Source organism: Durio zibethinus, chromosome 10, assembly GCF_047325235.1.
Source record: "Durio zibethinus cultivar Kanyao isolate XHJ-2024 chromosome 10, ASM4732523v1, whole genome shotgun sequence".
Classification (NCBI taxonomy): domain Eukaryota; kingdom Viridiplantae; phylum Streptophyta; class Magnoliopsida; order Malvales; family Malvaceae; genus Durio; species Durio zibethinus.
In genome coordinates, this window is record NC_143171.1 from 7986203 (window position 1) to 8058291 (window position 72089).

Sequence of the window (72089 nt, forward strand, 5' to 3'; positions counted from 1 at the left end):
GCCTCTAATAAGAGGAGCTTTTTTTTTAATTATTTTTCAAAGTTATTAAACCTTTGTCCACTGGGTTTTCTTAGGATAAGATTTTAAAACTATTAAAAAATCTTTTTAAATGTGAATTTTTTATGAGAATCTCAAAATTTTTTTGAATGTGAACCTTTGAATCTTAGATATGAATCTCTAAGATTTTTGAATGAGAACCTTAATCTTGGATTTAAATATTTAAGAGTTTGAATTGTGAATCACTTGCAAATCTTTGAATTTTAAATTTTAGGAATCTTGAACACTTGCAAATCTTGAAACTTGTGAATCTTTGAAACTTGCAAATCTTTGAACTTTTGCGAATTTTTGAATTTTTTTGAATCTTAATTTTTTTGTGAATCTTTGAATCTTTTGGGAATCTTAAATTTTTTATGAATCTTAAATTTTTTGTAAATCTTTGAAATCTTTTTGTGAATCTTGAATTTTAGAGAATCTTTGAATTTAATTGCGAACTTTTGAACTTCAAGTCGAGAATTCTTGAATTTCAAATGCGAATGTTTAAATTTTCAATTGAAAACTTTTGAATTGCAACTGCAATTGCGAATTGCGAATCTTTATTTTAGCTGAGAATCTCTAAGGTTTTCTTTGTATCAAATCCAGACGTAATTGGTGTCTATATTTTTGCACAATTCTTGTTCCACAGAAAATGCGCAAAGAGTTATAGCTGTAAACACCCCATTTAGTCTAGAGTCAATTTATATTTTAAGATTAGACTTTGAATTTTTTTTATTTTTGGTATTATATTTAGTTTAGAGTTATTATTATTTTTTTAAAAAAAAGTAAAAAATTATTTTACTGAAACTTGAAGAAGGTTTAATTCTAATTTGGTTATTGAATTGAAACTGTTCTAATTGAAAAAAGACTATAAAAAAGAATTGGTTTGAGAGGCGGATTTGGATTAAAAATCCAAGGTTGAAGTTGATTAAGAGATTCAAACCAAGAAAATTTCTTTTCCTATTGTAATTAGGATTAAAGGCTTACAAAAAGACCCCATTAGGATCAATTAGAAACAATCAAGAATCAATTAAAAAAATCAAAAGAGAAAAGGTAAAAAGAAAGGCAGAAAAAATTAAGAGTTTTTTATTTATAATCTTTTTTGGTGTTTTAGGTTTAGATAATTAAGATTTTTTCTTCAGAGTTTTGTGTTGGGGAAAAGAATTGAGAAGAAACACAAAAGGGAGGCATTTAACAAAAAATTTTATAGCAAAATTTTTTAGGGTTTTGAGTATATATGTTTTAGGTTTTTATTCGATTTTTGTTTAAATCAGAAAGAAAGACAATCACCACAAGTGAAAAGTGCTAGCAAAGCCATAGGTTGTTTTGTAGAAAAACAAGAAAAGAGATAAAGGGGTGAAAAAGCAAGAAAAGTAAAAAGGGACTAACCTAGTTTGAGGATCCAATACAATAAAAAGCCCCAATCGTAATTGGTTCCAACAACCATCAAATTGAAATAGGCAAGTGCAATTACAAAGGCCCACATGCTTTGGAATCAATTGTAGCCAAATTTATTGGTAATTTCTATTTTTTTCTTCTTTATTTATATATATTTACATTACTTAGTTGTTTCTTTTTCTTCTTTTATGCATATTTAACATAAATTTTTATAATAATTCATGATTCCTACCAAATTATTGGAAGATTTTCAAGGATTTAAAAATTTTAAATTAAGTTTTACCAAAAAAATTGGAGCACTTAATAAATTTTTGAAAAAATAAAATTTCAATCCTACCAAAAAATTGAAGGACTCAAATTTTTGTTAAATCTTACCAAACTATTGGAGGATTTAATGACCTTTATTTTTAAAGAAAGTTTTCAAACAAAAAAGTCCCACCAAATGATTGGGGGATACACATTGATATAAAAGCTTACCAAATATTTGGAGGATTTTATTGATTGATTTCAAAAAAATTATTTCTTAAAAAATATGTTAATGAATCCAATGACGGAGCCTCTTAAAGTGAGACAAGAGTCTTTATGAATACTCCTGAGGTGAAAAAATTATCTTAAATTACTACCAAATGATTAGAGTAACTTTGAGACCAAATTCTAATATTAAATTTACTTGGTAAAAATATAAACATGTTTAAAGGCTTGGATAACGTGAAATCAAATTAGTACCATCTTTCAATAGGAGTTATGGGGGTAAAATAACCTTTTTCACATGTAACTGTACTCTTAAACTTAGATCTAGTTTCATAGACATGAATATACCTTTTAAAGACACCTAAGTTAAGCTTGGGATTATTCTTTAAAATGAGACAGATTCAGTAGGTGATCAATCACACCTAAATAAAAAAGTTTTGTGACAACTCCTTAAAGTTAAATCTAGCAATAGCTCTATACACTATGACATATTATTTCATTAATTAGTTTAAAAAAAAGTAAAAAAAAAATAGAAAAAAAAAAACAAAAGCTTGAAAATTTTGAACGGCTATAATATAAGTATTCCATCTATTGAATTTTTTTTTATTGCCCACCCTGTCACTGCTTAACTTGGCAACACAAAAATTAGCTCTAAAGTCTTCTCCAAATCATAAAAAAATCTAGGATTTTATTCTAGATTAGCATTTTAAATTAAGCCTAACAGATTATCAAAGAAGGGGTAATTGAGAGGCTTTTTTTTTGGGACAAAAACACACTGCCTAAATCATCCACACACATGACCAACACCATCTCTATCACTACACTAGAATACAAAGACAACCTAAGCTAAATCACCCCTGCCTTTACCATATCAAAACCAACCTTGCCAAAACCAATCACTAGACCTCTCTTTTGTCTAACACCAACCCTACCTGTAATACTCTAGCCCAAGTGATAATTGGGCTGAACTATTACTAAAGTCCATTAAGTTAATTAGGAGTTTAATTACTAAAGAAAAAATGACTGAGTGTTTTACCAAAGAAAAATCTAGTTATCGTGAAACAGAAAAAAAATGAGAGTTCTTCTTTCTTATCTTTCATAGGGTTAAAAAGCATGAAAAATCAAGTTGCAGATTCAAAATAAGAGGCTACAATCAAGTTAATCCCCTAAATGTGAGTATATGTCTTCTTTTTATTTAAAAAAATATATCATGTTGATTTCTATTATATGGAGTTAAAGTTTTAAGAGAAAAACCAAAAAAATTATGAAATCTTTCATTGATCATCATGATCTATTTAGGTAAATTATTAGGCTTTGTTTATTTCATGTTCTATTGATGATTATTGAATGGAGTTTAAAGGCTAAAAGTGGGGATTTGAATTTTTAAAGATTAAAGGAGTAATTCTATTTTTAGATGAAATGCTATAATCTGCAATAGTGAATCAAAATAGAATTCTATATTAGTGGATAGGTTATTGCTATGATAATTATATATTGTTGGAAAATGTGTTGAATCTACTTTCTAATGAAATAAACAAAATCGAATATGAGTTTTTTATGAATAGTTATCTAATTTTTACTTAAGGATATACAGACTATAAGATAGCATCATTAGGGTTAAATTTCAAAATTTTTCTTAAATTTTATATATGAAGTGAGAATTGAGCCATATATGTTTGAAAAGTTATTAAGCCTACTTTCTAAAAAAACAAGTGAAATTGAATTTGAAGTCTCTTATGAATAAATACATAATTTTTATTAGAAGGTATATAGGTTTTCTGCCAGTAGCATATGACGTGGATTGTAAAAATTATTATAATTAATCTATAAGGAATTACAAAGTGAGCCATACATGGTTAGAAAGCTTATCAAGTATAGTTTCTAATGCATTAATGAGATCTTAAATTCCAATTTGGATATATTGAGATATGGCCATTTTAATAAAAAGAGGTCAAGCCAATAGTATTAGTGAGTTGAGTTAATTCTTGAATAACTTAGTTGTTTTTAGTATAAATGGTCTAAAAAAGGGTTGATTAATTTCTAATGTGTTGAAATGATCTTTAATAGGCATTAATTATTTTGGGAAAGAAACTAAATGGTGGAATCAAAAGGAGATAAGTAGAATCTCATACATTTTACTTATTTTTGAACCTATGTATATATGTATGTTTCTAAATGGGTAAACATTTTATTTCTTTATTTTTGATATATGAAAATAGGATCAAGCATATGATTATTCTATGTTTTTGCTATGTAAATGATGGATCATGCTTATGAATGAAATAAGAAAATGATTTATGCTTAAGATACAATTTTATGATAGCTACGTTTTTACATCCCTGAGAAGTGGGATCATCGACATCAGAACTAGCTCTACGGCCCTAGCTAATGGGTTATAGTAGTACCATAACCATGATCATACGACCCTACTAACAAGTTAGAGTAGTTAGCATAAGGCTCTGGCTAGCAGGTTATAATAGTTAGCAATGATTATGAGGATGAAATTGTTAATACAACCAATGTCATGGGTTATAGCAATGACTGTAGTTAATAATAAATGAATGATAATGATAATTCATGATGATTTACAATGATTTTTAATGATTGATCCATGATTTGGTTTGATTACGATATTTGAATGATAACATATTTTACAATGATTTATGAATTGACATGTTTTGACATTGATTTATGAATTTGTGAAACATTTGATAGAACAATGATCTTTGAAATGTTTTGATATTATGATTTGATAAATATTTTGAATGACCTATATGATATGTATGAAAAATATGCTTGATCTGGTAAGGTGTGTGAGCTTATACTTGCTAAGCTATGGTTTGCTCATTCTCTTTTTACTTTTTCTTTACAAATGAGTAAATGATAAGTTTAGTTAGTCTTGTGAGAAGCTAGAAGATCAAAATGGGAAACATTACTTAGTTATTGAAAACAATGTTGGCCAATGAGATATTATTAATGGTTTTGGATCTTATATAGTTTGTATTTGGATATGTAGAGATGTATCATTAGTTGGATTAAAGATATAAATTTTACTTGGCATATTATTTTATTAAAAAATTTTAGAATAGTTAAGAAAGAATGTTTCATATTACTTTGGGGTTTTACTTCAAAGTAATATGATCATGCTATGTCTTAGTCTTGGGGCATGACATAAAGTGATATCTGAGCTTAAGTTGCGATCTTTAGAGAATTTTTAAGAATTAAATTATGATTTGAAGATTGTGATGATATTTTCTTTAAAAGCTTAAGTTATGTTTCTTGGAGATTTTCTAAGAGTTCAAGTTATGATATTTAAACTATGTGAGATGTTAAAAAGATTATATTATGATTTTAAGGATTTTCTAAGAACTACAATTATGATATTTGGAGATTTCTAAAAAGTTAGATTATGATAATTAGATTAACAATGATTTTCTAAGAATGTAGTGTATGATCCTTATATTGAAAAAGCTATTGTACGAACATGATTAGGATCCAAATACTATGTGGAGATTTATAAGAATTTAGATGATGACCTCTGAATAATGTGATAATTTTCCAAGGACATAACTTTGATCCATAGACTATAGTGGTGAGTATAAGTAAATGATTCGATGAATTTTGGAATACTTAAAGTTTCAATGAATTTTGAAGAATCAATGATTCAATGAATTCTTGGTGTAATTATTTTGGTTGATATTTACATATTGCTTTTGGATCTTGTAGTCAAGAGAATAATTACTTTGATATAGTGCAATTTTATAAGTTGAAGAGATTTTCGATACAAGTTATAATGAGACATATTTTATGAGTTAAAGGATTATTTAAGAGAATGATTTAGTCATTAGAGATTTTATGGGTTTGAGAAAAGACCTTTGACTTAACGAGATTTGAAAGTTATTTGATGAGTGTTAAGTGAATCCTTAATCATAAATTAAGATGGGAATGTTGTGTACATTGTTGGAATTAAAAGTATAAAATATTAGAGCTTGAATGAAATGATGTTTTGAAATTTTGAAGTAATTATTTATGTGTTATAATGCTTTAGAATTTGTCTTGATGGATTTAATCCAAAATGTGATAATTGTGGTAAATAGTTTAATATACGAAAAGAAGGATATTCGCTTGATTTGATTATACATTTTTATTGAGAAAGTATTTAAGGTTTAATAATGTGAGTTTGATGTTTGTATAATTAATTTAAAGTTTAATCATTAAATTCCTAATTGGCATGTATTGATTTTTTTTTTTTTTATGGCTAAAGTGATTAATTTGTGGTTATAGTTTCTAATTGAAATACACTATTGGATTCCTTCAAATTTTATATTTATGGAGAACATTGCCAATTATGGTACAAGGTTGTGTACTTAGCAAGGAATTAAATTTGTGTATAAAAATTAAAGTTATGGTTATCTAGATGATTTAGTAAGGAAGTTGATTTTGAAGGAATAATCGATTTACAAAAAAAAATTATATATGTTTTGGTTAAGAATAATTGTTTGAAATCTTACAAGTGATAATTTTGTATATTTAATGATGCTGAGCATGTATTCGATTTTAGGGAAATTTGAGAAAATTTTTCAAATAATGTGATGCATTTGGCTATTGTTCATAACTATACTTTTGCCATGAATTCAATTATTTAAAGTTCTTATTGGTTCAAATTCTATAAGAGAATTTTACTTATGGATTATGATGCATAGGATTTGACTTTGACGTGGGGATGATAGCAATATATTTGGTAAAAGAGAATTTGAAACATTATGATGTTTGTGGGGATTATGAAGAATTAGTTGTTACATGATAATTGATATATTAAATTAGAAAGAACAATATTCAAAATTGGAGACAACTTGGATAACCAAATATTTATGTTTCAATTTATATGGTATAAATTTATGGATATGATTTATTGCATCGGTTTCATATGTTTTATAAGGTTAATTGATAGAAAATTTCATATTGTCAATGAAGAAGAAAAGAAAATTAAAGTACTATGTGATATCTTTTTGGTGACTAAATGATTTGTTGATATTATTATTCAACTTTAAGGTTGTATATGGTTATGAATACCTAGTGTAAAGCGAATTACATGAAAATTTATGGACATGTTTTTCTTGTTATGAAACAATGTTATTAAAGTTAATTTGTTAGAATTTTATTGGAAAGTGCACAGTGGAAGCCTAATTTGATTTAAGTTCTAAATTTTATGCTATTGTTAGTTGAGAAAGTGATGAATCTTTAATAAATAAGAACTAATGGATTTTGGGTAAGAATATTTTGTGTTCCTTTTATTTTTTTAAGCTTTATCATTGATTGACATTCTTTTAAGAAATGCTTATGTCATGACTTGAAAAGAAATATTTTATAACGATAGTCATAAGACAAACATTCAATGATTCATTTTGAGATTTTTTATGGAAGTACATCTAAGTCTTAGACTTATTGGCATAAGGACAAAGAAGAAAAACTTTTACTTCTTGAATTTATGGAATAAATAGCCGATAAATTTTGGTTGATTAAGCAAATGTTTAAAGTAAGTAAAAGAATTATGTTAAAATTCGAAGATAAGATTTGTACCTTTAAGTGGTTAATCATTTGTACTCAAATGTGTTATCATTAAAAGTGTTATGAAGATTATAAAGTAAGGAAGGTTAAGTTTGCATTATATAAGGATATTTGAAGTTTATGGTAAAGTGAAAGAAATTCAATATAAAGAATCTTACAACCTCAGATATTGATTATACATACTATATTACAAATCTATGTTGAGAGAATACGTTCTTAATCCAAGCTATATGGTTGGATATAAATATGTAGAATTAAAGATGATATAAGTTTTAACATATCAAAACTATCTTGTTCAACTGGCTGATTGAAAAGAACAAGTTTTGAGATGGAATTGTTACCTTTATAAAAGTTTAATGAAACAGTCATATGGCAAGAGAAATAATTTCAAAAATGGAGGAATAAGATATGGATATAAGTTAAGTTTTGAGGATAAAACTTTTTATAAGGAGGGGAGAATGTAATACCCCAACCCAAATGATAATTGGGCTAGACTATTACTAAAGCCCATTAAGTTAATTAGGAGGTTAATTACTAAAGAAAAAGTAATTGAGTGTTTTACCAAAGAAAAACTTAGTTATTGTGAAATAGAAAGAAAATGGGAGTTCTTATTCCTCATATTTCTTAGGGTCAGAGAGCATGAAAAATCAAGTTGGAGATTCAAAATCAAAGGCTACAATCAAGTTAATCCTTTAAATTTGAGTATATGCCCTCTTTTTATTTAAGAAAAAAATATCATGTTGATTTCTATTATATGGAGTTAAAGTTTTGAGAGAAAAATCAGAAAAATTATGAAATCTTTCATTAATCTTCATGATCTATTTGGGTAAATTACTGGGCTTTGTTTATTTCATGTTCTTTAGATTTATTAATGATTATTGAATGGAGTTTAAAAGCTGAAAGTGGGGATTTGAATTTTTAAATATTGAAAGAGAAATTCTATTTTTAGATGAGATGCTATGATCTGCAATAGTAAATCAAAATAAAATTTTGTATTAACGGATAGGTTATTGCTATGATCATTGCATATTATTGGAAAACGTGTTGAATCTACTTTCTAATGAAACAAATGAAGACGAATCTGAGTTTTTTATGAAGAGTTGTCTAATTTTTACTTAAGGATATGTAGGTTATAAGGCAGCATCAATAGAGTTAAATTTAAAAAATTGTCTTAAATTTTATACAAAGAATTAAGAATTGAGCTATAAATGTTTGAAAAGGTTATTAAGCCTACTTTCTAACCAAATAAGCAGAATTGAATTTGGAGTCTCTTATGAATAAATATGTAATTTTTATTAGAAGGTATACAGGCTATCTGCCAGCAGCATATGATGTGGATTGTAAAAATTGTTATAATTAATCTACAAGGAATTATGAGGTGGGCCATACATGGTTAGAAAGCTTATCAAGTTTAATTTCTATTGCATTAATTAGATCTTAAATTTCGATTTGTATTTATTGAGATATGGCTGTTTCAATGAAAAGAGGTCAAGCTAACAATATTAGTTAGTTGAGTTCATTCTTGAAAAACTTAGTTGCTTTTAGTATAAATGGTCTCAAAAAGGGTTGATTAATTTCTAATGTGTTGAAATGATCTTGAATAGGCCATTAATTATTTTGAGGGAGAATCTAAGTGGTAAAATCGAAAGAAGGTAAGTAGAATCTTACACACTTTACTTATTTTTAAACCTATATATATGTATGTTTCTAAATGAGTAAATGTTTTATTTCTTTATTTTTTATATATGAAAATTGGATCAAGCATATGATTATTTTATGTTTATGCTATGTAAATGATGGATCATGCTTATGAATGAAATGAGAAAATGATTTATGCTTAAGGAACGATTTTATGATAGTTATGTTTTTATATCCCTGAGAAGTGGGATCATCGACACCAGAGCTAGTTCTATGACCCTGACTAATGAGTTATAGTAGTTAGCATAGCCATGATCATACATCCTTGCTAACGGGTTATAGTAGTTAGTGTAAGGCCCTAGCTAGCGGGTTATAATAGTTAGTAATAATCATGAGGATCAAATTATCGATACGACTAATGTTATAGATTATAGTAGTGACTGTAGCTAATGATAAATAAATGATAATGATGATAATGATTTACGATGATTTTTAATGATTAATTCATGATTTGTTTTGATTATGATATTTGAATGATAGCATATTTTGTAATGATTTATGAATTGACATGTTTTGACATTAATTTATGAATTTAAGAAATGTTTGATAGACCGATGATCTTTGAAATATTTTGACATTATAATTTGATGAATGTTTTAAATAATCTATATTATATGTATGAAAAAGATGCTTGATCTGGTAAGGTATGTGAGCCTATACTTGTTGAGCTATGGTTTACTCATTCCCTTTTTACTTTTCCTTTATAGATGAGTAAATGATAAGTTTGGTTAGCTTGTAAGAAGCTAAAAGATCAAAATGGGAAATATTACTTAGTTGTCGAAAATAATATTGGCCAATGAGATATTATTAATGGTTTTGTATTTTATATAGTTTGTATTTGAATATATAAAGATGTATCATTAGTTGAAATAACGATGTAGATTTTACTTGACAGATTATTTTATTAAAGAATTTTAGAATAGTTAAGAAAGAAGGCTTCGTAATACTTTGGAGTTTTACTTCAAGATAATATGGCCATGTTGCATCTTGGTCTTGAGGCATGACACTACCAATTCCCTCTTCAGCAAACTTGAGCTTTTACCCAATCACGACAAGCTAGCAGTCATACTAGCTTAGCTCACCAGTGCACTCGAGCTTCATCAGCCTTTCACCACCCCACACCTAAACCGAGCCTCTACACCACCAAAAAAATCTCACCTAGATAGCCACTCACCAAATAAGAAAAAACTCTAGCAAAAAAAAAATCAACACATCCCAAAGAAGGGATCAACAATGTCAAATAAGGAAACAAAAAATAAAGTCATTTTTTATCAAAACTTTGAGTTTCGATTTACCCCATTTGAGGTCGTTTTTGGAAAACAGAGGTCGGATTCGTGTTTAGGAAAGGAAATGAGTTAACAAGGATTTTTGGGATTTTTCCAACCACCTTTGATGGTGGCTGGCGATCGACAATGGTGGTATAATGGTAAGGACAGTGACGATAAGTCGACTTTCTAGGTTATAGGTTGGGAGAATTTTTTAGTTGTCTAAAGTTTTTTTTTTTTTTTAAGAGAAGGGGTTGAAATGATTTTAAAAAAAGTTTGGTTTATATAGAAAAAAAAAAGATGAAACAATGTTGTTTTGCCTTAAGAGAATTTGCATGTCAACCCGAAACATGCCCAGGGTTTGTGCACTTTACCCGTGACCCGGTTTGCCATTCCTCCCATTAATTGATCAAACTAAACCGAAACTAAACCGTGAAGTACCGAACCAAACTAAGGTGGACAATTGCTAAATCAGGCTGGACTGTTTCTAAACTGAGCTTGGACTGCTTGCTGTTGATCGATGTTTATTCTGATGTTGACTTGCCGTTGATATGTAAAAATTAGTATATTTTAATTTTTTAATTATTTATTTCATTTTTTTACTTTTTGGTGCTATTTTTAGTATTTTTAATTTACAATTTAGAATATCTTAAAATAAATATAATAATAAAAAAACTAACAAAATAAGTATAAAAATTTGGAATAATAAAAATAATAAATAATAAAATAACAATAAAGTCACAAGTGTTGATTCTAAAAAAAAATTCATGCAAAGAAATTTTTTAAAATATTTTATAAGTATTTGAAAAATTTTAAAAAATTTCAAATATAAAAAAACATTATTAATAAAAAAAATAAAGTGACAATTGGTGATTTTATCAAGGGCTTTTTTCAAAAATTTAATAAAAGTGTTGGGAATATTTTTGAGAATTTTTTTAATAAAATAAATGAAATGATAAAATAACAATAAAATCACGAACGGTGATTTTATTGAAAATATTCATACATAAAAATTTTTTAAAATATTTATTAAGTGTTAGAAATATTTTAGAAAATTTTAAGTAAAAAAACATTTAATACAATAAAAATAAAGTCATAAGTGGTAATTTTACCAAAATTCTTAGATAAGATATTTTCTCAAAATAGTCAAAAAAATGTAGAAAATATTTTTGGAATTTGATCAATAAAATTTTTATTTACCTTAATAATAACATAAATAATAAATAAACGTTTCAAAATAGATTAAAATTCTCATCGACAATAAAATTAAAAGGAAGTCACGAGTGGTAATTTTCTTCCAATTTTTTTAGAATCATATCAAAAGTGTTGATATAAAAAGAATTATGATTTACTTTGAACATATTAATAAATTCAATGACGAAACCCTTTCAAGAAAGTAAGTGATTTCTTTAAATATTCTTGAAGTAAAAAAATTTTTTAAATTATATCGAAAGTTTCGAAAATAACTTAAAAAACTTTTCAATATTCAAATAATAAAAATAAAAAATAAAAATAATAAGTAAATGATTATTTGAACAAGACAAATTTATGATTATATAAGATTAAATGGTATAGTTTTCAAATGAATGTTGGGAGGGTACCATAACATTTTTTACACGTAACCGTACTCTCGAACTTAATTAATTTTGTCACATAAATCAAAACTTATCATTTTTACAAAATTTTAATTAAATTTAATATTTTTTTAAAATGGATAATTTTCACTTAGTGATCAATTGTACCTCAATAAAAAATATTGATAACGATTTTTTAATTTTTACATCTAACAATCAAATATTCATTCGATACATTATAACATTTATATTTTTTGATAATAAAAAAATTTTCACTGCCAAAAGAAATCCAAATACAAGATACATCAAGAGATTATCATAGAGCTTCCTTGTGTATCTAGGTTACACAAAACTAAACCATCAAGCTAAATTTAATATTTGAGGGTTTAAAATTTTGGGGGACCGAGGCCGGCTTCTATTACGAGCCGCCCTTGGTTGTTAGAGATTCATTCTTTTATTCTAGTGTGTTCTACTTTTCAAAGGTTGATGATGTTAACGTAATAAATATAAAATATCAAGCTACATTTAATATTTGAGGGTTTAAAATTTTGGGGTCGACTTTTATTACCAGCCACCCTTGGCTGCTAGAGATTCATTCTTTTATTCTACTATGTTTTACTTTTCAAAGGTTGACGATGTTGACGTAATAAATATAAAAAAAATTTATATTCGAATGAACTATTATTGAATGATATCATCATGTCACTGAGGAAGTATAAAATCATAAAAGATATATATATATATATATATATAAGAATTTACAATATTATTAGTAGTTTGGTTACCTTAGACTTCTTATAATTTAATTAGGTCACATAAACATTAAAATTTCAACTCATTTAATTATTTGCAACTTGGAAATTGAAGTTTTTATGGGTTTAGAGATGGCTTAATCAGTTGTTTTAAAAGGAACACTGTATTAGAAAATAAAGTTACACTCTTACGTGCATTTGATTTTGGAAAAGTCTAAACAATACGTTGACCATGTATCGACCATGACATCAGCGTTAAGAATCTTTATATCCACATTAGATATAATAATTCATTAATTTATTTTATGTAAACATTAATAATTCGTATATTTATATTATATTTTATATAAAAATTATATATTACAATTCATATTAATAAAAAAATATGAAATATATTTTTATTTTTATTAAATTTATATTTATAATTTTATTAAAAATTTAAATCATCACTTTTATATCTTTTTTATATTATTTTTATGTTATACCACTTTATTATATTTTAAATTAGCCAGACATTAAGGAAGAAAAACTCAGAAATCCCGACTTTCTACAATGTATTGACCACGTGAAATAAGAAATGTAATGAGACAAAGAAAAATAAAACACCACATTTGTTATAACATGGAAGAATAATCCAGAAAAAGTCATTGAAGGAACAAGTACTCGGAGAAGGAAAAAAGAATGGCAGCAGCGAAATCTGTTCCATGCATGAACTCAGGAGATAAAGAAACTAGCTATGCCACTTGTTCTTTTCCACAAGTCTCTTACTTCTCTCTCTCTGATTTGCATACAGATCTCAGCCTTCAAACCCTACAAGGTAGTATTAATTCATTTTATTTACTGATGATTGTTAATCTCTTTCAGGAAGTAGTGCTATCGAAGACGAGGCCAATCCTAGAAGATACTGTCAAAGATATGTTTGGCAACTTGTCTTCAACTAATTGCATTAAGGTGGCAGACTTGGGTTGCTCTTCCGGACCCAATACTTTCAAGGCGATATCTATAGTTTTTGACACCATACATGGGATATGCCAACAAGTACAGTTGAAAGCACCTGAGTTTCAAGTGTTTCTAAATGATCTTCCTGAAAATGATTTTAATAACGTCTTCAGATCAGCTCAAACTTTCACTGAGAAGCTCCAGAAAGAGAAGGGAGACAAGTTCGGGCCTTGTTTTATAACAGGAGTACCAGGTTCCTTTTATGGAAGACTCTTTCCTAGTAGGAGTCTACATCTTGTACATTCTTCTTATAGCGTTCACTGGCTATCAAAGGTTTGTATATATCTTCTCCGTCATTACTTCCTCTACTAACTCTCTCGTTTATCTAATAGGACAAAGATTTGTTAATATTCATAAAAGAGATTTTCAATAATTATTTGTCACATAAAATTGTTCAAATTCTTTTTTTTTCTTAATTTCCTTTTAACTAGAAGATTATTAAAATGATGAAGTATAAATGATAAATCTATCATGGAAAGATCAACGAATGAGATAAAATGTACTATGGTATCTTGTTAAAATTGATAGACATCTAATTTAAAATTAATTTATAATGGGCATAAGACTTGTTTGTTCGTGGGTCAAGTACTTTCGTTAGGCTCACGATCAGACTTTGAATAAAAGTCTTTAAATCTGACAAATTCGAGTGTGATCCAACTCGATTTATTATTTTATTAATAAAATTATTTTTTTAATTTTAATTCTAAATTATATTTAAAAATAAAATATTAATTTAAATTTTTTTTTATTATTTTAAATAATAGCAAAGCTAAACAAGTTTTTTTATGTATATACTGAGAGTGAACCTTGAACAAGACCTAAAGATTTCAATTAGATATGGATTGTTCAGTTCAACCCATAGACATCTCTGATAAACGTAAATATTTATTACTCTATTTATTTATATAACTAGATAATCTTGATGAATTTACTGAATATAGGATTATCACTATAAAATAATTATTAAGGGTAGGGGCACAATCTAATTAATCCTTGCGAATATGTGATCCTTGATTCTGATTTAACAAGGTCCCTGAAGCAATTGAGAATAATAAGGGATATGTGTACATGGCTGAATCAAGTCCCCCCAACGTATTCAAAGCTTACTCGAGACAATTTAAGGAGGACTTCTCCACATTTCTAACTCTACGCTCCCAAGAGATTATTCCCGGTGGCCGTATGCTGCTTACTTTCAATGGCAGGAGCAATCTGTATCCCTCAAACGAAGATGAAGATTGGAAGCTGCAACTAGCAAAATCCCTCTATGACTTGGTGGCTGAGGTTTAATTTTCTTTGCTTTTTGCCTTCTAAATAAACCTCACGACACTCAGTATACAGCAAACTCAAAAGGAAAATTATGATCTGTCGACTTGATTTTGCAGGGAATTGTGAAAGAAGTAGATGCAGATTCATTCAACATCCCAATCTATGCACCCCACAAAGAGGAATTATGTGAGATTATTGAAAAGGAGGGATCCTTTGATCTTGACAAATTGGAAGTTGTTCAATTCAACTGGGATTCGATAGATGTCATAAACAATGAAGATTTTGTTCTCGACAAGTTCCAATGGGGACAAAAGACTGCAAATTTTGTAAGAGCCATTACAGAACCAATGCTTGCAAGTCATTTTGGGGAGACAATACTTGACAAGTTATTCACAGGGCTAGCAAAATATGAGGCTGAGCATCCAGATTATAAGTTGGTTAGTATTGTTGTTTCAATGACAAAGAAGTAGCTTTTTTCTTTCCTAAAAATAAAAAAAGAAAGTAGCTTTCTTGATTAGCCTGTATTGTAGCAGGTTTTCCTTGCAGCTATTTTATATTTCTTTACATTAGGATTTGAATATCGCTAAAATTAAAAATCCAACACTATGCTACTGTGGCGTCATCTTTTGTTGACATCATCTTTTTGATTGAATGAAATAAATTATTCCAAAAAATAGTTGGCCATATCTATGAATTTCAGAGTCAGGAACTGCTCAATTATGTTTAATGTAGAAGTTATAATACAAATGGAGAGAATATATACTATATTATAATATATATGTATTTAATTTAATTTCTTTTTATTTTGTATTTCCCCATATGTAATTAATTAATCAATTATGACAAGTTGTGCATCTTTTATAGGAAGAAGTTGTGTAAAAGAAGGGAAATGGTTTTTTTTTTTTTTTTTTTTAAAGAAGGGAGATGTTGAATTTGGAGACTAATTAAGAATTGCTTAGTTTGTACCATCAATTAATTATTGAAAAGTTATAAAATTTAGTATCTAATATGTCAGCCCGCAATTAAGAAATATTAATTAGAAAGAGATTCTAAAAAAAGTTACGAAGAAATTAAGAAACAAAATAAAGACCGAAATGCATTTCAATTTAGTATGACATATTTGAGAAAAGTCAATCGTAAGTGATAAAATATTATTTAACCATCTAATTACAATATCATAATTTATTGTATATTTTAATTCCAATGTAATAAACAATCAAGTTTATTTACGTATTTATAAGTGATTTATTAAATAAATTTTAAGTATGGAGTATTCCTGATCACTTAAAAGACCATAAAATAAACAAATTTTACTTATAACTTATAAAAACATCTTACAATAAGATATATTTGTTCCTTTTTTTTATTATTTTGAATGCTTTTTTAGAGAATGGAATAGAATCACAAAACAATAAATGTGTAAGAAAAAACTATAAGTTTCTATGTAATTTACTTTATAATAAATAATAAAATATAATATTTTCTTATTAATTAAAAGAAAAAAAAAACACTTACAAAGTTCTGAATTCAAATAAAAAATAGAACAAAAATAAATGAGTTGAGCTGAACAAAATTTTGTCATTTTTAAATCTTTTGAAAAAATTTTAATATGACTAGTATAATTCTAAATTTAACTAGCAATTTAACCGATTTAAATTACTTTAGAATTTTTACATAAAATAGTGAATGAAAAAATATATATATATTTTAAAGAATAAAGTTATAAATTTTTCAAAGCAAATTTTATTATTATGAGTAAACCATTTTCAATCATATTTAAAAATTTGCATTATCTTTTCTAAACAAGCCCTCTTTCTTTATTGGGCCAGATTTCCTTATTCAAACTCATCTCCTTTAGCCCAATAACTATACAAAATGTTATCATCACGGCTAAATATTAAAGGTAGTGAGCCCACATCAATTTCCTCATTTATTTCAGCAACGTTCTTCTGTTCATTTGCCCAAAACACTCACATTGACATTGGTAGACTCTGATTTGCCAAACACCCCTCTTTTTCCTGCATGCATTGGATATCATCATCATCATCATCATACAATACCGAAGCATTTGTCTCATTGGCTTGTCGAGAATCAGCAACCATTTCTGCATCTTTTTCATTGGAGAGCAGTCCGTATTCTTCCGGAGGATACATTATAGTCCACCATTACATCACATATGTAATAGCACGCAGTAGCAACTAGCAATCAGCTATTTATTATTGGGGGTATTTATATGCATCCAATTTTTTAAAAAAAGTATTATTTATTTTATTTCAAAAATCTCTCAAATATGATTTAAGATAATATATATACGTAAACATCTAATTTTGTTTGGAATCATTTTAAAATTATTGGATCTGTAATTACATTATTGGGTTTTAAAAGTTATTTTTTAAATACAAATTTAAAGGTTTAAAAGTGTTTTTGTTTGGTAATAGTAATAACATAATTTTATTTTTTTTTAAAGATTTAAAGTTTAAAGATTGAGTTTGATTTTGGTAATTTTTGGGAATCAAATTTTTACAAGAAAGAAAATAAAGTTTGGTATAATTTTGATAAATTCAATTGGTATTAAAAATTTTCAAATTACCTAAATAAAGAGCCTAATTCTCAATAAAAAAAATTACCAACAATCAAAGAATCAAGAAGTAAAAAAGAAGAAGCAAAACAATCAATAATCATCAAATAACACAAAATTTTGACTTTTGAGAAAGAAGTTCTTAGTCAAAGGAAAAAGAAGAATCAACAAGCAAAAAAGAGAGAGCAATATACATAATATTAAAGCAAACAGAGTTAAGTAAAATTTTTCTTAGTAGTAGACATTATTTCATGTTGGTCTAAAAGCATTTGTTAAATACACTTTCTTTTATGGTGTTATATTTATTTGTTGTTTAATGTAATTTGAGATAATATTTATGATTTTATGAGATAATTTTGTTTTGCTAGTTTATTTATTTATTTGTTTATTTCTATATTTATTTATTCGTTATTTATTATTTATTTAGTTTTTATTTTTTTCTTATTGATTTATTGATTTAATTGATATAAATAAAAATTGAATTATATATTTTAGAAAGTGTAAATATATTATTTTATAATTAGAAAAGTTGTAAATATAATTCAATCATTATTTTTAATTAGTTTTTTGTAAATAAATAAAAATGAATAAAAACCATTTGAATTAAGGCTTAGATAAAATAAAATAAAACTAATTTGATATTAATTTTGGGCGTTGTGGGGATTTTAAAACTTTTCTTATATGTAATTGATTCTCGAACTTAATTATGTTAATATATATCAGAACATATTTTTTTTAAGAAACTTTAATCAAATTTAGGATAATTTTAAAAAATATAGATTCAAATAAATAATCAATTACATTTGAACAAAAAAATTTATGATGATTCTATGATTTTTTGTCTAGTGAATAAGTTATCGTCATAATCATAACATGTTATAACGGATCTTTAAATTTTTAGTATGAGATTGCGATAAGTTTTTGATCATAGTAAACCAAAATTAATAAGGAAATAGAAACCGGCTCCTAGAAATAAAGGATTAATTTTTATTTATTCATACATAAAGATGCATAGAAATTAGTGCAATACAAAAGAAGTAATTTAACCCTGAAACATCTTAAAGATAAAGAAAAAGTTTAACTCTTAAATCACAACCATATATGTAATAGGACAAACCACTTTATTATCAGAATTATAAAGGGTTTTTTTCAGGGTAGCTAATCAGTGAGGATTGATCTGAAGAAATGAAGATGATCATCAACCTTTTATAAGGGAAACAATCACATTGACAAACTCAGTCTTCTCCTTGGCCATGTGATCAGCAAGGATTTCTCTGTACCTCCGGAACACCTCATCAATGATTGCTTCACCAAAGTGGCTGGCAAGCAATGGCTCAGCCACAGCTCTCATACACTTCGCAACATTGTAACCACTATCCTTGAATACATCAGACAAGTCAAATTCATTTTGATATGGATTCCAATTCACTTCAGTAACCTCCAAGCAATCGATGGTGAAGGATCCTTCCTTTAAAACCTCAGATTTAACCTCACTTGGAGATGGTGTGTACTGAGGAATGTTGAAAGAGTTCAGTTTCTCTTCTTCTATGAGTCCCTGCATTTGTTCATGATTTCATTATAATTTGTACTGTATTGAAATAGTTATCAACTTTATGCAAATTATACCTTTAACACAGTATTTAATCTTTTATTTAGGAAATTAATAAAAGTATGTAGTAATAAATTCCCTATGAAATGGCAAAAAAGGATTTCAGCTTTATCTCACTGCTGGAAAATGACATATAATCAGCCAAAATTCAGCACAGGTATCTGATATATATATAAGATAGATAAAAATTGACAACTACCCAAGAATTTGACATGGGACAGCCAGCATAGATTATGGTCAATCTTTGTTTTCACTTGTCAATTTGAAATTAATTAATAAAAAATGATTTTTGAGGATTGGAGAACTTTTATTCTAGTCTCTAACTTCTTTAAAATTTTCCTTTTAGTGTTTCCGTTATAAACTGAGTAGAAACATGTAAATTTTTCTATATCAGTGGCTATTTATGATTTTTTTTGGTGTCTACCTATAATATATATATAAGCAATTATTAATGACTTTATCAATTTTATCGAAAAAGATGTTTAAAAAAAATTTTAGGATCCAAAGGAAAATTTTCCTTCAACTTTTTTTTGTTTTCTAATCTTTGAAGGTGCACGTCCATGGACACCCTGTCTAGATATGGATCGACCTGTGCCTATACGAGTAGAATTATTTGTCCATGACTCCATGTAAACAATGTACCTCAAAGACCATATCATTGAGAGCCATGGCCAAAAGCTCCCAAATGTAACAACACTCTTTGCTTGAAGGATCATCAGTTCTTCTCCCTAAAAATGTCAAGACCATACGCCCTCCAGCCACCAGTTCCTCTGATCTACACTTCAAAAACAACGAAAAATCTTGCTGGAATTGCTCATAATATGCCTTATACACGTTTGGTGGACTTGTGCTAGCCATGTAAATGTTCCCTTTATTACTTTCCAGCCCTTCAGGAACCTGAATGGAATAGTTCACTCATAAATTACAAACTGCTTCTTTAATGTTTTACTGATTAAATATAATTTTCAAAACATGTGTTTAATGCTAAACCTGAGAGAGCCATTGAAGACTATAGGAAGAGTGTATGAAATGCAGACTGTTGTTTCTGAAAAGTCTGCCATAGAAAGAACCAGGCACTCCAGTGAAAAAACATGGTCCGCTGCCAGGCCCAAGTTGTTTCTTCAGTTTGTTTTGGAAGCTGGGCAAGGACTTGAAAATCGTGTTAAAGTCATTCCCTGGAAGGTCATTCAAAAACACTTGATACTCTGGGGATTTTTGGCCTATCTTTTGGCGAATACTATCCACCACTTTGATAAGTTCAGATACCAAAAACAAAGTGTTTGGTCCTGAAGAACAACCCAAATCTGCTATGGCTATGCTTGCAGGGTAGGTGCTGCAATAGAGCTCAGTTATGGCTCCCTCTGTGATTGGCTTTGTCATGGATATCACCTTTTTCTGTCCAAATTAGTTCAAGTCAAAAAAATCTTAAGCATATAGAACTTATTGAAAAAATATATTCTGATAGTTTCCAGTCAAACAAACATACACACACACACACACACATATATATATATATATATATATATATATATAAAAAGATCAGGTAATTACCTGAATTAAAGAGTTGTTTGCATAACTGGTTTCTCCAACTCCACCTTTCATATGAAGGACTTGAACTACTTCCATCTCGGTCTTTATCTCTCTCTTATTACTAGCTCTGCAAGCTGGGATATTGTTTAATTTGTGTGCTTAATGAGACGTTGCATGCCCCTATTTATAGATGTTATTTACCTTAGGTACCAGTCAGTTATACTGTTGGAGGTTCATGATTGTATTTAATACTATTATTTTATTTTTAAAATGAAGTTATATACGCTAGTCTAATACATTTAAATAATATATAAGTTTTCAAAAAAATTATTATAACTACTAAAATTTTTATTTTATTTTTACTTTAGTCTTTAAAATAAGATATAATTATGTGAAACGAATATATAAAATAAATGCATGTAACACTGTTTTTATTCAGATTAGGCCATAACATAAATTGACCTTGGTGAATTAGTGGATGTGAGTATTGTGAATGTCTTTCCTAAAGCTAATGAAATGGCAAATTCTCTGGCAAAAGAAGTGAATCGATCAGACATGCTTATGGCATAATGGTAGAGGGACAGTGTTTTGTTGTTGGGGGTTTTTTATAGTGTAAGCTTTGGATTTATGTCCTAATTCTTGTATCTTCTCTTTTCAGTATTAAAAAAAAAATCAATCTTGATTTAAAAAAAAAAAAAAAACTGTTTTTATTCTTTCTCAACAATTTTTTGGATGAATTGATCGATTTAGAACAATTAAAAGAAGATCCTTTTCTCATTGCCATTGAGCCTAGCTAGGTACAAGGCTACAAGCTTATTAACAACAACCACAAAGTTGTCGTTAACCATCAAAGCATTTCTACTACTAACGCTGTACTATTAATTGCACTGTTAGAGAATCATGCGAGAGGTCTCTATCCAAAAATATATTTTTTTAAATGTGTATCCGTATCATTTGTCTTTCTTTTTTTGTTTTTGAATTTTCCCATCAATATTTGCCTTTTCCACAATTGAAATAAGATCGTTGAAATTAAAAGTTCATTAAATTACATAATTGTTGGTCAATATGATAAAATTGGATATCTCATCCTTCGATTTATTTTTGCTAAATTAACAAAAGCTAATTATTGGAGAGGAAATGCTTTTACCCTCCTTCGCTGTCAAAGGACTATATATAGTTTCTAAATAAACTACGTTAGCTATTTTTCCTAATCTTGAGCCATTTGCAACTAATTACAATAATTAGAAAAAATTTATAAGTATTAAAGTCTATTAACATGAACGCTGCTTACTCTACTATTTAGGTGGAAAGATTTTGATAATCTAAGGTTGGTTTCAAGTGAGGCACCCTTATCCTTCATAAGACAAACTTTTTCCTTTTCTAATAATTTTTTATTTCTACCATGTCATGGCTAATCTTTATCTTGATTGAATCTTCCCGTACAGTATCCAAAAGAAAACAAAATGATTGATTGAAGTTAATTTGTTAAAAATTGTTGAGGTTGATTTTTTTTTTCTTTAATTGTCTTACTCTCTTGTTTATGATTGTAGAAATTGATTTCATCTGAATTATCAACCGTCACAAGCATTTAATTAAACATTCATTGCCAGAAAAAACAAATACCACGCGTACAACTCTTAATGTCTCCATGCCTGCGTCATGTTAATGAGATCATTTAAATGACGTAGACAATATTTTTTATAAATAAAATGTAGTTTGAAGATTAGGAAAAATTTTTCAGAAATTAAAATTTAAAATTTAAATCTATTGTATTTTTTTAAATGAATATAAAAATCGAATTAAATGTTGAGTTCTAATTTGACATAATAAAATTGGACCTAACACAGGCTGACACTAAATAACATTACACAATGCTGAGCTCGGCAACAATCATGACTTAAGGTATATGGCATAAATAGTGATATGATGCATATAATCTTGTATTCTACTAATAAAATGAAGTACCAATCCCTAAACAAGAAATGGATGAAATGGAAAAAAGAGTGCTTATTGACAATGAAAGTTAGTTAAGTGGGTAAGGTTCGAATATTTTCTTTGTAAGGCATAAGTTTAAATCTCATTGTTAGTAATTTTTTTCGATAAATGATGTGTAAATCCAATATAAATTTTTCTTAAAGCTTACAATTTGTCTTGACTTGAATTAGAGAAGACTATCATCACCATAAACTTATATATATATATATATATATAAAAGAGTGCTCATTCAAAAATAATCCTCTTTTTTTAATATAAAGTAGTTTAAAATTGAGATCTTTTATGAAAGAATTATAGATATTAAAATTTGAATTTTAAACATATTAGATGTTATTTTTTAAAATGTATAAATTAAATGATCATTTTCCTTTGGTCAATACAAACCCATAAATAATTAATTATGCCAAAAATTGTGTAGGAGACTAATAACTTAATTATTATAATCGAAAACCAGATAATTTACATGGTTTCGATTATAAAGACTAGATATGTATGTTTGGGACCCATCATCTGTAGGATTGCTGGTTTGGTTGTGAACTTGTGATTGTAATGTTTTGGTATGTCAATTAAATGTACAAGGGTACGTGCCTAATTGCAACATGTTTCGCGTGGTGTCGTGGACATTGATAAGAAACATGGCCGCCGTATCCTTTGTGGCCAGCGAGTGGCCATCGTTGCATGCATCACATGAACCTTAGTTTCGACAAGGAATTGCTGGCCCAAAAAAAACAAAAAAAAGACAAGGAATTAAAATACTATATATATCATGGACCAATGTGTTAAATAATAAATATTTTCTCAACATGATACAAGGAAAAGACTTTCACAGTTACAGTTAGACATTTCATTCACAATGTGTGTGTGTGTGTGAAGTTTGGTCAGTCAAGCAACAGTCGTGACGTCGTGTCATTAGAATATTAAATTTTTAATTTTCGTTCTCCTGCTGTTCTCAAATAAAATGCAAAATATCTCAATACTCGATAGATAACTGTGACTGAATTTTGAAGATGAAAATCGCATTCGAGACGAGTCTAAGTCGGGCAAGCAAACTAACTTACGAAACTAACTTACATAGAGAAGAAAATGTTCCCATTTCACGCAATATATATCTTAAAATTTTGCCACGACTACTTGCCTTGATTAAAAACTTTGATACTCAATGGAAAAAAAAACATATCACTTATAATAATTATAATATAATTAATTAATTAAAATTTAAAATTATACGAAAATCAATAAAATTTTATATAAAATTCACATTTATAAATGATAAACATTTACATAATTTTATATTATAATTGAATAATTATATTATTGTATTAAAATAAATTATAAGTAAAATTCTTCTCATTTTGAGATACATTACGTGATCATCAGTATTTGATTTAACAATATGCATGTAATTATTATCAGGGGGAAAATCTATACATATATATATATAAAAGGAGTCACCAAAACTCCAATTTCATGTCCATAATAAATTTCATAAAAAAATAATTTAAAGATAAATTTAGACATTATCATTTCACAAACTAACTTCGATTTTAGAAAGAGATTATGCCAAAAACTCTCTGATCTCTTCTCCCAATTCCGTACCAAAACTCTCATAAAAAAAAACATCTTTTTCAACACTCAAACTTCACTCTGAATTTCAACAACACTGCAAGGATGGCTCCTAATGAGAACTTGAGGGGCCTTGCGCCCCAAAATTTTGAAATCACCTTAGTATATATATATTTATACTAAATACATTTAAATTGGTTTTTTAATTAAAAAATAATTTTTTTTTTATAAATTAAATTCATGCATTGTAATTTAAGAAATGTTCAAATCACATTTTTATTTATTTATTATATTCAACAATTATTACTTGTAAATTCTCATATTTATATTTATTAACAATTCCTTTTCTTCGTAGATTTTTTACTTTAAATCTCTATAATATATATTCTCACATTTATATTTGTTAAAAATTCCTTTTCTTCCTATATTTTTTTTTATTTTTATTTTTACTTTAAATCTCTATAATATATTGTAATTCTTTTTTCAACAAAATGATCATATTTGAACTATTTGACAAAAGGACAGGAAAACATCATACTTCTAGCCTCAAAATTTCATCTTCATTCTTTTAAAAGTATATTTAATTTTCTTTTTTTGATAAAATGCTTAATGATTGATTTATTCATACTTTCTTATTTCACTTTTAAATTTCAAAAAAATTCTGTATAATTAGTAATTTAATAGTTAATTGTAAATCATGTTATTATTAAAAGTATAACGTTGTCATACTAATATTTTTGTTTTATAATTTTATGTTCTTATTATGTTTTTTATTAGTATATTGTTTACCTATATAAATATATATATTAATAAGTATGATAAAATATGCCTTATAAAGTAAATTAAATAAATATATTATATATTATTAGTTGGTCCTTTCTAAATTATATATTAATATCTACCATTGACACCGTACTTTGACTCCAATTCTACAACTATCCTCTCTCTTTCTTTTTTCGTTTTCATTTTTTTGGGATTTTTTTCTTAGATGAAAAAATTCAATGTATTTTAACCGACAATTTGAGTTGTTTTGACATTGTTGTTTGTGTGCATGTTTGTTGTTTGTTTTATTGTTTCTGTTTTTTATGCATTATATAGATTGTTCTTTCTATGGTTTCTAGGTTTTGATTTTGTGGTTTTTGATTTTTTTTCATGCATGATTTTTTTTTGTTAATCTGTATTTTTTTTAGATTAATAATTAGGGGTGATTTATGTTTGGTAGTAAATTCTCCCATGAAAATTGTAGATGCTATAGAGAACAGTTTGGCAAAAATCTACCCTCCAACCAACATGGCCATAACAGCCGCATCAATGCAAAATCCTTCAGAAGCAACCACTACTAATCCAACAGTAGAGAAATGGCCCGAATGCCCAGGACATTGCGTGTTTCGGCTGATTGTGCCAATTTTGAAAATGGGCAGCATAATTGGTTGCAAAGGCAAACTCATTAAGAAGATGTGCAAGAAACCTATGCCTACATTCGTGTCTTTAATGGTGTTGTTGGCACTTTTGATTGCATTATAATTCTCCTTTTTTTTTTGAACAAAAACTCTAAAAAACTTTACAATTGTCAATTTTTGATTCTGGGTTTTGCTTTCTTTAGTTGATATATAGTATGTTTGATAAAAAAATGAATAAAAGGGTTAAATATGACACAAATTCAAACCTAATCAATCCATATGGAAGCAAACCATGCATTTTGTGATTCAAAAAGTTAAATTTTTACTTTTTTCATTGTATTAAAACATTTTTTTTTTTACTTTGTGCCTTTACAAAATGACAAAGCGAGTAGACAAAAAGTAACAACTAAGCTAATAAGATATTAGCTTTAAATAACCTTTTTTAGGACCTTTTTGGCAGTTTCTTAAATTAATTGTATTTTTTTATAGGTTTTAATAACTAGAAAAGAAGAACCAGATGCAATATTTTCTCTTACAATGGATACTGCTATAAGAGGTTTCAAACGTGTCTCTGAATTGCCTGACAATGATGGGGATGCTAGAGCAGTTGGAGCTACGTTTTATTCAATCCGATTGTTGGTAGCATCTACACAAGCAATCTATTTGATTGGAAAGCTAGGCTCCTTAATTAAGTCATTATAAGAGAGCATATGTGCATTTGTAAGGGTGTTGTCATGAGGTATGTTTTGGACATTTGAAAATATTATTTCACTTTATAAGAATTCTTTAGGTTCCTTTCTACTCATCTGAGCATTTAAGTTTCATTTGATGCAGAGAACTTTGAGTAGGGTCTAGGATAGAATAAAACAAGACTAATCACTGAATCGTCTTTATTTTATAACTTTAATGCTCTTGTTTTATTTTGTGTAGCACTATTCATGTGGGATTATACAATCTTTTTAGCTTTCATAAGGTTGTTTAATCCTATTCATATAAGATAACTCATCTATATATTGTTTTATCCTTCTATTCATTGATAAATATTGCATTAAATAATAAATTGTCTTATCCTTCCCACCCTAGGCATGAAATGAACCTTAAATCAACAAAGCCATGGCTAATTCTGAATGCTTCAATGCATTACATGGATAAAATATTGAAATTCCATGTTTCTTTATTCATTATTTCTTATGTGCACACCTACATCCATATATATGCATATTTTATTCTTTTATGTTTAGAGGAATTTATGTTCTTTAGGTATGTGGTTTTTTTTATTGGAGGGCTTTGTTGGAAGGGTTATTCCAAATCAACCAAATGTGTCTTTTTTTTAATTTTAATAAAGAATTAGATAACTTAAGGAGGCTTTTTTTCCAATTACATGTCTTCTTCTACTTGTCTTGGATTGGTTAAGTTATGGTTTTCCCTTTTCAATTACAAAAGAAAGCCGGATAGTTATTAATTTGAAAGTTCGTTTCTTCTTCAACAAGTCATTTTGGAATATTATGCATAATAATGAGGATGTTCCATCAGCTTCTTTAACATTTGCAACACTAGGGACTTTTGGTGCTCCACTTTTTGAGGGGTTTAAGAGAGATCAAAAAGGTAGAATTAATAGAAAATCCTTTTTCAAGAGCTATAATTACTTTATTGTGAAAGAATGGTTTATGAAAAAAAGGAGATTACCTCATGTCTCTTGCTCATTGCCACTTTTTTCAGTCTCACTTACAAGAAAAGTATGAAAAAGACACCAATAATAACAAGTATCTTTTAATTTAAAAGTTTTGTATGAAAATTCTCAATGATTTGATTAGAAAAAGACATGTTTTAAATTGGTGTACTGTTCTTTATGGCTTAATCCAACATATAAGTTGAAAATTCAACTAAGGGATTTTTAAAGCTATCCCAATTTTTCATTTTTGTTGCAAAATTAGGTAGGAGCTGAGTTAATAGACACTCTCATACTATTCTTTGCTAGGACAACAACAACCATTGTGAACCAAAAGACACAAGGTTCTAAAACTTTTATTGGCCTGGTTGCCTTCACTGGCCTTACTGTCATGATTGTCATACTCTCCACTGGTCACCTTTTAAAGGCATATCTCAATGTAGCAGTCACCATTGCCTTTCCTACACTCAAACATTTTCCTTGGAAACATGTACAACTAAACTTCCAGCTTTTCTTTTTTTTTTCTTTTCAAGTTTTTATATAAACTTATATTATTTCTTTTAAAAAACATTTGCGCGTTCTAATCTTGGGCATGTGCTAGATACATTAGAGCACCAGTAATGGCATCATTATATGCTGCATTTGAACTAAAAGCAATATTTCATCCAATAATGGGAAAAAGAGTGACAATTCCTTTAGGGGGATTTGGTCAAGCTTTTGCTTTAGAGTTTATTATTAACTTCAATCTCATGTTTGTGGTTACTATTGTTACCACCAACACCAGAGCTGTAAACGCCCTTTTTCATCTACTTTTTTCAATTGTGAAATCAACAAATCAAAGAGAATAGAGAAAAACTATAAACAATTGAAAACACTTTTAATGCATAAATAGCTTCTACATGCAACTCCACATAAAAGCCATATTGGAAAAGACATTTCAATTAATAATTTTCATTTAAAATTTGTATGATTCAATCTTTTATATGTATACATTATAAGTTAATCAATTAATACATCTAACTTTTACAATTCATAAAATAAGGTTATATCATAATCTTAATCATGATTGTCATAACATAAAGATTCGTGGACCTATCATTAGACATAAATTCAGTAGTCGCTACTAATCTTTTTTTGTTTAGGTGTGATTGACTACCTAACTAAATATATTTCACTTTAAAAAGGAGCCCCAAACTTGATTTGGATATCTTTAAAAGGTAAATTATAGTCCACAAACCAAAGTTTAGGTTTGGGAGTACGGTTATGTGTGAAAAAAGTTATAGCACTTTCACAGCGCCCATCTAAAGAATGGTACTAATTTAATTTTGTGTTATCCAAGCGTTAAAATATATTTATAATTTACCAGATAATTTTAATATTGAAGATTTTTCTTAAATTACTCCAATATGTTGGTAATAATTTAAGAATATTTTCTCACCTCATGAGTATTCAAGGAAACTATTTGTTAGGCTTTAAAGATACTCTGTGATTTTAATTTTGCTTACACATGTAAATTTCTATAAATTAGGTTTTTAGTCAAAAATATTCTCCAATATGTTGGTAAGATTTTTTGTCAAAAATTATCCTCCAATATTTTGGTAGGATTTCAAAGAAATATTTTTTTAAGAAAATTTGTTATGTCCTTCAATGATTTAGTAAAACTTAATTCAAGATTAAATTCTCCAGTAGCTTGGTAGGATTGAATAACTTTTTTTTTTAAATCCCTTTTTTAAAATTTGAAAGAAAAAAATTAATTAAAATAAACAAAAATTATCATGCATTAATATAAATATCAAGCAATAATATAAAAATACCATTCAAATATTAATTAACCATGCAAATATAAATCATACAAATAAAATAATATATAATCATGCAATCAAATATAATCACACAAATAAATATAATAACCATGCAATTAAATATATTAATAATCATGCAATCAAATTAAACATAATCATATCATGCAATAAATATAAAATCATATCATGCAAATAATATAAAATCATGCCAAAAAACATATATTATAGTTATTATCAAAGTTTATTTTTTCATTCTAATGAACTCAATTACAATTAAAATAGATAATAAATAAATAAATAGATAAAATAAAATAAAACAAAAAAAGAAAATAAAGAATAGGAACATTAGAAGATAAAAGGAAAAACAAAAAACAAAATAAAACCAAAAACAAAAAAACCAAACCTTACGATTGGGTTGGGTCCTCACCTGGTTCACCTGCAGTTCCATACGAGTTGGGATGTGGGTTAGGCTATGAAAAATGGCATCGTATTGATCTTTATATAAAAGCCAAAATTCTTTTTTTACCTTTGAATGTCCTAAGCCCTTCTCTGTGTAAACTTTTTTTTCTCTATTTTTTCTCTTCACATTTAACAAAAAATTCAAACTCCTCATATCTCAATCAGAAAACCCAATATTTGATGTAAATAAATTCAACCGACAGCCGAAAAGTTCAAACTTTCCTAGAAACCACTATGAACCTAGAATCTAGCTGTTGTAAAACTCTTTTGGCCACCATGTACTCCATCGAAAAATTCAAAGATTCAACCTAAACCCAAAAGAAAACCTAGTTTTTTAAAAAAAAAAACCCTAGAAAATTTCCAAAAAACTACCAAACTTAGGGAAATTCAACAATTCCAAAAAAATCTTACAAATCAACCCAAACATATCCTAATCCAAAGATTTAAGATTTTACAAAGAAAAACGCAAAACTAAAATTATTTTTGAAACAACCAGGAATTGAATCAATCTTCAGGATCCCAAAATCTTTCCAAAAAACCTAGAATAAAAGTTTCCAAAACTGAAAAAACTTAACCTAGAAAACTAATTGCTCGAATCTCCCCCCAAAATAGTCTCTACATATCGTTCTTTATAGGGATTTAAACTCTTTAAATAAAAAATAAATTAATTTTTTGATTTTGTGATTAATCTAATTTGATTTTAATCTCCTCAGACTTCCCATTTTCACTGAAGATTCAGATTTTCTAGAATCAAATCAAAACCTAAAAATTCTCACTTTTTTGTTTTTTTGCTTTCTTTCTTTTTTTGACTTTTTTTTTACCAAAATAAATCACAAAAATCAAACCTAAATTAAAGTTAGGATTAAAATTAGATTACAATTAAAAAATTTTAGGCTTTTATCTTATTGGGTCCAAAATTCCCAATTAGGCCCATTTTATGATCAAAGCCCATTTTGGTTTCAAAAAAATTCTCGAACAAAATGAGGTGTCTACAGTTGCATCTCTTTGCACAATTTCTATGAAATAAAAATTGTGCAAAGAAGTAGATACCCATTACATTTAGGGCCGAAAAAAAAAGAATCATCTAAATAAAGGCATTCAACTTTTGAAAAAAGAAAACTTTAAATAACTTATCTAAACAGAGGCTCAACAACTTTAAAAAAAATGAGAAACAAGCTCCTCTATACAGAGGTCAAATAACTTTAAAACTTTAATGTCAAAAGACATCCATTTTGCTCAGGGTTAGAAAAAATTGAAAATTCAAAAATTTTAGCTTGAAATTCAAATATACACAATTTGGAAATTTAAAGGTTTGTGTCAAAGATTTACAAGGTTCCTTAACAGAAATTGAAAGATTCCAAGACTCTAAGTTTTGCAAAATATTCGCAGAGAGTTTAAGATTCGCCAAAAGTCAAGATTTGCAAAAGTTTGCAAAATTTTCAAGTTTTAGAAAAAATTCCCAAAGATTTCAAAATTCACAAAAAGTCAAGATTCACAAAGTTTTGTAAGAATTTCAAGTTTCGTAAAGATTTCAAAAGCTCAAAAATGATTCAAGATTCTTAGAGGTTTCAAATTCATAAAGATTCCAAGTTTCACAAAGATTTTAGATTCATAGGGTTCCAAGTTTCACAGAGGTTCTAGGTTCGCAAAGATTTTTCAAATTTGCTAGAAGTTTAGATTTGAAAGAAATTTAGTTTCACAAGTTCTAAGTTCACAAGAATGGAAGATTCATAAAAACTTTGGATTCACAAGAATTGATTTCGTAAGAATGGAAGATTCACAAGAATTTTAAATTTGAAAAAAATTCAAGGTCACAAGAATTTCATATTCATGAGGATGAAAAATTCTTAAGTTTTTTAGATTCTTAAGAACTCAAAGTTTCGCAAGATTTTTCATATTCGTAAGAACTCAAAAATTAGTGAAATTTTTAGATTCACAAAAACTTACAATTCCTAAACTTTTTAAATTCTCAAGAGCTTAAAGTTTTATAACACTTTTAGATTCGCAAGAATTTCATATTTGAAAGAAATTCAGTTTCTCAAGAATTTTGAATTCACAAGATTCTCAGAATCTCAGGTTCGCAAGAATTTTTAGATTCACAAGAATTTTCAGATTCGCAAGAATTTGAACTCTGTCATTGCCAAAATCTCTAGATTCAAAGTTTTGCATTCAAAAGATCTTTATTAATGATTCACATCCAAAATTCAAAGTTTCATATTTGAAAATTTTATGGATTCACATCAAAGATTTCAAAGCTCACCTCTACAATTCAAAAATTCTCATTTGAAAAATTTAGAGATTCAAACCCAAAAGTTCAAGATTTTTATTTAAAAAACTTAGGGATTCACATATAAAATTTTAGAGATTCACATACAAAGGTTCTCTTTCAAAAACATTATGACTTCACATCCAAAATTTTAAATTTCAAAAATTCTCATTTAAAAAACTTTTAAGGTTTCACATCCAAAATTTCAAGGATTCCCATTCAAAAAGCTACTTTAAACAAAGGCTCTATAACTTTAAAAGTTTGGTAAGTTTTTCTTGTCAAAAAAAAAAATCTCATTATGAAAGACCTTCTTCATTCGATGCTTCAAAAGTCAAAATTTTTTTTAATCAAAGTCAAATTCTTGTATGCGACAAATGTCATGATAATCATGCAAATGCAACAATTCAAATTCTTACTAAATGATGCAAATACATATTTTAAACAATAATGCAGATGTTATGCTATGATTCAAATATTCTCTACATGATGCAAATACATGCCCCAACCCCAATGCAAATGCAATTATCAAATTATATATGTATAGTGTAAACACAATGTATGATTATATTTAATTTGATTGCATGATTATTAATATATTTAATTGCTTGATTATTAATATGTTTATTTGCATGATTATATATTTAATTACATGTTTATTTGCATGATTATATATTTAATTACATATTTTGCATGGTTTATATATTATTATTTACATGATTGCATGATTTATGTATTATTATTTTCATGATTATATATCTAATTGCATGTTTATTTGCATGATTTATATATTATTATTTGCATGAATGGTTATTAATATATTTGCATGATATTTTATATTACTGCATAATAATATATTTGCATGATATTATATATTTACATGATTAATATATTTGCATAATAATTATTATATTTGCATGACATTCTTGCTTGAATATTTTAGTAGATCTAAGCATGATATTATTACATGACATGATTTATAATATATTTGCATGATAATTTATTCTATGATATGATTTTATATTTATGGCATGAAAATTTTTTACATTGTATGATTTAATATTTATTGCATGATTGCTTGATATTCTTTATAGAATTTTTGTATCACCATATTTTATAAATAAATAAAAGGATTGGAATTGATTTATTTGCATGATAAAACTATCTTTGATAAAGCTTAGGTAAAGTAACACATAATTGGCTTGGTACCAACTTTAGGCTTAAAAGGGTGCTAATACCTTCCTTATACATAACCAACTCATGAACCTAAGTTCTGATGATATAAACCAAAATCTATTTTTTTTAAAAACCCTTAGTTTACACTTAGGGCAACCTTAGAAATGATAGATTCACATAAGTTACCAATCACACCTAAATAAAAAAGATTGGTGGCGACTCCATGATTTTTGTATTTAATGGGTAGGTTCTCCTAACCTAAATGTTATGATAGTTTGGCAACTCCATTAGGGATATTAGAGAATCAAGCCATTAGTTAGTTATGTATTATCTTAAGCCTTATTGTAATAGTTTTTATTATATAATTATTTATAATTTTCATGTGGACTAACCTATTTGTTTTTTTTGCAGATATTATTATTCACACTTATTTATCTGATTATTCAGCATATCCCTTTACACACACCACACTTGCATTCATGTATAAGTTCTACACCTGAGTTTTATCCTTTATTAAGAGAGAACAAGTACTACACTCTCATGAGATGATAACCTCCATGCGAGCTAGCTAAAACTCTTACTCAAATTAAACCATTTTTATTTAAGCTTATAATGGTGGGTGAGGATTAGGGTGCCCTACTAGTTTATAATGGACAATTATGTAGGGAACAGTTTGAGAGCCTTTAGATTGTTAAGCTTTTGAATCCACCATGTACATGAACCCTAAAGATCCAAACCTAGGCTAGAGCCTTACCTTCCTTTTAATTAAAAAATTCCTAAATAGGACACATGATGAGATAATTATTATTCTTATAAATTTATGCCATTCCTTGTATATATTTTTGCATACTAACCTTTTATATTATATTATGCTAACTAAGCTTTTTTTCTTTACTTTATTTTGTATACATACATCATTAAATTTACATAGGGAGTGATTACCACAAAACAATCTTAACAAAAAAATTTTCAATTACATCCATGGAGAGTTTAATAAAGTTTCCTATGTGTCTGAGAATAAAGTCCAAGAAAGCTCAACTTAAATGAGGTGATTGTTTGCCAACCAATTATGTAACTACTCTACCTTACAAAATCCATCTCAATTTCAAACAAAATGATCTTAGTGATTTAGTTAATATTTGGAACCAATAGAGTGTGACTACCAAGAAAACTTTCCAAAAAAAATTTGAGGACCTTACATTACTTCTTTCAGTCCCTATTAATGATTAGCTTATTAGAGCCATGGTTCAGTTTTAAAACCCTTATATCGCTGTTTTGTGACATGGTGTAGGTATTGAAGAATATTCAACTTTCCTTTACTTAAATCTCCCTAATCCTGACAAGATATATTGAAAAAATAAAAAGACAAGTTACCAAAAAAAGCTTGCTCAAATGATGGCCGTAGATGTCCAAACTATTGATAATTGGGTAAAGGAAAATGGTGAAAGTGTTGGTATTCCTTGATCCATTATTCATGACTTTATAAACAAATATTTTGGCATTGAAAGAGGAATGAATTTGATGGCTTTGGCTTTATATAAGATGATGGTATTTCCAAAAGTTACAGTGGTGGATTTTTTTATCAACTTGGTTACCAAATCAACCATATTCCTATAATTTTGGTTGAGATTATTAGATCTTTAAATTAATGAAAAGGGTTGTTTTACTGGATGTGCTTAATTTTTAACCATTTGGATGAAAAGTCATATAAAAAATAATGGTGGTAAATTTTGCAAATTTTATTTCACTACAAGCACTACCATCAAGGAGTTCTGTGAAAATGAATGGCCTACAAAAAAGTCCAAGGAAGCATGGATCTTATTTCTACGCAAGCTTACTAGCCAAGATGTGATATAGAAAGCTCTTTGGATGCCTTATGGACTAATATTGTATGGTTATGAAGATAAGCTTTGGGTTCTTCTCTTAAACCTTTGAGATGCAGTGAGTTATCCTTCAATCATGATGCAAAGGCAATATGGCTATAAACAGTTTATCCCAGCTATTTTCAAACTTAGCAAAACAGAGTTTTTATATGCTAAAACTAATGCATCCATAAAGATAGGCAAAACCTTGCAAGCTTGAAATTTACCTCAAAAAGAGGATAAGAGGAGACGCTCAAATGAGGTTACCCTTGAATACTTTGTGTGGCACATTAGGTGAGGTAAAGACATTAAAATCCCTAAAGAAACAACTCTAAATGGCCCAATGAAATCATCACCTCTTGATCCCCTATTGGTAGTGGAAAATGCTAAAAGAAAACTTCAAGTTGAAAAAGATGAATTAGAGTCTAAAAAGAGAGTTAGAGGAAAGAATGGACAAAAAGGTTCAAGCAATTAGACAAGAAATGGATAAATAAAAGAATTTTTTTTTGATCTCAACATCACACAATCATCTACTAATCGTGAGTTAGCCTAACTTTTGAAAGAAAATGAACAATTGGAAGCAAAGATGCAAGAAAAAGATGAAGCACTTATTAAAACATAAAAGCACATCCAAATACTCAATGAGGTAGTGGTTGAAATTGAAACACAAATAGATATTATGAACAAAGAATGTAAGCAAGCAAATGAGGCATATGTGGAAAAACATAACAAGTTAGAGTGCTTGTTTGATCAAATTACCATAGCTACTTACAAAGTTAAGGATATGGTAAAAAAAATTGAAGAATGGAAGACAAAGGTACCATTAGTGGGAGCACATGGCCAAGAGCTGCTTGCTTTCCTTAATGAAGGGCAAGGCCAATATTGAAAAATTAAAGATTTCTTTCCACAATAAACTTTAGAGTTCTCATGGATGTAATATTGGATTTGGTTAGAAATAACTTTCAATTCAATAAAGATTTTCTTTGTTAACAATTGTTATGTGGTAAATCCTCTTTATTGTATTTTTGCATTCATGCATTCATATATAAATATCTCTTCAAAGTGCATGATAATAAGTCATCTTAATTTTAAAAAAATAAATTATGGTAAATCAAGATTTAAGGATAGCTTAATCTTCGAACAATCTGAGGTGCTACAACACTAGATATCAATCAAGGATCATGGAAGAAGAAAACACTCTACACTTCCAAAAACTAAAAAAGTCATAAGAAGAACTAAAAGGGCAATTGGAAACTATTACCAAATTGTTGAAAAACATGAATAAGGGAAAGAAAGTGGTGGAAGAAGTAATGATACAAAATGAGATTGATCCACTATACTTTCCTGGCTTTAACCCATATTCAACACATGCATTTTAAGGGGCACTAAATGCCATTTATTGCAAGTTATTCTTATGTGTACACTGAGATGCCAACAAGTGCTACTCATGTTTTCATTTCTTCTATTCTTGACATCAAGACTTTTGATCCTACATAAGTTTCAAATCTTAATGATTTCAAGGAATAAAAAAAACTGAAGATAGGTCTTATTGAAACTAAAGAAAGCTCTAATTATAAAAAGATAGATATCATAAAAGAAATGCTTAGAGCCATTGAAGGAATAAACTTTTATGGGTCAATGGATGCTACTGGATTATGCTTGATTCCTGATGCCATGATTCCACCAAAGTTTAAAGTGCCTAAGTTCGAAGAGTATGATATGACCAAATGCCCTATTACATAGATTACAATATATTATCGTAAGATTACTGTATACGTTCATAATAAAAAGTTATTCATCCATTTTTTCTAAGACTGTCTTATTGGATCAGTTGCTAGATAGTATATGCAACTAGATAGATCTCACATTCATGTGGAGAGAATTTGCAAGGGCTTTCATTGCATAATACAAATACATTATAGATCTGGCACCAGATTACATGTCTTTACAAAGTATAGAAAAGAATAATATTAAAAGTTTCAAAGAATATGTTTAGATATAGAAGGATATTGGGTCTAAAAAGATCATTGCAACTACCATCAAGAATGGAAAGCTTGAAGGTGTTAATGTAAAAAAAAAGGGATGTGCTAAAAAAAAAAAGAAAGAGATGCTTAAGCTGTAATTTATAAGAGGCAATAAGTTGAAAGCTTTACCTCATATTCTCCTTACCTGATATACCAATCTTACTATCTAATTATCAACAATGTCTTTCCAAGTCCTTATACTCATCAACCAGTTATATAATTACTCAACTTTTGACCAGTTGTTCAACTTAAGAATCGGGTGAAAAGAGAAAGAGCTCTTATAGATCCAATTTCTATGACAGACACTAAGTTATTCTCTCAACTCATTGAGAACTATTTAGTTGTACTAATTTATTTAAAACTTATAAAGCCTCCCTACCCTAAATGGTATGAAGCTAATACTACTTGTGACTACCATTTTGGGATTGCTGGCCATTCTATAAAAAATTACATAATATTCAAATATAAAGTGCAAAGTTTGGTAACAAATGGATTGGTGAATTTTGATTAAAAAGCAGGGACATGTGTCATAAAAAACCCTTTACTTAACCATACTAGGGCATAATTTTGAAAAAGCTTTTATAAATGTATGTCACCTTAAGAACTTTAAGAAATAATGCAAGTTTGGAACATTTGAGTCTTTTATGTTAGTTGTTTATTTATCTTTTATCATTTCAATAAAGTGATAAATGACTTTTTATTACATTTTTTCATTTGTTCCATTCCTTTTATATACATGTCTTGCATATTTCACCCATTCCCATGTTTTAAATAATGAATATTCAGGCAATTATGATAATAATTCATGATTCAATTTTAAAAGTATCATTTATATTGATGAAATTGATAAATTGATACTTTTAATCTATTGGGATCATTGAAGTAAAAGAAAACAGGTTTCATAAAATGAAACTAGCATGGGATTTCACTCATTCAAAGATGAAAGTGATGTAATGTGTGGTTTTTTTATGTAGATTCACTCATAAGTTTGCTCTTAGTCAATAAATGTTCTTCATTTAGAGTATTCATATTTGAAATAAAAAATGGCTATCTTTCTTCTACCCTTAACATAAGGAGTAAAATTATCTATTTGTTATCCCATTTAAGCCTATTGAATTTTTTTTAGAAAAAAATCCTAACCAAGGATCACCCTCTATACTAGGGGCAAAGTTTGAAAAATGATTGATCACAAATAGAAAAAGAAAGAAAAAAAAAAGTAAAGGTTCATAATGACTTCAGAGGTAAAAAAAAAAAAAAAAAAAAAAAAACCTCTTTGTTGCTCAAACCTTTCCTAAAAAATGATGAAAAGTGCAAATCAAAAAAAAATGTGAAGAAAAAGAAAACAAAAAAAAAACTGATGAAGAATAGGGCAAAAAACCAAGCAGCTTTATATGATAATAAATGATCTTTTAGTTTATAACCCTTCAAATTAATTTTAGGCCTACTTTATCCATTTCTTTCATAAACCCTTACCCTAGTCTATGTTATGTCCTTTAAAAGTCTATTTTGATTGAATGTGAATATTCAAAGTAGAGAATCATGAATTAAACTAAGAAAAACTTGTAATGGGAATGTTGAAAATTTTGATCAAATATCACTAATGGATTAAAGGAAAATGGGATATAAGAAGAAAATGATGTGTAAAGGAAAAAAAACAAAAAAATAAAAAAAATAAGGAAGAAAGAAAATTTAAACTAAAAAATTGAAAAGACAGTTTAAGTAATAAAAAGGAAACTTGAAAAAACAACCTTGACAAGTATCCCCAAGAAATAAGGACAATGCTTGAATTGATGAAAGATAAAAAAATATCAATGGAATGATATTTTGAAAAAGAATTCAAAATTAATTTGTCTAGAATTATCTAAATATTCATTATTTTAGATGTTGCTTACCCTCCCCAACATTTATCTTGATTCATCATGAAATGATTTTTTTGCTTATTTATTCTTTACCAAACTTGTTTTTATAATGAATACCCTTTTTTTATTTTTCTTATTCTTCACCATTTATTTCTTCCTATGATAAATTAAAAAAATATGATTGATTACATTTGACATTGAATTGAAATGATGATGAATGAATAAATGATTGTTATGAAAGATCTTTGTATTATTTTAATAAAGTTGAAAGTGATTAGGGTATATTGAAAATAAAACATAAAAGATGAAAGAAGTTTAAAATGATGTTGATCCTTATGGCTTACAAATGAAAAGAAACATTCCAAATGTTGAAATCAAATGATAAAGCTAATGAAAAAGATTTTTTGGTCACAAATCAACTGGTACATTTGTTAGCTAGTTCCAAAAAAGTTGAAGAAAAACATAATGAGAAGTTGAAAAGAAGACTTGAAAAAGAGTCTTGAGATCCCATTGAAAAAAGAAAACTTTGGGTTTGGATGATATAAGGGATGAGACTACTTGATGATGCATGATAGCTCATGTTGAAAACCACAAATGTTGATAAGTTAAAGGGAATGAGAAGATAAATCAAAAGTTTTGAGAACCTTCTAATTTAGCATAATTGAAAAGATAAATGAATTGCATAACATACATTGCATTCACTATATACATTACATGCATGCATCATACTAAGAATATTGCATTCATTCATGGCATTCATCATGTATATTTGAAGAAGAAAAGAAAGTTTAAAGTTTGATTTGGGTAGGAATTTTGCATTCATGCATTGTACTCACTGCATTCATTACATATTGTATATATCATCGCATTTATTACACTTATGCACTTTATGTTTGGAAAAGAAAGATCAAAGTTTAAGTTGTAAAATTAGGATGAAATTTTAAAAAGTCTTTGGCTCATGCATCCATTGTATGCATACATTGTGTTCATCATATTCATCCAATGCATCATGCATGTTTAAAAGAAAGAAAATTTAAATTTTGAATCTTGAAATTGAATTTGAGAATTGTGAAAGGGAAGCATTTTATTTTTCAAAAGTTTCAAAGTCTCAGTTATGGGGGAGCATTTTATTTTAATTTTCCAAAAGTTTCAATGCCTCAGTTATAGGGAAGCATTTTATTTTCTAAAAGTTCTAAAGCTTTAGTTGTGGGGGAGCTTTTAAGATTTTCTTTTTTGATTTTATTGACTCGAATAAAATGGATGCCTTTTGTTTTTGTATAATTCTTATTTCACAGAAAATACACAAAGAAGGGCAACTATAGACATTCCATTTTGTCCAGGGATTTTTCGAAATTCATTTGACTTCGAATTTTCATTTTGATTGTGCAATTAGGTCTTAATTGGAAAAGTAAATTTTAGAACTAAAAATTAAGCCCTAAATTTTATTTATATTTTAATTTTTTAATTTAATTTTTTGTTTAATTTTAGTTCTTTTAGTCGAAAAAGTCAAAGTTAATTGGTAAAAAAAATAAAAAAGGGTAAAAATATATTTAAAAAAATAATGTAAAATTTTTCATGGAAAATCTTAGATTTAATTAAACTATTGAATTCTATCTGAAATTTTAATTTTAATTGTTGAATAATTTTGGAAAGACTTTGAATTCAATCGATTGAAAAAGAGAAGATTACACAAAGAATAAAATTTGAAAAGAAATCTTAAATTTGATTAAATTAATTTCTTTTAAATCAAAAGGGATTCAATCCCTATATAAGGACCTTGAATCTAAGATCAAAAGGGGGGCCTGAGAGCAATTCATTTCAAAATCAAATAAAGATCATTCAAAAGATAGAAAGTTTGGGGCAAAGTTTTAAATCAACAAGAAAGAAGAAATCAAGCAAAAAAAAAAAATGCAAGAAGATCTAGTTGGAGTTTTTGAAAATAAGGCTAAGATTTATGGTAGGAAGTATCAATTTTTGAAAGGTAAAAAATTGTTGGAATCCATGATCAATTGAGGTAATGTTTGCTTTCATTTATTTTTTTTGTTATTTTTGCATAACATTTATAATATTTAATTGCTTACTCTTATTTTTATTTTATTGCATGGTATTTTCTTTGTATGAGTTTGCATGACTAATATTATATTTGCATGAGAATTTATTTGCCTAATATATTTGTTTGCATGATTAATATATTTGCATGGTTTATATATTATTATTTACATGATTGCATGATTTATGTGTTATTATTTGCATGATTATATATATTTAATTGCATGATTTATATATTATTATTTGCATGAATGGTTATTAATATATTTGCATGGTATTTTATATTACTACATGATAATATATTTACATGATTGTTATTATTGCATAATAATTAATATATTTGCATGACATTCTTGCATGAATATTTTAGCAGATCTAGGAATAATATTATTACAAGATATGATTTATAATATATTTGCATGATAATTAATTGCATGATATGATTTTATATTTATGGCATGAAAATTTTTGCATTTTATGATTTTATATTTATTGCATGATTGCTTGATATTCTTAATAGAATTTTTGTATCACCATGTTGAGTAAATAAATAAAAGGATTAGAATTGATTTATTTTCATGATAAAACTATCTTTGATAAGGCTTAGATAAGGTAACATATAATTAACTTGATACCAATTTTGGGTGTCAAGGGGTGCTAATACCTTATTTGCACATAACCGACTCCTGAACCTTAGTTCTGATAATGTAGATCAGAACATATTCTTTTTAGGGACCTTTAGTTTACACTTAGGACAATCTTAGAAAGGATAGATTCACATAGGTGACCAATCACACCTAGATAAAAATGATTGGTGGTGACTCGATGATTTTTGTGTCTAATGGGTAAGTTCTCCTAACCTAAACATTATAACAATAATAAAATAAAAATAGTAGGTAAAAACTTAAGGCTTATGAATGTTTATATGGTCTTTTACATCATTATTGTTATTACTTTTATTATTACTATTGTTATTATCATATAATTATTTTGATTGATGTTTGATTTTGATTGATTAATGATATTATATATGTATTAGCCTTTTAATTGGCATGCTTATTTTATTTTTGATCATATTTATACATTTTAGCTTTTATTTGTATTTTTAAAAATCTTCTAAAATATAATAATACAAAGTTTCAAAAAGAAAAAAATTTGAAAACCCTACTTAGATGTTGGAAGGAATTAACAATTGTGTTTTAAAAAATAATAGTTCCCCCTAGATGTTGAAAAATTATTAAATATTAAAAAAAATAATAAAAGATTAACAAATAATAATAAATTTTTAATAAAAAAGAAAATATATAAATATATAAAAATTTATTTTTTAGAGAATAAGCTTACTTCAAAAGTTTGCCTAGATATTGGAGATTTTTAAAAAAGTTCGTAAAATTTTAAAACCCTAAAATGAAACCCTAAAGTAAAACCCTAAAACAAAACACTAGAACTTATGTGCAAATCCTAAACCTTTTGTGAAACCCTAAGTCCTAAATGAACACTTAAACCCTAAATAAAACCTTGAAACCCTAAATCCACTCAAAACCCTAAAACCATCTAAATTTTTAAAGATTTGTATGAAAATTTTTTATGAAACAATTTGTTTTTAAATGCTGCCTAGATGATGGGGTATTTAGAAAATTTTATTTGATTAAGATTTTTCATATAATTCCTTTATTAAAATGATAACAAGACTAAAAAAAGAATAAAAATAAAATGGGATCTTAAAAATAAATAGTCACCGCCAAACTTTACCTAGAAGTTGGAGAGTCCAAGTGGTCTCTTTATACTTAAAAATTCAATTCCTAAATTCACAACTTATCACCATTGGCATATATCTCATTTTTATATTAATGTTTGCACTTATTATGGATATATAGATTTTAATTATTGATGTTTATTATTAATTATAGCATTTTCCATTTTTATAGCACAAAGAAAATTTTCAAAATTTCGTTCCAAATAAAATAAAATAAAAATACCATTCCAAGAAATATAATTTTTAATACTCTGTCTAGATGTTAGAGAGTTGCCAACTATTATATTTGCAAAGAATGTTATTTTTACTTTTAAAGGAATTTTATGGTGAATCTAAAATCAAAAGGATTATCTTTGAATTTTGCTTAGATATTGAAGAATTATAAGCTATTTTTTTAATTTAAATATTTTCACAATATTCCTAAATAAAAATTTTTAATTGATTTTTTTTAAAAAAAGGAAATTATTATTAAATCCTCAATAAAAATCATTTTTGTCTAAAACTATAGATAGTGTATGGTTAATGTTACCAACTTTTATGGGTGTTACAGGGGTGTTAATCATACCCTACATGTACTGACTTTCGAAACCAATCTTGTTTTCGTAGACCAAAATTATTTTTTAATAAATTTTAAACTCATTTTATGATTTTATTAAAAAGATAAAATTTTTAAATGGTCAATCATATCCTAAAAAAGATTGGAGATGACTCTTCATTTTTTTTATTTTAAAAGTTTATATCTATCGATCGAGTCTATGGATCGATATATTATAATAGTAATAATATCAAAACAACTCAAATTTTCGATTAAAATACATTGAATTTCTTCATCTAGGAAAAAAACCCCCCTAAAAAATGAAAATAAAAAAAAAGGAAAGGATAGTTATAGAAACAGAGTCAAAAGGCGGTGTTGTTGAAAGTCAGAGTAGAATTTAGGTGATGAAGAAGATATTTTCTTGGATGAGAGTTTTGGTGTGGAATAAAGAGAATAGATTAGAAAGTTTTTGGCATAATCTCCTGATAGAACCATCTGGGGTTGGTTTGTGAAATGCTAATGCCCAAATCCATCCTCTATTTGTTTTCTTATGACATTCATTACGTGCACCTGAAATAGGAGTCTTGGAGGCTCCTTTTATATATAGGTATAGATAGTGAAAAATATTATTTTTTATTTAATTTTTTTAGAGAAAAAAGAAACTAGCCGATTAAAAAAAGTTAATACCACATTTTATTCATGTAACTTCCTCATATCTAATTTATAAATGATTAAGATATCTCTAATATAAATGATCAAAAGAGGGAGAAAACACTACAAGAAAAGCTTGTTTTAGTGAGAGTTGCACATTGACCCTTACTAAAAGCTCTTGTGTAGTGAAGGCCAACAATAACCTTCATTGGAATAAATTTTTAGTGAGTAGTGTGTTTTAACCTTCACTAAATTTTTTTTTTTTTTGCGAGTCACATATAACCTTCACTAATTTAGTATTTTACTTGAGGATCCAAAATTGACCTTTACAAAAATATGTCACTTATATAATATTATAATGAATATTTGAACAATTATTAACAGAATAATGTAACAAAAAGATAAAAATGGAACCAAGATTAAAAATCCAAATAAAATAATTTTGAGGTTAGAAATGAAAGAAAAATTAAATTAAATTTGAATTTTGGGAGATTTTGGATTAAAATGTTAGGCCAACATCTATTAATATAAAATTAAAAACCCAAAATTTTTGTTTTGCCATTTTCAATTTCTTTTCTAAGCCCAAAATCTATTATTATAAAAATCACACTTTAGTTTTAATTCTAAGCCTATACCATATTCTAATTCGACCTCTCAATTCCCATTTCTTTTATATCCAAAACTAAGCTTCAAAGCTACAAAAACAAAATCAGAAAAAGAAGGTTTGTTCAACAAAATAGGGAACTTATTAGTTATATTACAATGCCATTTTTTTGTGAAAAAGAGAAATGTTTAATTTTTAAAGAAGAGAGTTTTTCTTTAAAAATCCCCTCAGTTCTAATTTTTAATTTTTATTTGTTTCTTATTCAAGTAAATATTTTATCTTTGCTTTTATTTTACTTCAAATCCATCGATTTGTTCATTTTGATGTTTGGTAGATGATGGAGCTAAGACCTAAAGTTCTAGAAGTTTCTAGAATATTTATAAGAGTTAAATCTAACTTGATATACTTTTCTTTGTCGATGGTAGCTCTAAGATCTAGGGTTCAAAATAGTTTCTAAAATGTTTATCTTTTCTTTTATTTTACTTTGAATCCATTGATATGTGCATTTTGATGTTATGTTGATGATGGAGCTAAGATCTAAACTGTAGTTTTTTAAAAAATAAAATAAAATTAGGAAAATTATATTTCCTATTAACTATATGGTAATTGTCTTATTACTTGATTTTAGGAATTTAAGTACTTATCGCATAAAAAGAAATTATTGCTTATTGGTAGAAATGCTCACACATCTTAATATTGCATTTAGTTTTGAAAAGGTGCAGATAAAAATATTTAATAATTATGTTGATTATGATGTATAATAGTTTAATAGGCCATTGTAATTTTAAAAGACAAAAGAGTTCAACTTAGCTACCACCTTTACATATTGGTGTCATGTCTTTAAAGATGCTCGTATAGTGTAGATCATAACAATTTATTTTTTTCATTCTATAATTTATAAATAAATAAATAAATATAACTAGAAAAAATGTATAAAGGGGAAAGCTGACTGTATAAATTTTTTTATTCTCATCATACTTTATTTTGGTTAGATCTTTGTTGACATTTTCAACCATAAATATATATTTCGAAAAGGAAAATTTTGTACTTATGTATGTTTAATAAAAAAAACTTGCAAAAATAACATTGAAAAAAGACTCTTTAGAATAAATTTTTATTATGCAATTTAATAAAAGTAGTTCAATCTATTTAGAAGGCTTTTTATTTAGTAGAAAAGAAATACTAGTTTAATGGGAACAATTCACTTTATTTTGTGTAGGCAAGTAAGCAAACAAATGACAACTAATCACCAAATGGTCATATGTTATACCTTAAGCAGGGCAATGTGGTAGAGGTGATTGTTCATGCTATTTTTCCTACATTTTTTTATTACCCAATTAACAAATTTTGTTGTGAAGGATTCTTGATTTTTATTTGAAAATTTTGAGGTAGCCAATATTGGATTTTGTAGAGTATTTTCATTGGTTAGTTATGAATTTATATCCCATTATTTCTAAGCTTGGAACTATAACATTGAAGTGCATTTTTTTTTTTTAAGTTTTCAAACAAAGCCAAATGCTGGAAAGATAGTTGTTGGCATCATTACATAATTGATAGCATCCATATCAAGTTTCTTGATTGTATGTTGTTTTTTACGTCGAACTTTATTTTTTTATGACTATAATTTTTTTTTAACTTCTTCCTTATTTTTTACCTCCTTATTTGATCATAATCTATGATTCTTTAGGATGAAAATAGGTGAAAAATCATTGCTATTAACAAAAAATTACCTTTTTGAAATAGGATTGACTCATTGATGAATGTTTATGCTAGAGAAATGTTTTGCTCCTCTGTTGTATCAAAGCCATAGCTTCTTATGTGAATCTCACTCATTTGAGTCCATTTATTTAACAATGATGAAATTCCTCTATATATCGGTTCACTACACTTTTTTATTATTTCTTTTGACAAATGTATGATTTTTTTTGCAAGTTAACTTGTTTATGTCACTATTGTGATTCAATTTATTTGTGTCACTGTTGTTTTGTTGTCTCAATCCATAAGAGAAATGTATTGTAAACACTTTTAAATTAGTTCACTGGGAGTTAAGAAGTGGTGATAGAAGGAAATGATATGAGGAAGGGATTCTTGTTGGTATTTTTGTCATTTGTAATTGTAGTTAGTTTTTATAGCAGCCCTGTCTCACTAATCCCTAGATTTCCTTCATCTTTGTAAGGTGTAGCTTAATGTTTGCATTTAAATATGAAGTTGGAACTATGATTAGGTTTTAATCTCTATCCTGTAGTCATGCCATATCTGACTTTTATCATATTATCTTTTTGTTAGCAATATTTAAGGTTTCTAATTTGTGTATAATCAATATTTCATCAGCTACTTATTATATTTACATTTATATGGATTTTATATGCAAAAAGAATAACCATTGGGGATGCCTACTCAGTCTACTCATACAGGTAATAAGGCCTAATGTATTTATATAATTTTTAGATACACTGTTTTCTTGATGGTCTTCTCTTGATTGTGTCCATTTTTTAGAAATCTTTGCATGTTTTACATGGTCTATTGAAGAAGTTGAAAAAAAATTCATATGGCTATTTTAAGCTTTATCTATATAATTTTATTTCTCTATGCCGCTTTGATCATCATATATTTGTTTTATCTGTTTTCTATAAACTCATAAATATTTTTAGTATATATTCACTCTCATTTTGTTATATATGTTTTTTTATTTTGTAGTGATTTTAAACTCAATGCAATTATGGCTACAAAAAAGGCATTTCTCACAAAGAAAAATATTAGATTAGCATCATATAATTTTGACTATGTATTGTTTGATTGTCTTACTAACCTTTCTTAGTTTTTTGGATAAAAAACTATAGAGTACTTAAAAAGAATTGATATGTCTGAGAGATGTTTTGTATATTGTTTGAAATTAGTATATGTGGATGCTTATTTGGTTTTATGCTATAATTTTTTGGACAAATATTATTTATTTATGTTTTGTTTAGAGTAAGAATTACAAATATTAACAAAGTAAATAAAAATACATAAATAAGTATTTTTCATGAGGGTTTTAAATCTTTTTACTAAATAATATAAAGTGTCATAGTAAATATCACAATTCTCATAAAAACAATTTTAAGTGAGGATCAAAACAACCCTTTACTAAAAATAAAAATTTTAAGTGAAAATCAATAAAAGCTTTTACTTAAATGTAAAAGATATAGTGAGATTCAAAATTGACCTTAATTATAAATTTCACATTTGACGATACTACACATTAACTTTCATTAATTATTTACATTTAGTCATAATTTTTTAATCCTAGTTAAATAATAGATATAATCAAGGTCGTATTTTATCTCTTATCACATGAGTCATATTGACTCTCACTAAATAATGATTGAAGATTATATGGACTTTTGGTGAGAGTTGTAATCCTCACTAAAAAACCCTATTGTTGTAATAAAGAAAATCTCAATCACAAAAATTATACTTTTCTATATCAAAAAAAAAAAAAAAAACCTACACTTTTCTTTTTCCCTTAACATCAACCGTAGTCTGTTCCACTAGTGGGCAAAGTTGACTATGATTTTACAGGATACCTAATTCAAATTAAACCCTCTTAAACCAATGAAAACCTCTTTGTTACTTGGTTGGCTATGTCTTGATCAATATTTAAACGAATAAAACAACTAAAACAACACAAATCTAGGTCATTGACTTGGATGGAAACTTTAAAACCACATTGGCTTGCCATCAAGAAAATTAATACCATATTACATCCAAAATTTTATTTAATAGTTTTTAACCTCATATGCTTTAGGAGAGTTAACTAAAAAGGACTTCGTCATTATTACCAAGTTTGATTTGTGGTTTCCATGGATAAGTATCAATTAAGTATGTTTGCTTGCCTAGAGTATAGACTATAGATGATCCTTCGAATGAGTTACTCTTGGATTGTTAAGTATAATTGCACCAGAAGGTACATGCTGGTGGGCAGCATGCAGATCCAAATATAAACAAGAACATAGGTCAAATGCTAAAAAAAAAGAAAAAAAACTATTAAGAAATCCAAATAAGAACCAAGACTCTGAAAGTTGTTTTAATATACATAATTAGAGGGTTCAAGACGAAACAGGCAATAGGACAAGCCTTTCAAGGGATGGGTGAACAATTCAAGAATCTGATATGCCGATCTTCCTCCTTGGGTTCCTCTTAAATAAGATAATGCTGCTACAATAGTGACCAAAAAGTTGTTTCTGATTTAGATTTTAGATATAGATCGAGAAGCTTTTTTCCATGGTTAAGAAGACTGTCTTGAAGGTTGATATATCATGCCATAAATGCAAGAAAAAGCTTCTTAAGGCAATCTCTGGACTTCAAGGTAAACAGACTGCCATATTCCTCTTGGCTTTCCTTCCCTTTCACAACAAATTAATCAACTGTATTTATTGATTCTCTATCGAGTGGCAAAAGTGAACCCAAACCCGAAAAATAAAAAACTTGAATCTAACATAACCACTCAGAGTCCAAAAAGATTAGAACTTGATAAAAAGATTTGTCACCTTTAATTCCAATCATCTGCAGGTATAGATAAGATTGAGGTTGATGCTGCCAAGGGAACAATATCAGTAACAGGCGATGCTGACCAATATGAAATTATAGTTCGGACGAGAAAAGCAGGAAAATTTGTTGAACCGGTGAGTGTTGGGCCTCCTCCAGCACCTCCAAAACAGGAGCCCCGAAAGAAGCCTGACGAGAAGAAGAGTGAACCCAAGAAAGATGATAAGAAGGCCGACCCCAAGTCTGATATCCACAATCCTGAAACCTGTCCTGCTTGTCAACAAATGTCCTTCTACATGGACCGCTGTGTGGAACCCAATACAGCATGCTCTATCATGTAATGATTGGCAGCAGGCAATTGGTATTTCTTAACATGGACAAGAATCATGTGGCTTTGGTGTTAGTGTTTAATTTAATGTGCCAATCACAACAATAATCGTATTTTAAAACCCTGTCCCGAACTCTCTCCATTATTTTATTCAAAAGAATCATTAAAAAAAGTGATAGTACATGGACAGGAATCATGTGGTTTTGGTGTTTGTGTTTAATGCAATGTAACAATCACAACAATAATCATATTTTAAAACCCATTCCCCAGCTCTCCCCATTATTTTAATCAAAATAATCATTAAAAAAAGTGCTGTGCTGTGTTAAAGGGAAAAATGAAATTACTTAATGCCAAGAAACAAAAGGAATAAATAATAAAGTTGTAGTTGAATTCATTAAAGGAAATTTCCACACCTTTTTATTAAATGAAGCCAAAATATAAACGATTTTCATGTTACGAGTAGACTAATCTATGAAGCGGGTTAAACCCGATTACCATATATAGAAGTTGACTTAAAACTCGATTCAATCTTTTAACTTAATTCCAAAAATTTTAAATTTATCATTAGAATTTTTAATATTTTATAATAATATTTAAATTATTTTAAAATTATTTTAAAATTAAATAGAAGCAATTATTTTACAATATATATATATATATATATATATATATTTCCTTGAAACTGGATCCGCCCCGAATTTGCAAATAAGGTTAGACTCAACGGAACCAAACCCAGACGTCTGAATGGCAATTTGACCTATAAATTTAAAATTTTAAGGATGTTGTGAAAGCGTGATACAGTCTGGTCTGCAACACATATGGTTTTGATACTGAGACTTCTTTGTAATTTGAAATCAAAGAGATTTCTTTGTAAGCACCAAAAGAGAGAGATTGCTTTGTAGCAGAAATTCTAACTCGTTCCCAACTTGGTTACGGGTTAACTGAGTCTGGGCAAGGCGAAAAAGGGCAGTACTGCTAAAGTTTTGTGTGTTGGAACGGCTGATACTAAGCTTGACGAGCTCCAATTCCTAGCTGAATCAGTTCGATCCTCTCTCACCACCTTCTTTTACAGCTCTTCCTCCAAGGTACATTCTACTTATTCCAATTTTCATTGGTTTCAGAATTGATAGTTTTTTATTTGATTTTACAATGATATGAAAGTTGGTAAATACGTTCTTTTAACATTTTCTTTGGTTTTAATCATAGTTTAACAATGTTGTTAATGCAGGTGTTTTCTTTTTTTTTTTTTTAATTTTCTGTTTTGATGGCAAAAATATGAAAATGGATTTCCTTTTTTACTAATGGAAATGACAGGTAGAAGTTGTGATAGTTGATGTTTCTGCCGGTCAAAAGGAAACTGAGAGTTTGAGTGATTTCAAATTTGTTACAAGGAACTTCTTTTATGCTATTCTGAATCAATTGGAGAAAACCCAATTGTGGTTCCAGATGATAGAGATAAAGCTGTTGGTGTTATGAGTAAAGCGCTTGAATATTTTATAAAGAAAGCTCAGGCTGATGGTGTTGTTGCTGGAGCTATTGGCCTTGGAGGCACTGGAGGCACATCTTTGCTATCATCTGCTTTCATATCTCTTCCTATTGGTGTGCCAAAACTCATTATATCGACTGTAGCTAGTGGTCAAACAGAACCTTATGTTGGAACATCGGATTTGATTTTGTTTCCATCTGTTGTGGATATCTGTGGGATTGATAGTGTTAGTAGAGTTGTGTTATCAAATACCGGAGCTGCTTTGGCTGGAATGGTGATTGGAAGGCTTGAAAAGTTCCAAGACTCTTGTAGCAAAGGTAAAAAGAGCACGGTGGGTATAACTATGTTTGGGGTCACAACTCCATGTGTTCATGCTGTGAAAGAAGGATTGCAGAAGCAAGGTTTTGAAACCCTCATTTTCCATGCCATTGGGGTGGGAGGCAAGGCTTTGGAATCATTGGTTAGAGAGGGATATATACAGGTATCTCTCTCCTTCATTTATTTGCTTCCAAAAATCTTCATTTCAATGTGAATTCTTTTACTTATGGTGGATGAAGTTCATGCATTTTTTGGGTGGTATGTCTTTCTGTAAGAAAATTTCTTCTTGTTATCAATTTACAGCTTTTCTTTTTTTTTTTTTGTGTATGACTTTGCTACAAGCAAAATAGATTCTTGACTGTGGTAAAACTATTTATGTTTGAAGTTAATGAAATGTGCAAAGCCTTGACTCTAAAATGCTGGGGTTTTTGGAAGTTGCCATAGTCTGACACCCCATGTTAGCATTTAAGATAGATGCTTATGCTTAGTCAAGCTGTGTTGCTGAAAAGTATTTGATTTCATAACCATTGAAGGTTTTAACGATTTGTTCTGCACAATGGTAGTTTTCTTGTTATTTATTATACAATTCTTGAAGTTCAGCTTTTTCCTTTTTGTGTTGCTCAGGGAGTTTTGGACATTACAACTACAGAGGTTGCAGATTATGTAGTTGGAGGTGTGATGGCTTGTGACAGTTCCCGTTTTGATATTATTACAGAGAAGAAGATCCCTTTGGTCCTCAATGTTGGAGCCTTAGATATGGTGAACTTTGGACCTAAAGATACCATACCTTCTAATTTTCAGTAAAGAAAGATTCATGTCCACAATGCCCAGGTGATAAGTCCATATAGCATTGGTTTTTCTCCCTTGCCTTTTGAAGTTGTAATGTCCATATGGTAGAGAAATCATTATATCATTATATCGTCCTTTTATATTTGGAATTAGATGGTTAAATGGGTTTTGTTTATACTTTTTACCAAAATAACGTATCAGATCCATCTTCTCTTGGTCCCACTCTGAAAATTTTGGAGAGATATGTCAAATGGCCAATTATTCTGGATTTTTACCATGTTTGCTGTTGTCTAATGTGCCTTCTATGTATCAATGTGGGTGATTGAAGGTATCGCTCATGCGAACCACAGTAGATGAGAATAAAAAATTTTCTGGCTTTATAGCTGATAAACTGAACAAGTCTTCATCAAAGATCTGTGTTTGCCTTCCACAAAAGGGTGTTTCTGCATTAGATGCATCAGGGCAGCCCTTCTATGATCCTGAGGCTACTGGTACTCTCTTAAATGAACTGAAGAGACTTGTTCAGATAAATGAAGACCGACAGGTACCAGTATTGCTTATTAAATGGTGTGAACCTAAATGTGATACTTTCTCTGTTTGTTTGGGTTTAGTTTAGTGTTCATCATATCAGGAATGTTGCATTACAATTTTTCTCATGAAGTTGAAAATTATATGTACTGATAGGTAAAGATGTATCCTTACCATATCAATGACCCTGAGTTTGCGGATGCATTGGTTGACTCATTTTTGGAGATCTGTTTGAAGAATCCTACAGATTGTAGTCTTCCTCAGGTTGCTTCGTCTGAGTCCAGTCAGGACCTTCAAAAGGGTCATGACTACAATGTGAACTCATCGAACTCTGGGACCCTTACCTATAGCCCAAGCAACTTCCCTGATGCAAGACCAGTTTGGGTTATTCACGAGGGAGCCTTGTCTTTCGTAGAAAGTATTGTTCATAAATATTGTATTTATAAACATAGTAACAGCACCAAACAAATTCATTTGCAGCATGTTCTGCAAATGCATTGGCTTTTATACCCTTGCATGCATTTCAACCTTTATAACAGCTTATGAGTTCCAAGATTTCTTGAGTTCCAACTGACTACTGTTAATGCCTTTTTATTAAGTAGCTAGATTTTATATATATATATATATATATATATATATATATAAAATCTAGCTACTTAATATATATATATATATATATGTTTCTTTGTGACAATGTGGAAGAAAGCTAATTGGTAACAATTTTGTGACAGAAACTTTACAAAGAACTCAAGGAATATTGCAGCAACTCGGAGATCAAATATCTAAAGGACTGCCCATAGTTGGAGCTGGTGCAGGGACTGGAATATCAGCAAAATTTGAGGAGGCTGGTGGTGTTGATTTGCTAGTTTTGTACAATTCAGGACGTTTTTGTATGGCAGGAAGCGGTTCTTTGGCATGCTTATTACCCTTTGCTGATGCAAATGCTATAGTCTAGAGATGGCAAATGAAGTACTGCCAGTAAGTTTTGAAATGCTTGCTTGTCTCATCACTTAGCATCTACACTAGTGCAAATCTTTTCTTTGTGATCACTCATTAGCATTTGTTTCAAAATTTATTTCTGTAGTTGAAAAAGGCAAATGACTAGACTTTTTTTATTTTTATTTCGATACTGTCCTTGTTGACTCCTCGTTGCCTTTTTTGCTTCATGAAGTGCTTCTTTAGGAGTTAAATTTTCATTTGTCCATATTTCTATAGAAAGTATCTCTTGTTTTTCATTATCATTCCCACAACAATGAATGCTATTATTTGCATTTTGAACAGGCCCTTAAATCATTGTACTATTGTTCATGCATTAACTGTCAATATACAGCATAGAAATACCCTATGTTCTTCTTTGCAATTATTTGATTTTGAAAACTTTCCCAATAAAATTTCTCACTAATTTCAGCATCATCTTTGGATGATTTCCCTCTTACTCATAGCTGCAAATATTCATAGGTGGTAAAGTTAGTACCAGTTCTTGCTGGAGTATGTGGAACTAATCGTTTTCGCCGAATGGATTACTTCCTAAAGCAATTGGAGTCAATCGGGTTCTCTGGAGTGTCATAACGTCTAGATCCGGGGATCTATCGCTAGACATTGATTTTTAGGAGTCGCCACCAATCTTTTTTATCTAGGTGCGATTAGCCACCTAAAGAATCTGTCCTTTCAGAGAACACCTAAGTTTAAGGGCCCCTAAAAGAATAGGTTCAGGTCTACTAACCAGAACAGAGTTCGGGGGTTCGATTACGTGTGAGGAAGGTTATAGCACCCTCACAACGCCCATCAAAAGATGGTACCAGCATAACTTTGTGTTATCCAAATAGCCTTAAAATTTTATCAAGTAATTAATTATTGGAAATTATTCTCAATTGACTCTAATACTTTTAGCAGAAAATTGAAAAAATTCCCTCACCTCAAGAGTATGCAAGAAAAACTACTGTTTCACTTGCAAAAGTTTCGTCGTCGGATTATTTAAGGAAAAATAAAAATGAAACTCAAAATAAAAAAGAAGGAAAGGATGATTGTTCTTGTGCAGAAAAAATTGATACTTTCAACTTTTTCCCCAAAAATATTTTTTGAAACTTTTATTTTCAAGGAAAATTGATACTTTCAACTTTTCTCTAAAAATATTTTTTTGAAAATTTCTTTTTAAGGAAAATTGATACTTTCAACTTTTCCCCAAAAATATTTTTTTTGGAAATTTATTTTTTAAGAAAAATTGATACTTTCAACTTTTTTTCAAAAATATTTTTTTAAAAATTTATTTTTAAGGAAAATTGATACTTTCAACTTTTTTTCAAAAATATTTTTTGAAAACTTTGATTTTCAAGAAAAATTGATACTTTCAATTTTTCCTCAAAAACTCTTTTTTTTCTTGAAATTTTATTTTTAAGAAAAATTGATACTTTCAACTTTTTCTCAAAAATATTTTTTTTATTTTTATTTAAAGAAAATAGAATAATGAAACAAAATAAAAGTGAAAATAAATAAAAATAAAAAATAAAGAAAAGTAAAACAAAAATAAAAATAAAATAAAGATAAAAAAAATATTAAATAAACCCACTCTAATAAATAAAAAAATAAATAAATAAACAAATAAATAAATAAATTCAAAAAAAAAAAACCTGGAGCGGCTCGGTATACGGCTCGGCTCGACTTGGCTCAAAGAAGAGAAAACGGCTCGAAAAAGTGACTTTGGAGCTCGGTTCGGCTCGGAAGGGGGCAGACACGCGCGGGTCAGGAAGTTGGTTGACGCTCGGGTCGGGTCGAATTTCGGCAAAACGCACGGATCCTCTGGGTTACTTAAGGCAAAAACGACTTCGTTTTGGGAGAGTATAAAAGGCAGTTCCCTTCGTTTTTCGACAAAAATCTTTTTCTTTCTCTCTCTCTTCCTTCTTTTTTCTCTCTTTTCTCTCTAAAAAGCCGAAGAACTCTGGTTGAAGATTCATCGGATTTTGAAAATTTTCATCGAAATCTGGGTTTTTTCGTCGAAAGTTCATCGGAAGTTGGTCGATTTCTGGGATTCTTCGTCGAAAACTGAGCAGCTCGTCGGAAACTTCTAATTTGACCGAAATTAATGCTGGAAAATTCAATCTTCGTCGAAAAAATGATCGGAATCTGGAAATTTTTCAAAAATTTCCAGAAAAATTTTCGCCAAAAATCTCTAAAAAATTATTTTCGATTCCAACAGCTATTTTAACACTTCTCAACCTTCTTTTAGCCTTCAAAAACTCTTCTATACGCCTCTTTTCTCTCAAATCAGTAGCTTTTGTTCATTGGTTTTTCTGTGTTCTTCATTTTGTTTCAGGAGGTCTCTTTTATAGGGATTGATCAGGAGTTTCTGATCAATCCCAATTCCTCTTTAGATGGGGATTCAATCTTTGAATCCAATTTGGACTCTTCTTATTGAATCTCAATCCAATCTCCAGCCAGATAAATAAAAAAAATAATAATAATAAAAAAAATCAAAAGAAAATAAATCAGATAAATCAAAAAAATTAACAGATAATTAAAATTAAATACATAATCTGATATACAAAAATATTAACAAAAAAATAATAATAAAGATATATACATATTAATAAATAAGTAAATAGTTAAAATAAAAAATAAAAGAAGGAAAAAATATATATATATATAAAATAAAAATAAAAATAAAATAGAAATAGAATAAAAATAATAGAATAAATAAATAAAACATATACCTACCTATTTGGGCTAGACCCAATTGATCGGGGCCTGGACCAAATTGGGTGTCTACAGCTGTCCCTCTTTGCACATTTTTTGTGAAACAAAAATTGCGTAAAGACGTAAACACCCAATCAAGACTCAATTCAACATTTTCATTTTTTTGTTTTTTTTTTATTTTTTTTATTTTCTTTGGTTTTTTGTTTTTTTGACCAAAGCTCCTCTAAGCAGAGGCTCAATGACTTTGAGAAACATAAATGGCTCCTCTAATCAGAGGCTCAACAACTTTGAAAAAAATAAATTGCTCCTCTAAACAGAGGCACTACGACTTTGAAAAGTAAATTGTTCCTCTAAACAGAGACACAACGACTTTTGAAAAGTAAATTGCTTCTCTAAACAGAGGCACCACGACTTTGAAAAATAAATTGCTCCTCTAAACAGAGGCACCACGATTTTGAAAAAATAAATTGCTTCTCTAAATAAAGGCACCACGACTTTGGAAAGTAAATTGTCCTTTGACAATCATGTCCAAAGGAGTTGAAAGTTGTGTTTGAAGGAATTTCAGGAGATTATGCCCAAAGGTCTTATAAATCAACCCTGATACCAAAAGATATCCTATTTCAAGGATTAGGAACTTACCTGATAAGTTTCTTCTCAAATTTGTAAAATATCTTTATATATGTTTTCTCTATGTGGGATGTTGAAACATCCCTGCTTCTTGAATTTATACACTATACTTTCCTAAGAGTAGTGCATGGTATGCAATGAATATGAATTTCAATGCATGCTATGCATATGTTGGCTAATTAATTCCTATTCAATGTATGGTACTCAAGTTTCTTAAGCTTTTTCCTTAGGCATCAAGCCCTTTGATTCTTCAGAGATCCGATTACACTGCTCTTCTAAGATCGAACCAGTGTAGCTCTCAATTGTCTTTTTCACTCACATTCTTCCTTGTTCAGTTTCTCAATACTTTGGAATAAATTTCATCAATCGATCATCACTTGACCATCATTCAATGAATTTCTCAGCACTAACAAATTTCAAAACAAGTTTCATCCACCATCATTGGGTCATTACTCATGGGTGTATCAGCATTGACCATTCCAAAACAAATTTTATCCACTGATTGTTTTCATCATTCAATCATAACTTGCAAGTTATATTGACCAATTCGTCCTTGTACTCATCACTTTTCAAGATTTATCCCATTATATTCTCCATTTGGCCACATCATATATCCTTCCAAATCATCTCTTTTAGGTTTCTACCATTTCTTCGTTTTGTTACCACCATCATTTTAGATTTCTTTTCAAATGAATGCAAGACTCTTTTAAGCACATATTTATTCATTCATTATCATTTCAATTCTTGACAAATACAATGCAATCAAGCATTTTTTCAATTCATTCTAGGGGTGAAACAATAAGAGAACGCAAAGTGAATTATGGTAAAAATAATCAATAAAGATCTGTTTTGGTACAAAGTAAATGGGAAAGGAAATGAATTGGATACATGTCATTGGGATGGATGGTATGTCCAAATGATGAATATTCAAACAATTCTCAACATTAATCTAGGATTCTTTTTCAAAAACTCATTCTATTTACAATTGAAGTCATATGGAGTTTGGCAAACTTTGCTCCAATCTTTGAGGGATCTTCAGATGTCTTTGATCTTTCATTCATGTAAGCCATTTTACCTGGATCTTTTTTTTTTCTACCAAAATCACCATTTCAGGTTTTCAATTTGAATCTCTTTTTTTCATTTTCTCATTTTTTCTTTTTTTTTATCATCTTTTTTCTTTTTGCTCGTTTTTCATCCATTGTTGATATCTTTCATACATCCAACTTTAGAGCAATATAGCATGATTCTATTGCTTCATCATGAGTATACCTTCGCTCAACATATGATCATTCAAGTTGAGTATTCACACTTGATCCAAATGGATTTTTCAAGGTTGTAATGTAGGCCAAGGTGAAGGGTTATAAAAAAATGGATATAATAGGCTCAAAACATGTATTAAAAAAGTTCAAAACCAAAGGATCATTTGATACAACTTGGCATTTTGTCCCTCATCATTTCACTGTTTTTTTTTCCTCACACAAAGGATTCTCATTACTTTGTCCCAAATCATGTGTGGCATTTATTTTTCTTTTACTTCTTCCTCTTTCCATATTTGATACCTTTTGTGGTCTTTTTTTTTCTTTTTTTTTTTCAAAATTACCCTCAGTGTAGAGGGTGATCCTTGGTTGGGCATTTTTCAAGAAAAAAAAATCATGATAGGCTCAAAGGGGTAATAATGAATAGTTTTTCGAATGATAAAAGAAAGATGATCATTTTTCATCTCAATTGTGAATACTTTTCTTGAACATCATCTATTGAACAAAGTTCAATATCCTGTATAAAAGATATTCTCAAGACATATCTCTTTCACCTCTAGTAATGGTTTACTTTTTTTTACTTTTTTTTTTTGCTCAAATCATCTCCTCATATTAATGTGGATGAGTTCTCAAAATTAAATTTCAAAATTATTGTTATCATTGTCTAAATATTCATCATCTGAAATTTGAGAATGAGAGTATAAAGTTATGAAAAGTAACAGAGCATGGAGTAATGGTCAAGTGAAAGAGAAAAATGTAATGAAATGCATTGACTTGCCCTTATTAAGATGATAACAAGTGAAATCATATTGCAAAAAGAAATCCAACAATCACTCGAAAAGAAATCCTAACATGACAAAAGAAACCTTCAACCAGCTTTATCTCCATTCTTTAAAATTGTCCCCCTATGCGATCAGGTGAAGAATCTCTATTGACATCTTGTCCTTCAAGTCATTGTGACTCTCCGGACCTTTTTTGTTCTTGATTTTCACTCAGAACGTTAACATTAGGTGTTGTTACTTTTCCTTGATCAAAACTTACCATTCCATCATTGATCAATCGTTGCACCTTATACTTTAAAGCAGTGCAATTTTCAGTAGAATGGTCAGTAATTTCATAGTGATAGTCGTAGTGGGCTGTAGGATCATACCACTTTGGGTAGGGTGGTTTAAGCGGCTCCACATGGCTGGGGGCAATCAAATGGCTATTAAAGAGTTCTCGATATAACTCTGTATAAGTCATAGGGATTGGATCAAATATAGGTTTTTCTTGAGTAGTTCGTTGTTCTCGTGAACCACTTGTTGGGTAAATAGGACGAATTTGAGTCCTTGTAGGAGCTTGAATGTTAAGGCTATATGTAAGATCTTGGGGGCTAAAAATTGATTGGTGTGTGGATGAATAAGGTGGTTGTGGAGCTAGCTACTATGGGTAGGATGAAGCATTATTCACAACAGGATAGTATGAAGAGTAATCTTGGGATGGATAGGGTTGATAACCCCTGAATTGTTGTCTATCAAAGCTCACAGCTTGAGCTTCAGCTTCTTTCTTTTCTGATGTCTTCTTAGTTTCTCCTCCTTTCAACTTGTCATTTTTTATGGCACTTTCAATAATTTCTCCAGAGATTACCATGTCAGTAAAATTTTTTGTTGCATTCCCTATCATCTTTTCATAATATGGAGGTTTTAAAGTGCTAACAAACAGCACTGTGGTCTCTTTCTTCGTCAGTGAAGGTTGTACCTGTGAAGCTATATCTCTCCATCTCTGGACATATTCTTTAAAAGACTCATTTGCCTTTTTCTCTAGATTCTGTAAAGACAAACGATCAGGAGCCAAATCGATAATGTGTCGATATTGACTGATGAAGTCATGAGTCATATCGCTTCAAGAACGAATGCTAGTTCTGTCCAGCTGAACATACCATCTAGCCACAGAACCAGTAAGACTGTGTTGAAAAACATGCATCATGAGTTTTCATCATGTGCATGAGCTGTCATCTTTCTGCAATACATGTTGATGTGGGTTTTGGGGCACTTTGTACCGTCATATTTTTTAAATTTTGGTACTTTAAACTTATAAGGAATAACCACATCAGAAACTAGGCAGAGCCCAGCAGTATCAACTGACCCATAAAAGCTAAATCTTTCCACAGCCCGTAGCCTTTGCTCTAGCATGTTAATCTTGGAGCTTTCCTGAACTTTCACTCTTATCTTTTCTTTCTTTTTCTCTTTTAAATCATCTAGATCAGGAATTGGTTCTGCTGCCTTTTCAGTGAAGACAGGATTTACATAGCTATTATACTGCGCTGGATTGAAAGCTGATGGCATTCCAGGATATGTCGGATATGCGAAGTGTTGTGACGGGACCTCTTGAGCATACTGAGCTTGAGGTGGGCCAAAACCTGGAGGGTACAAAGGGTCAACCACTTCTTGTAATGGGGGAACTTGCTGGCTTGTATTTTCTTCAACTCTTTTTCCTTTATTCATGTTATTAAGAGCCTCCAGAAGCTTGCTTAGCTCACTTTCAATCTTCTCCTGTGCTTTTTCTATCTTTTCAAATCTATGAGAATTTTTCTGCTCCATTTGTCTTGCTCCGGATCTTGTGTTGTATCGATGGGCAGGGTTTTCGCTAAATAGAGCTATCCTGAAACCTTGAGTACCATAATTATGATTAAAAATGTTATGCTATACTTTATGTATGATGCTTTGATGCATGAATGAAATGAAATGAAATGAAACATAGTTAGTTTTATGGATGAAATGAAAGTGATGCTGATGCATAATGTTACATATGATAATGAAAATGATACACAAAGTTAAACAATTAGAACGATTAGATAATCACCATTTTTGTGTCTTAATTTCAAGGTATAACTATCATTAGGTAGAAATGGCTCTATCATAGGTTTAGGCACTCTTAAGGTTCACTATATGCGATTTTTAGGTCAAAGTCTAAAGGTCCTCAAATTGTTCCTTACATCTTTGTCTATCATAGACTAGTAACGCACCCTAATCTTCACCCATTACAGGCTACAAGCGAAAAAGGTTCAATTTGAGTGGGAGTATTTCGCTAGCCACTGCGGAGGCATTAGACCTCACGAAAGCAATAGGTACTTTACTTCCTTCTAGAGGGACGGAGCTCAGGTATAGAGTTCATGTTATGCACATGCACATTAATGATATAATTAACAAAGTAAATAAACATGAATGAATAATAATACATATATACAAAAGGGTTCAATTTTATTAGGCTTTTGGATAACACAAATTATTTGCTGGCCTGACTTTCAAAGTCTCCAGTGGAGTCATCAAGCTGTCATAACGTCTAGATCCGGAGATCTATCGCTAGACATTGACTTTTAAGAGTCGCCACCAATCTTTTTTATCTAGGTGCAATTGGTCACCTAAAGAATCTGTCTTTTCAGGGAACACCTAAGCTTAAGGGCCCCTAAAAGAATAAGTGCAGGTCTATTAACCAGAACAGAGTTAGGGAGTTCGATTACGTGTGAGGAAGGTTATAGCACCCTCACAACGCCCATCAAAAGATGGTACCAGCATAACTTTGTGTTATCCAAATAGTCTTAAAATTTTACCAACTAATTAATTATTAGAAATTATTCTCAATTGACTCTAATACTTTTAGCAGAAAATTGAGAAAATTTTTTCACTCAAGAGTATGCAAGAAAAACTACTGTTTCACTTGCAGAGGCTCCGTCGTCAGATTATTTAAAGAAAAATAAAAATGAAACTCAAAATAAAAAAAAAGGAAAGGATGATTGTTCTTGTGCAGGGAAAATTGATACTTTCAACTTTTTCCCCAAAAATATTTTTTGAAACTTTTATTTTCAAGAAAAATTGATACTTTCAACTTTTCCCCAAAAATCTTTTTTTTGGAAATTTATTTTTTAAGAAAAATTGATACTTTCAACTTTTTTCCAAAAATATTTTTTTTGGAAATTTATTTTAAAGGAAAATTGATACTTTCAACTTTTCCTCAAAAATATTTTTTTGAAAATTTATTTTTAAGGAAAATTGATACTTTCAACTTTTTCCCAAAAAATATTTTTTTTGGAAATTTATTTTTAAGAAAAATTGATACTTTTAACTTTTTTTCAAAAATATTTTTTGGAAACTTTGATTTTCAAAGAAAATTGATACTTTCAACTTTTCCTCAAAAATATTTTTTTGATTTTTATTTAAAGAAAATAGAATAATGAAACAAAATAAAAATGGAAATAAATAAAAATAAAAAATAAAGAAAAGTAAAACAAAAATAAAAATAAAATAAAGATAAAAAGAATATTAAATAAATCTACTCTAATAAATAATAAATAAATAAATTCAAAAAAAAAAACCTAGAACGGCTCGGTATACGGTTCGGCTCGGCTCAAGGAATAGAAAACGGCTCGGAGAAGCGGCTTTGGAGCTCGACTTGGCTCGGCTCGGCTCGGCTCGGAAGGGGGTCAGGAAGTGGGTCGATGCTCGGGTCGGGTTAGATTTCGACAAAACGTCCGGATCCTCTGGGTTACTTAAGGCAAAAACGATGTGGTTTTGGGATGGTATAAAAGGCAGTTCCCTTCGTTTTTTGGTAGAAACCTTCTTCCCCCTCTCTCTCTTCCTTTTCTTTTCTCTCCCTTCTCTCTAAAAGGTCGAAGAACTCCGGTTGAAGATTCACCGGATTCTGGAATTTTTCACCGGAATCTGGGTTTTTTCGCTAGAAGTTCGTCGGAAGTTGGTCGGTTTTTGGGATTCTTCGTCGGAAACTGGGCAGCTCGCCAAAAACTTCAAATTTGGCCGGAATTAATGCCGAAAAATTCAATCTTCGTCGGAAAAATTATCGGAATCTGGAAATTTTTCAAAAATTTCTAGAAAAATTTTCGCCAAAAATCTCTAAAAAATTATTTTCGATTCCAACAGCTATTCTAACACTTCTCAACCTTCCTTTAGCCTTCAAAAACTCTTTCATACTCCTCTTTTCTCTCAAATCAATAGCTTTTGCTCACTGGTTTTTCTGTGTTCTTCATTCTGTTCCAGGAGGTCCCTTTTATAGGGATTGATCAGGAGTTTCTGATCAATCCCAATTCCTCTTTGGACGGGGATTCAATCTTTGAATCCAATCTGGACTCTTCTGATTGAATTTCAATCCAATCTCCAGTCAGATAAATAAAAATAATAAAAAAAAAATCAAAAGAAAATAAATCAGATAAATCAAAAAAATTAACAGATAATTAAACTTAAATACATAATCTGATTTACAAAAATATTAACAGAAAAAAAATAATAATAATAAAGATATATACATATTAATAAATAAGTAAATAGCTAAAATAAAAAAAAAAGAAGAAAAAAATATATATATATAAAATAAAAATAAAAATAAAATAGAAATAGAATAAAAATAATAAAATAAATAAAAACGAAAATAAAATAAATAAATAAAACATATACCTACCTATTTGGGTCAGGTCCAATTGATCCGAGCCTGGACCAAATTGGATGTCTACATGGAGTACAAAATTTTCCAACTGTTGGATTATTTGATAACTTCAGACAAAATCTGGAAGAGACTGGAATGGGTTATGGGTATGCCGCTATACCTCAAATGTATCTTTCGCTCATAATGTGGTTATACTTTAGTTGCCTTGTATGTTACTTCATATGTCCTAATGTTCCAGGTTGGAGGTTCAGATGATTGAAAAAGCATATAAAATGGGTTTCTTGACAACTCCATATGCTTTCAACATTAATGAAGCTGCGGAAATGGCAAAAGCTGGTGCTGATATAACAGTGGCCCATATGGGACTCACCACATCTGGTTCTATAGGTGCCAAAACAGCTGTCTCAATGGAGGAAAGTGTAATTCGAGTTCAAGCTATTGCTGATGCTGCTCATGGCATCAATCCTCATGTCATCGTGCCTTGTCATGGAGGTACTGTACACCTTAATTCTGTTCCTTTAAAATGAAGTTCTGATGATTCTCTGTTGTAGTTAATTTTATATTTTGACATGCTGTTGGTTTCTTAAATTATCATCAGTAACATAAAATCTGGTGCAATTGCAGGTCCAATATCTGGTCCTTCAGAAGCAGAATTCATATTGAAGAGAACCAAGGGAGTCCATGGATTTTATGGTGCATCGAGCATGGAGAGACTACCTGTTGAACAAGCTATAACAAGTACCGTTCAGCAATACAAATCAATATCCATCAAGTGAACTTGAATGCCAGTTCTTAATCATGCCAGATTATATATATATATATATATATATATATATATATTATTTGGCATCACCTTCTTTCTTATTAACCTGTTCTTCTTTACATGATTATGATGAAATAAAAATATTTCAAATACTATATGAGAATAATGCTGAGTTATACATGTAGAATGTTGTAAAATTTTTGGTATATTGTTCGTATTCTTTGTAAGAACTGAGGGTTCAAGGCATGTGCAAGTTTTATCAAATAATGATAATTGAGGTGACTAGTTTTTGTTTTGCTTGGCTACTGTCTATTAACAGCATTGTCTACATCTCTACATGTTAATCATACAATAACATTATTAAAGCTATCCTTTCAAAAAAGAAAAAAAAAAACATTATTGGAGCCATTTTATATGTAAATGCTGCAGATGCGAGGGTACAAGCCTGGACACTTGAGTTTTTTTCATTTTTTTCCCCCATTTTTTTCCTTTTTTCTTTTTTATATATATTTCAAAAGATGCCATGTGTTAGCATTTGATTTTTTTACCTTTTCTTTTTTATATTTAATAAATATCCTTTTTTATTTTTTTTGGACTCACTTAATATTAATTCTTTTCTTTTCTCTTTTTACCCTTTTTTAGTATTTAATAAGTTTTTTTTATATTCTATTTTTTTTAGACTCGCGTGATACCGAGAGTGTCTTTTTTTTTTTTTTTCAATTTTTAGTTTTTCTTTTTATCTTTTTTATATATTTAATAATTTTTTTATTTTATATTTATTGGACTCACTTGATATCAAGATATATCACGTGTCAAATCATTTTTTTCTTTTTTCATCTCTTTTTTATTTATATTTTCTGTATTTATTTAATCAATAATTTTAAATATTTTAATTTTTTAAATGTGAAACGCATTTGATATTATTAATAAAAATATATTTTTTATTACTTTTTTAAATTGATGATTTTTAAGAAATAGTTATTAATCAAGGTGTCAATGACTTGATTTGATTCTTTTCGATCATTTTTTTTAGATTTTTAAATCCATTATATAAATTTTTAAAGAAAATCTTACATAGTTGATGTTACTTAACAACTCAACTTTCTTTCATTTTTATTTTTTTGTAGCTTTTTTTTTTCTTTTTTTCCAATTTTAAGGTTTTTTTTTCTTTTTTTTTGAATTAGATCACTTTTGGAAAAAAAAAATCAACAAATATATACATGTGTCACCCAATTTTGGATTTTTTTTCTTTAACCTTTTTTATTTTAATTTAGATAAATTTTGTAACAAAAAATTGATAAATACATTTTTAAAGAAAAATATCAATAGGGATGATAAAACAATCCACAATTTATAAATTTCAATTCATCTGGACTCAATGAAAGTATTTTTTAAAATTTGAAATCGGATCGAATTTTTTCCTAAAAAATTAAGGTTATGTTAAATATGAGTTTAAAGTATTTCGTTTCATCATGTTAAGTATAAATATATGTTTTATTATTAATTTAATTTTATATTTATATATTTTTTTATTAATAAAATTATTATTTAATATCTCAATTTAATAAATCAACATGTTATTCTCATTTGTTTTTTTTCTTTTCATTTTTTTCCACTTCTTAAATTTATTTAATTAGATAAATTTTGTAAAAAAAAATAATAGATGTAATGATAATAAAATAACTCATATCGGATAAGTTTGTTATTTGATTTGATCCAATATGTGCGGATTTAAAAAAAAAATAAAAGATTGAATCGAGAGTTTTTTTTTTCAAATCAAGGTCGGATGGGATGGAGTCTAGGTTTTTCCATCTTACTATGAGTATATAGTAAAATATATATTTTTATTTCTTTATTTATTTTATATATATTATATTAATAAAGTTATTTTTTAATATTTTAATTTAATAAAATATTATTTATATATAATTAAGATATAATCTAGTCATCTATCCATTATATAAAATTTTTTTATTTTGACTTTTGTTTTACCCTTATTGACATGACACTTTTATGTTTTTTATATATTTTTTATTTTTAGCTTTTTTTAAATTAGATAAATTTGTTAAAAAATCATTGGAAGTGTTCATGCGACTCCCAGTACTTTTCTTTTTTTTTTTTTTTTGTAAATTATATAAAATTTGCAACAAGGAGATGATAAATAGGAATTCTTGTAACAATTCATATATGATTGATTTCAGTTCAACTCGATTTGATAAGGCCATTTTTTTTCTTTTTTTTTATTCTTTTATAATTTTTTATTAAAAAAATTATAATAAAATAATGTCAATAAAAATGCTCACATAGCTCCCATTTGTTTATTTCATTTGTTTATTTTTTTAATTAGATCAACTTTACAATTGATCATGGCAAAACAATTAGTATTCGATAGGATTGTATCAATCTTGATTTGATATAGATATTTTTTGTAAAAAAAAATATATCAAGCCAAAGCAAGAAAAAAAAATTTTATAGAAAGCAAAAACAAGTCAAAAGCACATTTTATAATGTTTTGCCTTAAGCCATCTTGTGATATATATATATATATATATATATATGTACATAAATATATATATTATTATCTACTTAGTTTTATATTTATATATACTAGAAAAACTACCTGAGGTGCACCTGGATTACAATTTTTTTATTTTAATGAAATATAAAATACATAATTTCTATTCAATAATTAAAAATAAATATTTTTAGTATTTTGTTGGTTTTTAATTTTTTGAAAATATAATCTTTTGAAAAAAAATTGATACTTGAATCATGTCATTAAATCATAATTGGACAAGTATCGAATTTTATTTTAAATAAAGGAAACTACTTTTTAAAAAATTTTATAAAATAAATCAAAATCCAATAATACATATATAACAATCCAATCACTATTACAATATTTACCTATTACCAACAATGATCAATTATCAAATTCAAACCAATTTAGTTATGGAATCAAAGCTTACTAATATCACTACCCACTACCCATTCAACTTAATTTTTTAAGAAAAAAATCAATAGTTTTAATATGGTGGGGGCATTATAACAATTTTGGCCAATGATGGTAGAAAAGTATTTTATGTAATTATGGTTGCAAGAGTATTATAGTAACTTTAACTAATTATGGTAAAAGAGATATTTTAGTAATTTTATTAAGAGAATATTATAATAATTTTAATTAACTATAAAAGGAGAAAAATCGCAATCAATTTAGGTACGTGTCATTCAATTGTAAAGGAATTAGAAAAGTATTATGATCATTTCTAAGGGGATCACTTTTATATAATTATATGGATATTAAAATTTAACATGTAATTATAAAGTAATAAAAAAAGTATTTTCATAATTATGGTAATAAGATATTATAATAATTTTGGCAAATTATAAAATGAAGGTATTTTGTAATTATGGTAGAAGGAAATTATAGTAATTTTGACAAAATGATATAAGAGTGCATTTTTGTAATTATGATCATTGGGGCATTATGTTAACTTTGGTTAATTATGGTAAGAGGGTATTTTGGTAAATATGTTGATAAAAGTATTATAGTAATATTATTTAATTATAGAAATAAGGTATTCAGTCATTTGAATGCATATAACTCAATCCTCAAGTAATTAAAAGAGCATTATGATTATTTTTAAGGGGATTAATTTCATATTATTGTATGAATGTTAAAATTTAATACGTAATTATGAAGCAATCAAGAAGATATTTTCGTAATTATGCTTAGAGAGTTATAATAAATTTGACTAATTATAATATGAGGAGTATTTTCATAATTATAGTAGGAAGCATTATATGAAGTAATCAAAAAAGCATTTTTTTATAATTATGGTTAGATGATATTATAATAATTTTAGTTGGTTATAATATGAGAGATATTTTTATAATTATAATAAGAAAGTATTTTCGTAACTATGATTAAGGGGTTTATTGTAGTAATTTTGGCAAATCATAATATGAAGGGTATTTTTGTAATTATGATAAAAAAACAATATAATAATTTGGCAAATGATGGTAGGAGGGCATTTTTATAATTATAGTTGTAAGGCATTATAGTAATTTTTGCCAATTATGGTAAGAGAAATATTTTAGTAATTATATTAATCATAGAAATATGGGCATTGTAATTAATTTGAATGCATATAATTCAATTATCACATAATTAAAATGTTATTATGATCATTTTCAATAGGATTAATTTCATATTAATGTATGAATATTAAAATTTAATACGTAATTATGAAGCAATCTAAAAATTTTTTTACAACTATGCTAAGAGGAAATTATAATAATTTTGACCAATTATAATATGAGAGGTATTCTAATAATTATGTGAGAGAGGTATTATAGTAATTTGGCAATTGATGGTAGGAGGATATTTCTGCAATTATGGTTATAGGTGCATTATAATAAGTTTGACCAAATGTGGTAAGAGGGGTATTACAGTTAATTTAAATGCATATAATTTAATTGTCAAGTAATTAAAATGTCATTATGATCATTTTTTAAGAGATTAATTTCATATTATTGTATGGATGTTAAAATTTAATGCGTAATTATGAAACAATCAAAATGATATTTTCGTAATTATACTTAAAGGACATTTTAGTAATTTTGACCGATTATAATGTATGATATTTTTATAATTATGGTAAAAGAGGCATTATATGAAGCAATCAAAAAGACTTTTTTTTTTTAATTATGATTAGAGGTTATTATAGTAATGTTAGTAAAAAATAATATAAGGGATATCTTTTGTAATTATGATGAGAGAGAGTATTATAATACGAAAAAAATGTATACATTAGTTTAAGATATTAACATTTAAACTCAATTTAGATGTCAACATGACACTTTAATGATCTTTTTTTTTAAAAAAATTATTAATAAAATTATTATTTGATATCTTAATTTAAAACATTAACATTTTAAGCTCAATCTAATATCCACATAATGCCCCAATGAACTCTTTTTTTTTTCTTTTTTTTTTCTTTTTTAATTTTTAATTTTTAATTTTTTTTTTGTTTTTATACTTTTTTAATTAAATTAATTTTGTAAAGAAACAATGAAGCCAATGGTGATGTCCACTTTGTATCCCATTTGATTTTGTTTTCTTTTTATTTTTTTGGTTAGGTAAATTTGACACCATAAAAATGTCAATTGTTAAAGATGTCAAAACATTTTATTTCTAACAGGTTTCAATCAATCTTGAGACAATGAAAAGCTTTTTTTTTTTTAAATCAAGATCAAATTGTAACAAATCTAGTATTATAATAGGATTGGACGTATCTAGCATACTTTATTTTGATTTATTTCGAGGTATATGTAAAAGTATATATTTTTATTTTTTTATGTATTATATTTTTTCAATGGGATCAACTATTACATGGGACCCATATATTTATTTTTAGTTTATTTTTATATATTTTATTTTTTTTATTTTTATTATCTATTTTTAAAAATTTTAAAACGGGACCTATAATTCTTGTTTTTGGGCCTTTTTGATTTTTTTTATTTCAAAATTTTGTTATTTTTTATATATTTTATTTTTATGTTTTAATGGGACCCATTATTATTTAAATGATCCATTATTCTATTATTATTTTTGTTAGGCTTATTTTTTTGTTTTTTCCCTAATTTTATTGGCGGCATGTTTCTTTTTTATTTATTTTTTAAAAATGTTTAAATTTATTTTTTTAATTTTTTATTTAGACCTATTTGATATCAATTTAAAAAAAAAAACCTACTTAATCTTTTTTATAAAATTTTTTAAACCCACTCGATATAATATCAATAGTATGTCATGTGTTTCTTTTTCAGTTTTAACCTTTTTCTCATTTCTATTTTTTTATATTTAATAAATTATTGTTTAGATTTATTTTTTGCTAACTCACTTGATTTAAAAAAATGTCATGTGTCAAGTAATTTAATTCTTTTTTTTCCTTTTGCTTTTTAATTTTTTCCTGTGAATTTTTTTGTGTTTTATATTTAATAAATATTTTAAAATATTTTTATTTTAAAAATATTGGGCTAATTTGATATTATTATTAAACATATATATTTTTTAGTTAAATTAATTTTTTTATTTTATAATTTTTTAAAAAATGATATTAAGAAGGTGTTAATGTCACATCTTTTTTTGTCCTTATTTTATTTTTCTTTTTAAAATCCATGTTACAAACTTTTTTAAAAACAAAATAATTATTGCTCATGTTATATGCCAACGCACCGTTTTTTGTTATTTTTTATTTTCTTAAGTTTTTCTTTTCCTTTTTTATATTTGATAAGTATTTTTATATTTATATTTTTTGTTATGGTTTGGTCAATTTTATATTAATAATGAAAAATCTTTTTATACTTTTTTGTAATTAGATAATTTTATAAAAAATATTAATGGAAATGTAAAAGTGGTATTTAGATTTGATTTTTGTTTTGTGCCCTTTAAATTTTTTATAAGAAAAAAGATGTTTTTAATCAATAATATCATATTGTCTTTGTGAAAAAAATCACAATATAAACCAAAAAATATTAAATATAAAAAAGCAGAAAGTAAATTAAAATAAAAAATCTATAATAAAAATTTTGCAAAAAAAACTTATCATGGCCTAACAACTCAACTTTTTTCTTTTTTTTTTTTTTTTTTGCTGTCTCGTCTTTTTCTTTATTTTTTAAAAATATTTTATTCAATTTTTTAATTATAATAATTTAAAAAAACTTATATGTATATTAGTCACCTTATTTCCCTTTTTTTTATTTTTAATCATATAATTGACAATAAAGACAATTGGTAAGTTAATTTTTAAAGGAAAATTTTAATAAAGGTTTGGATAATAAAAAAAACAACATCTGATGAGTTTCAATTTGCCCGAATCTAATAGTTACATTTTTTATTTGGGATTGAATTAAGGTTTTTTCACAAGATAATTAATGCCAAGTTGATGAAGATTTATAGCATTTTGTCTTGCATTGACTATATATGTTAATTTAAAATTTAAATTATTTATTTAATTTATATTTATATATATGTATTATATTAATAAAGTTATTATTTAATATTTAAATTTAATAAAAAAAACCTATATTTATGCATAATTAAAATGTAATCCATCATTCTATCCATCTATTTTATAAATTTTATTCACTTTAATTTTTGTTTGACACTCATTTGAAGTCTCATTGTGTCATTTTATCTTGTTTCCTTTTTTCCTTTTTCTTTTAACTTTTTATAGATTTTTAAAATTTTTTTGTTTAGATAAATTTTGTTAAAAAATATTAGAGGTGCCAATGTGACATCCTAATTTGGTTTTTTCTTTTCGATTTTTTATCAAATAAATTTTGTAACAAAATGAACTAATTCATAGCAAAATAATTTGTATCCAATAGGTCCTTACTCATTCAAGATGTCTATATAATATCCCAATAAGCTTTATTTTATTTTTTGAAATTTTTTCACTTTCACTTTCACTTTTTTCCTTTTCCTTTTTTTTTTTCCTTTTTTTTATCTTTTTAATAAAAGTAATTTTGTAAAAAAAAAAAAAAAGTATGAATATGTTCACATGGTACCTAATTTGAGCCTTTTTACCATTCATTTCTTTTCTTTTAATAAAATAAATTTTACAAAATGAGGTGCTAATTAATATGGATGTCAAAATATTTTGTATACCGTGGGTTTGGATTCATTTCAATCCGATAAAAAGGGTGATTTTTAAAAAAATCACGATTTAATTAAGTAGATCAAGGTTTTAAAAAAAACATGCGAGATCAAATTAAAAGCATATTTATGATGCTTTGTTCCAACCTATTTTGAGATGTATATAAAAATATACATTTTATTATTTATTTAGTTTTATACATATATATATATATGTATTATATTATTAAAATAATTCTTTTTACCTTAATTTAAAATTTTTATTTTAAATTCAAT

General features: G+C 27.8%; 5 protein-coding genes and 1 pseudogene across 8 annotated transcripts; 5 read left to right on the top strand and 1 right to left on the bottom strand.

Moving 5' to 3' along the window:
• The first annotated feature begins 13370 nt into the window (after positions 1-13370).
• LOC111292876 (putative methyltransferase TCM_000331) lies at positions 13371-18779 on the top strand. 3 transcript variants are annotated; one of them, XM_089766663.1, is made up of 4 exons: positions 13371-13518; positions 13624-14031; positions 14788-15039; positions 15141-15541. In XM_089766663.1, exons 1-4 carry the CDS (start codon positions 13441-13443, stop codon positions 15492-15494), a joined length of 1092 nt encoding a protein of 363 aa, XP_089622789.1. In that variant the 5' UTR covers positions 13371-13440; the 3' UTR covers positions 15495-15541. The 3 variants fall into 3 exon arrangements, with proteins under 3 accessions (XP_089622789.1, XP_089622788.1, XP_089622787.1); XM_089766662.1 differs by adding an exon at positions 18756-18779 and having other exon boundaries at positions 13394-14031; positions 15141-15461; XM_089766661.1 differs by having other exon boundaries at positions 13394-14031.
• Positions 18780-18800: 21 nt separating this feature from the next.
• On the bottom strand, positions 18801-20846 carry LOC111293035 (S-adenosyl-methionine 4-1-methyl-2-pyrrolidinyl-3-oxobutanic acid methyltransferase-like). The gene is made up of 4 exons (XM_022885736.2): positions 20763-20846; positions 20202-20606; positions 19854-20108; positions 18801-19157 (listed from the first exon to the last, which is right to left on the bottom strand). Exons 1-4 carry the CDS (start codon positions 20835-20837, stop codon positions 18801-18803), a joined length of 1092 nt encoding a protein of 363 aa, XP_022741471.2. The 5' UTR covers positions 20838-20846.
• A 4686-nt stretch (positions 20847-25532) lies between these two features.
• Positions 25533-28216, top strand: LOC111293272 (aquaporin NIP6-1-like). The gene is made up of 5 exons (XM_022886065.1): positions 25533-25793; positions 26189-26338; positions 27190-27435; positions 27634-27862; positions 27966-28216. Exons 1-5 carry the CDS (start codon positions 25533-25535, stop codon positions 28214-28216), a joined length of 1137 nt encoding a protein of 378 aa, XP_022741800.1.
• Positions 28217-48380: 20164 nt separating this feature from the next.
• LOC111293273 (heavy metal-associated isoprenylated plant protein 2-like) lies at positions 48381-49276 on the top strand. The gene is made up of 2 exons (XM_022886066.2): positions 48381-48756; positions 48960-49276. Exons 1-2 carry the CDS (start codon positions 48672-48674, stop codon positions 49274-49276), a joined length of 402 nt encoding a protein of 133 aa, XP_022741801.1. The 5' UTR covers positions 48381-48671.
• Positions 49277-50204: 928 nt separating this feature from the next.
• Positions 50205-53619, top strand: LOC111293274 (toMV susceptible protein tm-1(GCR26)-like; annotated as a pseudogene). The gene is made up of 6 exons (XR_016345467.1): positions 50205-50348; positions 50578-51230; positions 51692-51898; positions 52185-52400; positions 52541-52802; positions 53116-53619. The product of XR_016345467.1 is annotated as a toMV susceptible protein tm-1(GCR26)-like (transcript).
• Positions 53620-63403: 9784 nt separating this feature from the next.
• LOC111292782 (toMV susceptible protein tm-1(GCR26)-like) lies at positions 63404-64446 on the top strand. The gene is made up of 3 exons (XM_089766665.1): positions 63404-63536; positions 63629-63882; positions 64015-64446. Exons 1-3 carry the CDS (start codon positions 63526-63528, stop codon positions 64164-64166), a joined length of 417 nt encoding a protein of 138 aa, XP_089622791.1. The 5' UTR covers positions 63404-63525; the 3' UTR covers positions 64167-64446.
• The last annotated feature ends 7643 nt before the right edge of the window (positions 64447-72089 follow it).

Bases quoted from the DNA above. Each gene is read 5' to 3' on its own strand.
- LOC111292876 (XM_089766661.1), top strand. From the start codon at position 13,441: ATGGCAGCAGCGAAATCTGTTCCATGCATGAACTCAGGAGATAAAGAA. The intron at 14,032-14,787 runs GTTTGTATATAT...TGATTTAACAAG, and splicing joins GCGTTCACTGGCTATCAAAG to GTCCCTGAAGCAATTGAGAA. The intron at 15,040-15,140 runs GTTTAATTTTCT...TTGATTTTGCAG, and splicing joins TCTATGACTTGGTGGCTGAG to GGAATTGTGAAAGAAGTAGA.
- LOC111293035 (XM_022885736.2), bottom strand. From the start codon at position 20,837: ATGGAAGTAGTTCAAGTCCTTCATATGAAAGGTGGAGTTGGAGAAACC. The intron at 20,607-20,762 runs GTAATTACCTGA...TAATTTGGACAG, and splicing joins CAAACAACTCTTTAATTCAG to AAAAAGGTGATATCCATGAC. The intron at 19,158-19,853 runs GTACATTGTTTA...GAACAAATGCAG, and splicing joins TCAATGATATGGTCTTTGAG to GGACTCATAGAAGAAGAGAA.
- LOC111293272 (XM_022886065.1), top strand. From the start codon at position 25,533: ATGAAAATTGTAGATGCTATAGAGAACAGTTTGGCAAAAATCTACCCT. The intron at 26,339-27,189 runs GTAGCATCTACA...TTCTTCAACAAG, and splicing joins TTTATTCAATCCGATTGTTG to TCATTTTGGAATATTATGCA. The intron at 27,863-27,965 runs AACTAAACTTCC...CTTGGGCATGTG, and splicing joins TTTTCCTTGGAAACATGTAC to CTAGATACATTAGAGCACCA.
- LOC111293273 (XM_022886066.2), top strand. From the start codon at position 48,672: ATGGTTAAGAAGACTGTCTTGAAGGTTGATATATCATGCCATAAATGC. The intron at 48,757-48,959 runs GTAAACAGACTG...AATCATCTGCAG, and splicing joins GGCAATCTCTGGACTTCAAG to GTATAGATAAGATTGAGGTT.
- LOC111292782 (XM_089766665.1), top strand. The intron at 63,883-64,014 runs GTACTGTACACC...GTGCAATTGCAG, and splicing joins CATCGTGCCTTGTCATGGAG to GTCCAATATCTGGTCCTTCA.